The sequence below is a fragment of the Carcharodon carcharias genome, chromosome 9 (assembly GCF_017639515.1).
Source record: "Carcharodon carcharias isolate sCarCar2 chromosome 9, sCarCar2.pri, whole genome shotgun sequence".
NCBI classification, from domain to species: Eukaryota; Metazoa; Chordata; class Chondrichthyes; order Lamniformes; family Lamnidae; genus Carcharodon; species Carcharodon carcharias.
The window spans coordinates 64,656,279-64,728,367 of record NC_054475.1 but is presented as its reverse complement, the minus strand read 5'-3'; the positions used below and the strand labels follow the sequence as shown (position 1 = coordinate 64,728,367).

Sequence of the window (72,089 nt, the reverse complement as noted above, 5' to 3'; positions counted from 1 at the left end):
CGGCAACAAGAAGTTAGAAAGCAATCCCAGAAAGGCCCCTCATGTTCACCCTTTCCCCTCACTGCCATTCCACAGCTTTCCCTCCCTGTTCACCCTCCTCATGTTGGCCCTTCCCCCCCACTGCCATTCCACAGCCTTACTTCCCTATTACCCACCTTGTGTTCATCAACCCCACTCTCACCTCACAGCCCACCCCTAGCTGAAGTGCTACTTTCTGAAAGCGAGGCCGGCATGAGTACCACAGCACAGTGGTGTGTTCTCCGGGACAATATAGGCAAAGAGCAGGAGCAGACCAACCCTACAGTCCCAGCAGTGTGGCATCTATTACAACGAGACTGGTGCAGCCCCAAGGCAGGTAGGCCATGTATGTTGCACTCATCTCAAAGTAAACAGTAAACTGAGGTCTGACTTGTGTGCACACCACTCCTTTTCAAATGGGTTCATGACAAGCTTCTGGTGAGCAGCTGTTTTAATGAGCATTCATGAGATTTTAATGAATGCAAAAGGCGTTCACGCATCTATTCGGTGGGATAACTGACCCGCCATTAACCCACCATTGGGAGAATTGCAAGCTGTTTTTACGTCAGCAGATTTCCAACTTTGCCTGCCGTTGGATTCTCCACTCCCAACCCCCACGAAACCTGCAATGGGCGGGAAGGGAAAATTCCTCCCCATGTCTGATCTTCTGCTTCAACATCATTTTCCTGCACTATCCCTGCATCCCATGATGTTTTTAATATGTAGAAATCTATCGATCTCAGTCTTGAACATACTCAACGACTGAACCTCCACAGCCCTTTGGGGTGGAGAATTCCAAATATTCACCACTCCATGAGTGAATAAGTTCCCCCTCATCTCAGTCCTAAATGGCCCACCCCTTATTCTGAGACTGTCCCCTGCTTCTAACACCCCACCCAAGGGAAACATCCTTCCTGCATCGACCCTGTCAAGGCCTGTAAGAATTTTGTATATTTGAATGAGATCACCTCTCATTCTTCTAAATTCCAGAGAGTAAAGGCCCAGCCTTTTAACCGTTCCTCATAAGACAATCCCTCCATCCCGGCAATTAATTTAGCGAACCTTCATTGCACTCCCTCTATGGCAAGTATATCTTTCCTTAGGTAAGGAGACCAAAATTGCATATAATACTCCAAATGCGGTCTCACCAAGGCTCTATATAATTGGAGCAGGACATCTTTACTCTATACTCAAATCATTTTGTAATAAGGCCAACATACCATTTGCCTTCTTAATTGCTTGCTGTACCTGCATGTTAACTTTAAGTGGCTCATGAATAAGGACACCTAAGTCCCTTTGAAGTTCAACATTTCTCAACCTCTCACCATTTAAGAAGTACTCTGTATTTCTGTTTTTCCTTCCAAGTTAGATAACCTCACATTTCTCCACATTGTATTCCATCTGCCAAATCTTTCCCCACCTGCTTAGCCTCTCCAAATCTCCTTGAAGCATCTTTGCATCCTCCTCACAATTCACACTTCCACCTAGTTTTGTGTAATCTGCAAACTTGGAAATATTATATTTAATCCCCACATTCAAATCATTGATATAGATTGTGAAAATCTGGGGCCCTAGAACTGATCCCTGCACCATCCCACTAGGGGTACCTTGTAGTGTAGTTGACAATGATGATGAAGTCAGTGAAAGGGGTCGGATGTGATTTTGGACCAAGGATGGGTAGGAACTTCATGTGGAATCAATAGTTCTTTGTGCTAATTTGGCATATGCTCTTGACATGCTTCTCACTCCTTGACGACGACTTTAATGTCATTGTTCATACCCCGGCCAACAGACTGTCTCCCTTGTGAGTTTTGTTGTCCGATCTTTGTCCATGTGTGAATGATGAAGTTGTTAAAGAATGGAATGCCTTATAAACTAGGTGATGATGACGATGAAGTCAGTACCATGTGGACATGAAAGAAGTCAGATGCAATTTTGGACCGAGGATGGGTGGGAACCTCATGCGGAATCAGCGGTCCTTTGTGCTGACTTGGCATTTGCTCTCGACATGCTTTGTATGTCAGCTTGAAAATTACCCATTTCTTCCTACTCTCTGTTTTATGTCCATTAACTGGTTCTCAATCCATGCCAGTATATTACCCTCAATCCAGTGTGCTCTAATTTTGTTTACTAACTTGTTGGATGGGATCTTATTAAAGTCTTTCTGAAAATGGAAATATACCACACCTACCTGTTCCCCCTTATCCACTCTGGTAGTTACATCCTCAAAAAACTAAACATGACTTCGCTTTCATAAATCCATGTTGAATCTGCCCAATCCTACCATTATTTTCTAAGTGCTCTGCTATCACTTCCTTTATTAAAGATTCTAGCATTTTCCCTGCGACTGACATCAGGCTAACAGATCTATAGTTCCCCATTTTTCTCTCTTCCATCTTTCTAGGGGATTTATCTACTTAAAGTCCCACAAATTTCTCTAGTACATTTTATACTAATATTACTATCTTGCAGTTCCTCGTTTGCACCTGTCCCTTGATAGTTAGGTATGAAAGCACATGATTCCAAACATTAAAGTTAATGTTTCCTGATCGATGTTGGAGTAGTCGTCTCCACCTATCACTGGCCCTCTACCCAGGTCTACTTGTCCCCCCACCGCACCCCCCTCCCCCACAACCTTAAACCAGCTTATATTTCACCTCTCTTCTATTTTTACTTAGTTCTGTTGAAGGGTCACTCAGACTCGAAACGTAAACTGTGTCCCTTTCCGCAGATGCTGCCAGACCTGCTGAGTTTTTCCAGGTATTTTTGTTTTTGTTTTGGATTTCCAGCATCTGCAGTTCTTTGCTTTTATATTATATTGGAGTAGTTGGGATTGTGTTACAGATGGAGATTTTGAATCAAATGCATTTGGTTTGTCTTTTTGTAGTGTGCATGCTCCCAGACGTTTCTGTGAGGCATCTATTTTCAGGGTAGTTGCCTCCCTGGGATCGTAAAATTGCAATGCCAATGCTTCGATAATGACTGTTTCAGTGCTTCAAAGAGGTATTGTTGGTCTTCGTGCCATAGAAAAGGCACATCCTTTTCTCAACAATTCCCTTAGCAATGAAGATTTGAGTGAAATTGGGCATGTGTGGAGATAAGAAATTAAAGAGATCGAAACACCTTTGAATCGTCCTTATCTTGAGGATGGATTTAAAATTCACTGTTTTACTCGGATATGGACATATGCCAGCACTGGAATAAATGGAACTGAAGAAATTGAGCTGCTGCACGTTGAAGGCACACTTCAGACTGTTGAACATCAATTCTTCATTACGTGCTGCTTGCATCAATAAGTGCAGATTATGGTCATGCTCTTGCTTTGTTCTTCCCACAATGGCAATTTCATTGGTTATACAAATGCATCCTAGCACAGTGCATGTAATGTGGTCCATGTGAGCTTAAATGAGTTCCTGGCTAACAGAGAACCCAAAAGGAAGTAATTGAAAACAGTATCGTCTGAATGCGGTACGAAATGTAGTAAGCTCTAATTGGGAATTCTCCACAAGATGTACCAATCAGTAGCCATGCTTGGCATCAAGTTTTGAGAAGAATTTTGCACCTGCAAATCTCGGATTTAACAATTCTAATGTGGGTATTTTGTAAGGACAATGTTTAAAAGCAGTATTTAAATGTTGTGGCTCATGGCATACTTTCAATGATCTGTCTTTCTTTATGACACACATAATTGAACTGCATTAGCCTGTGTGCTCTTGTACTCTTCTAATGATTCTATCTTTCTCTATTTTATCTAGTTCGGCCTTCAATTTATCTTGTAAGTGGATGCTGCACTTACATGAAGGATCAATGAACAGACTTGCATTCTCCTGCAAATATAATGTTTCAGCTCCCTTGAAACTGCCAATTTTGTCGAAACAGTCTGGATATTTCGATGTTAGGTCATGAACTGAGGTAATAGTAGTTTCTGAGGTTGATCTACCATATGAGGTCTGACTAATTCCATGTATTGTTACTAGTGTGAGGTCATGGCATACCAGTAGATGTGCAATTGCTTAGCCTTTAGTCTCCACAATGTAGAACATCTGTGGCATCCAGGAGCACTGATTGTATTTGCACTCCAGGGCTGTGGATCCTGTGCATGGAATCAATGAGCTGTTGAATGCTGAGAGTTTCACAACAGTAGGTTACACCATGGCCTTCCATGTCTGTGGATACATGTATTTTAGAATTCGCGGGGTAGCATGTTGGCACTTGCCCCTGTGTCAATCTTGGCCAATAATTAGTAGTTACCAACTTTCTTAGGGCAGATAATTTGAATCTTGGCAAACACTTCGGACAGTGAGATGGTATCTATGTTTCCTAAGAGATTGAAACATGTGTTCACTGCTCTTCGCCTTGTCATGCACATCATTGTCATTTTCTGGTTGGTCAGTCACCTCATGTATATGTTTCTGATGGGATACATAGAAACATAGAAAATAGGAGCAGGAGTAGGCTCAGCTATTAAATCTTTTATAATGGACTCTAGAATTTTCCACACTACCGACATCAGGCTGACTGGTCTATGATTCCCTGTTTTCTCTCTACCTGCCTTTTTAAATAGTGGGGTTACATTAGCTACCCTCCAGTCTGTAGGAACTGTTCAGAGCCTGTAGGATCTCGGAAGATGACCACCAATGCATCCACTATTTATAGGGCCACTTCCTTAAGTACTCTGAGTTGTAGATTATCAGGCCCTGGGGATTTATTGGCCTTCAACCCCATCAATTTCTTCAAAACCATTTTCCTACTAATACTGATTTCTTTCAGTTCTTCCCTCTCACTAAACCCTGTGTTCACCAGCATTTCTGGTATGTTATTTGTATCCTCCTTTGTGAAGACAGAACCAAAGTATGTATTCAGTTGGTCAGCCATTTCTTTGTTCCCCATTACAAATTCCCTTCTTTCTGAATGTAAGGGGCCTACATTTGTCTTCACCAATCTTTTTCTCTTCACATACCTATAGAAACGTCTCCAGTCAGTTTTTATGTTCCCCGCAAGCTTACTCTCATACTCTACCATATGGCCATTCTTATTGCCTGAAGATACCTGTTGTTTACAGTCTGTTTGGATCAGTGTATAGCTCTTTGTAGCTGCATCGGCCTTTGCTCTAATTCACTGCCACTGTTAATGGCCCTTTCTGCCACATGCCTTGCAGAATTGAAAGAAAGCTGGGCATTTCCTTGGTGCATGCAGAAGGCCACAGCTCTCACATGTCCTGCTAGGTTTGGGTGTTCTATTGGGTGTGTTAACAATTGGGGCTGTACTTAGGACCTGCAAGCTTTGTTGACCTGCAAGGATCACTTTGGACTTACGTCCATCCTTGAGTAGCTTTTTGATGCTAAACATTCGGGCTTGGCTGACAGATCTTTCTGGAATTTTTCCATGGGAGTGGGTGCGGTCACCAACTCAACAATTCTGTCTGCTAGGTCTGCATTTGAAAAATCACAGTATATACCCTTTTCTCTGCATCTGCTAACGAAGTGGTCTCTGGATTCTGTAACTGTTGTCAATATGATGTGAACTCTAGTTGATGAATACAGAAGTTTAACTTAATTCTAAACTGGTCTTCTAATGTAGTCCATATCTTTTGGGGATCCTTTAGCTCTTCTGCTGTCAATCCTGGATTGTTTAGCCTGTGTAGACCATCATTCCCAATTGCTAGGTGTATTTTTATGGCTTGCTTGTCTGGTTCAGACATATCTGAATCAATAAACCATAACTCTGCATGCTGTTTAAACATTCTGAATTCGTATATTAGGTCAGATGCATCCCAATTCAAACTGGGGAATTTTGTGGACATTTCAACAATATCCCTTTGACCTTCTTTCTCCTATGGTACTGGGATGAGTGACATTGGAGCCACTTTCACATGCTTTTCCGAAGCTTCACCCTTCATAATCGCTACCTTGTCTGGCCCAGTTTTTATGACTTTTTTTTGTTTGGTTGACACTCCCTTGCTTGTTATCAATCCAGTCCACACTTTGGTCACCCACCTTTCCTGACTGAGCTAGCCCAGTGCTGGTTCTCTCCGCACACTGTCCCACTCACTGAACTGACAGGCTATGCACTGCAATCTCACTGCAAGGGACCCATCAGCTTATCAGTTCTTTATTTGAAAACTAGCTCAGCACTGTATCTTCAAAGCTTTTCTGTGCAGTCAGCACACTGTGGTTTCAATGCTCTCTGGTGCTGTGGCTTCATTACGGCCTGATCAAAATGTTGATGGTCGGTTGTTTACCATGTTGTACATGCAGTTAATCTTGCTACCAGATTGAGCACCATGTCACTTGGAAGGAACCACTGCTGCAGACTATGCCCTGTGTATTATAAAGATATAATGACACCAGCAAAGCTGTATGCTCTGTACTCTGCTTAAAGGCAAAAGCGAAACTAAAACTGGATTGCATGACACACTTCCTTCTAGTGATGTCATGCTACAATCCCTTAAAGGCATTTTACAATATAATTAACTGCATTGGTCCATGTGACCATTAATTCTGTCCTGAATTATTGTTTCTAGGAGTTTCCCCACCACCTAAGTTAAACTGACTGGCCTATAGTTGCTGGGCTTACCTTCCTTGAACAAGAGTGTAATATTTGCAATTCTCCAGTTCTCTGGGACCACTCCTGAGTTGAAAGAGGACTAAAAAATTATGGCCAGTGCCTCTGCAATTTCCACTCTCACTTCTCTCAGTATCCTTGGATGTATCTCATCTGGTCCCGGTGCCTTATCAATTTTAAGTACAGATAACCTATCCAATACCTCCTCCTTTTTAATTTTGAATCCATTGAGTGTCTGAATTACCTCATCTTTCACCATGGCCTAACTAGCATCTTCTTGCTTGGTAAAGACAGATGCAAAGTATTCATTTAATATCTCAACCATGCCCTCTGTCTCCATGTGTAAATCCCCTTTTTGGTTCTCAGTTGGCCCTACTCCTCCTTTTATGACCCTTTTACTACTTATATGCCTATAGGAGACTTCGGGATTTCCTTTTATGTTAGCTGCCTGTCTCTTTTCATACTCCATCTTTGCTTCTCTTATTTGCTTCTTCACCTCTTCTCTCAACCTTCACTACTCAGCTTTGTTTTTAAATATCCTGCCTGATATTTGTCATAAGCACACATTTTCTTCTTTATCTTAATTTCTATCTCCTTCATCATCCAGGGAGTTCTGGATTTGTTTGCCCTACCTTTACCTTTCTAGGGAATATACCTCAACTGTGCCCAAATTATCTCTTCTTTGAAAGTAGCCCATTGATCAGTGACAGTTTCTCCAGCCAACTTTTGACTCCAATTTATTCAGCCCAGATCCATTCTTACCCCATTGAAGTTGGCTTTTCCCCAGTTAATTTTTCTCACTCTGGACTATTCCTTATCCTTTTCCATAGTCAGCCTGAACCTGAAGATACAATGATCACCGAAATGTTCTACTGCTGACATTTCATCTACTTGGCCCATCTCATTTTCAAGAACCAGATCTAGCAGTGCCTCCTTCCTCGTTAGGCTGGAAAGATACTGCTGAAGAAAATGTTCCTGAGCACACTCTAGAAACTTTTGCTTTTCTCTGCCCTTTTACTACTACTATCCCCGTCTATATTTGGATAATTAAAGTCCCCCATTACAAGTACACTATAGTTTTTAAACCTCTCTGTAATTTCCTTGCAAATTTGTTCCCCTACATCCTTCCCACTAGTTGGTGGCCTACAAACTACACCAAGCAATGTAATTGTATTTGTTCTAGCCCTTAGTCCCAACCAAATAGATTCTGTCCTTGACCCCTCTGGGACATCCTCTTTCTCTGGCACTGCAATGCTCTCCTTAACACCACCCTCCTCTTTTTAAAAACCCAGGGCGGGATTTTCCGCACCCACCCACCACCTGGATCTTCCGGTCCCACTGCAAGTCAATGGACTTCTGGCTGGGGTTTTCTCTGATCCTTCCTATTAACTTACTCCATACTCTGGTGCTATTTATCTCTCCCAGTGTTCTGTGCACCTTTGTATTCCTCCCTGATATTATCTCCTGGTTCCCATAACCCTCTCCAACAACATTAGCAAAACACCCCACAAGATACTCCCAGCCCCGCTCAGGTGCAGCTCATTCGGCTTGTACAGGTCCCATCTCCCCCAAAGCCAGTTCCAAGGTCCCAAGAATCTAAAGTCCACCCTCCTGCACTAAACTCCAGTCACACATTCATCTATCTTATCCTCCTATTGCTGTACCCACATGTTATACTGGGAGTAATCTGGGGATTACATCTTTTGAGCTCCTGCTTGCTAATTTTCTATCTAGCTCTCTAAATTCGGACTGCAGGACCACATCCCTCTTTCTACCTATGTCATTGGTACCAATGTGGCCCACGACTGCTGGCTGTTCACCCTCCCCCCTCAGCGTGCTCTGCAGCCCCTCAGTGACATGCTTCACCCTGGCACCAGGGGGCAATGCACCATCCCAGATTCACATCTGTGACCACAGAAACACCTATCTATTCCCCTAACTATAGAATCCCCTATCACTATTGTTCTTCCAGACTTCCTTGTACCCTTTTGTATATCTGAGCCATGCGTAATGCCATGGACTTGGCTCCAGCTGCACTCCCCTGATGACCCATCACTCTCATCAGAACTGAATACTTATTCGACAGTGGGATGGACTCAGGGGCTCCTACTCTTCCTGTTCCATTTTGAGTGTCTGGTGGTCACCAATTCCCTCTCTCCCTGCATATTCTTAAGCTTCAGGGTGACTACAACTATAAATGTACTATCCATGTAGTTCTAAGCCTCACAGATGCACTGCAGTGATACCAGTTGCTGCTTGATGTCTGAAACCTGGGGGCTCAAGCTGCTATAACTGATGACATTCCCTACACAAATGCTTATCTAGGATACGGGAAGCTCCCTGGAGTTCCCACATCACACAGGATGTGCATTCTCGAGGTTTAATCAGCCCTACCATTTCTCTATTTATTAACTATTACTGTGAATAAAGCTTATTATTGGTAATAAACCTTATCAATACTAATAAAGCTTTACCAATACTAATAAAACTTACTATTATTAGTAAAGCTTACTAATATTGATAAACCCTACCAACACTTAGTACATCTTACTAGTACACCTTGCTTAACAATAAAAAATAAGACTCACTACTTGTTACTTATTTCTAATAGTTAATTTTTAAACATTTTTAATCCCCTAGTTGTTCAGATTTTTGTCCCGAAGCAGCAATACTTGCCAGCCAATCACATTACGACCTTCCTGTGATATCACTGTTCATTTTGTCAGGTCTTTCCTGGACCTCTCTGCCTCTCTCCCGAAGATAAGTGCTCTAGGCCTCACTCCTCAGGCTGTATTTATCCGGTCCTTGCTGTGTATCTCCCAGAGATCTGCCTGTCTCTGCCTCTGTCCCCGAATGGTAAGTCTTTCTTTGGAATTCTAGTTGTAGTCTCCACTTCTCTAGCTGCATCTATGCTAATGTTAGCATGTCCATTTCAGATTCCACACCTGCCTCCTACCCTTCTGGTTCAATTGCAAAATGGATGGCCATAAGTTTTAGGATTTTGGTTTTCCCAGCTTTTGGACAGAACATATTTCTAAATGTCTAGCTATATTTCTTAACCTAGACCTAGTAATGTGTAACAAGATAGGATGAATTAATCATAGTAAAGGATCATCTAGGTAGGAGTGATCATAACATGATAGAATTTCACATTCAGTTTGAGGGTGAGAAATATCGGTCTGAAACTAGTGTCTTAAACTTAAATAAATACAATTACAGGGTATGAAGACAGATTTGGCCAAAGTGGAATGGGAGATTAGGTTAAAAGGTTGAGAAACAGTAGCAGGCATATAGGAAAATATTTCATCACTCTCAAAAAGTATATTCTATTTAGAGTGGAGTCCCACAGGGGTCTGTATTGGGGCCTCAACTTTTTATGATTTGCATCAATGACTTAGATGATGGCAGTGAAGGCATGGTAGCTAAATTTGCATATGACACAAAGTTAGGTAGGAATGGATGTTGTGAAGAGGACATGACGAGGTTGCAGATGGATATAGATAGGTTGAGTGAGTGGGCAAAGATCTGGCAAATGGTGTTTAATCTGGCATAATGTGAAGTTGTTCACTTTGGCAGGAAAAACAAAAAAGCAGAGTATTACTTAAATGGAGAAAGGCCGCATAATTCTGAGGTGCAGAGGGAGCTAGGTGTTCTAGTACATGAGTCACAAAAAGTTAGTATGCAGGTACAGCAAGTAATTAAGAAGGCTAATGGAATGCTATCCTTTATTAGGAGAGGGATTAAACATAAAAATAAGGACGTCATGCTTCAGTTATAGAGGGCATTGGTGAGACTGCACCTTGAATACTGTGTGCAGTTTTGGTCTCCTTACTTGAAGAATGATGTAAATACATTGGAAGTGGTTCAAAGGAGGTTTACTAGACTGATACCTGGAATGAGTGGATTGTCTTATGAGGAAAGGTTGGACAGACTGGGCTTGTTTCCACTGGAGTTCAGAAGAGTGAGGGGTGATTTGATTGAAGTATATAAGATCCTGAATGGCTTTGACAAGGTGGATGTTGTGGGTGAGTCCAGAACTAAGGGGCACTGTTTTAAAATTAGGAATTGCCCTTTTAGGACAGAGATGAGGAGAAAATTTTTCTCTCAAAGGGTTGTATGACTTTGGAACTCTCTGCCTCAGAAGGTGGTGGAGGTGGGGTCTTTGAATATTTTTAAGGCAGGGGTAGATTCTTGTTAGGTGAGGGAATCAAAGGTTATCGGAGTTAGATGGGAATGTGGAAATTGAAACACAAGAAGATTAGCCATGATATTATTGAATGGCAAAGAAGGCTCGAGGGGCCGAATGGTCTACTCCTGTTCCTATTTCTTATGTTCTAAGTAAATAGTCTATTAGTAGGTTACACCATCCGTGGCTAACTGAGGAAGTTAAGGATGCTATCAAATTGAAAGAAAAGATGTACAATGCAGAAAAGATTAGTGGTAGCCCAGAAGATTAGAAAAAAATTAGAAGCCAAAAATAAAGAGGGCGAAATTGGAATATGAGAGAAAACTTGGAAGTGCAGTAAAGAATGAGGAAGATCGTAATAGACTTCAAGAGGATACAGACAGGCAGGTGGACTGGGATCACACATGGCAGATGAAATTCTTTCCGTAAAGTGTGAGATGATATATTTTGTTAGAAAAATGAGGAAAGACAATTCATGGAAAAATGGTGTAATTTTAAAGGGAGAGCAATAAGTAAGAAACCTGGGATTGTTTATGCACAAAACCTTGAAGGTGTTAAGATAGGTTAACAAGCAATTAATTAAACATATAAGATCCTGGATTTATAAGTAAAGGCATAAAGTACAAAAGTCAGGGAGTTATTCTAAACCTTTATGAAACACTAGTTTGGCCCAAGGTGCAGTATTGTGTCCAATTCTGGACACCACACTTTAGAAAAGATGTGAAGGCTTTGGGAGGATGTGGAAGAGATTTACTGGAATGGTTCCAGGGATAAAGGATTATGGTTCTGTGGATATACCGGAGAAGCTGTGGTTGTTCTCCTTAGAACAGCAAAAGCTAAAAGGAGCTTTGATATAGGTATTTAAAATCTTGAAGGATTTAGATAGAATAAATAAAAATAATCTGTTTCAAAGACTCAGTGATCAATGCCAGAAATCACATGGTTAAAATGATTGTTAAAAGAACAAGAGGTGACATGAGAAAAACATTTTTACTCAACGAGTGGTTCATATTTAGAATTCATTGTCTGAGAGAGTGTTGGATACAGATCCAATAGTAACCTTCAAAAGGAAATTGGATAAAACCTTGAAGAAGAAAGAAAATGATGAGATGGGAAGAGAATGGGGACTGAAATAACTGAATTGCTCTTTGAGAGAGTTGGTGCAGACTCAAGGGATGAATGGCCTCATACTGTACTATTCTATGATGCTATGATGCCACCAGTATACTCAGCCCCAGCACAACTCAAAGCCTGGGTAGCCCCATTTATAAACAACTACTTATCTCTTAAATTTATATTCCCTCAGTCTTAATCTTTGCATATTGCAGACAGAAATAATGGAATGTTAGTCTTTTTCTCTAGTGGCCTGGATGAGGAGGAAGGCATGCTTTAGTTGTACTGAGCCTTGGTCAGACCCATGTGCAGGTGGTGGTGGTGGTCAGTGGTGGGGGGGGGGGGGGGGGGTTGGCAGTGCAGCATAAGCTCACCAGAATGGTAACAGGGTTTAGATGGCTAAATTATGAGGACAAGTTGTATAAACCTGGCTTACATTCCCTTGAGTCTAATTGGTTGAGGTAGATCTGATCAAGGTGTTTGAAATTTTAGAAACATGAATAGATATGGACAAACTATTTCCTCTGGTGGGGGAAAATCATGAACCAAAGAAAGTAATCTAAAAATTAGAGTTAGGCAGTTGAGGAGTGAAATCAGGAAGTGCGTTTTCACACAGAGGGTAAAAATTTCAAACTTTCTCCTGCTGAACTCCAGGAAGCCAGGCAGTGAAGGATAGAATGGGAGCCTAAACTTTTACACACTCAGCAAACTTTTATTTACTGAGATACACATTTCAAACATGCACCTCCAAATCTAATAACCACAGTTTCAGTCTTTTCCTTTAAATATAGGAACACAAGTGAATCCCCAATTAATAAGCAATGTTTGAATATAATTAACATCTCCTCAAAAGGCTGTGGATGCTAGGCTGCAATTGGAACTTTCTAGCATGGGATAGCTAGACTTTTATTAAGTAAGTAACAGATTCCCTCCCTTTAAATAAAAATTAGACTTTATAGGTGGTGTTTATTGGAGGTGATGGGGGTCTCGTCTGCTGGCTGGAGAGCCAGTGGGAGCCATGTATTGCCTCTTTCAGGGAAGGTCTCCTGCATTAAGTGCCACTCAGGCAATTATCTGGACAGCGGCAGACCTTCTCCAGGATCAAGGACCCCAGGGACAGAAGACCTGCCCGCTGAGAGCTGCCTGTTAATCCGAGGAATTTAATTAATTCAATTAATTGATTCAATTGATTAATTTAAAAAAAGAATTAAAAGCTAGTCTCAGAAATGGTGTCATGAAACTATCATCGATTGTTGTGAAAGCCCACTGAGTTCATTAATTCCTTTAGGGAAGGAAATCTGCTGTTCTCACCCGGTTTGGCCTTCATGTAACTCCAGATCCACAGCAATGTGGTTGACTCTTAACTGCCTTCTGAAACAGTCTAGCAAGCCACTCAGTTGTAGCAAGTTGCTACAGAAAAGTAAAAAAGGAATAAAACCAGATGGGCCACGTGGCATCAATTTAGGCCCCAAAAGCAACAATGGCACACCAAGTTCTGTCAATCCTCCTTATTAACATCGCAGGCTCATGCTAAAATTGGGACAGCTGTCCCAGAAATTAGTCAAACAACTGCCTGACAGAATTATAGTTACTGAATTATTCCTTACAGCCAATGTCCCAGACACCCAGCAGAACAGACCCAGCACAGGGGTATCCACTTGGAGTGGCCCTGGAAGTCCTGGGAGTGGCCCTGGGAGTCCTTAACATTGACTTTGGACCCCATAAAGTCTTATGGCATCAGATTAAACATAAGCAAGGAAACCTCCTGCTGATTACTACGTACTGCCCTCCCTCAGCTGAAGAATCAGTGCTGCTCAACTGATCACAACTTGGAAGAAGCACTGACAATGGCAAGGGTGCAGAATATACTCTGGGTGGGGGACTTCAATGCACATTAAAGAGGGTGGTTTGGTAGCACCACAACTGACCGAGCTGGCCAAATCTGAAGGACATATCTGCCAGATTGGGCCTGCAGCAGGCGGTGAGGGAACCAACATGATGGAAAAACCTATTATACCATGTCCTCACCAATCTACCTATCACAGCTGCATCTGTCCATGACAGTATCGGTGGAAGTGACCACTGCACAGTCCTTCTGGAGAAGAAGTCCTGCCTTCACATTGAGGATATCCTCCATCATGTTGTATGGCACTACCACCATGCTAAATGGGATAGATTTCAAACAGATCTAGGAACTCAAAACTGGGAATGCATGAGGCACTGTGGGCCATCAGCAGCAGCAGGATTGTACTCAATCACAATCTGTAACTTCATGGCCCGACATATTCCCCACTCTACCATTACCATCAAGCCAGACGATCAACTCTGGTTCAATGAAGAGTACAGGAGAGCAGGCAGAGCACCAGGCATACCTAAAAAGGTGTCAACCTGGAGAAGCTACAACACAGGACTACTTGTATGCCAAATAGCAGAAACAGCATGCAATAGGCAGAGTTAAGTGATTCCTCAGCCAACAGATCAGATGAAAGCTCCACAGTCCTGCCCTATGCAGTCATGAATGGTGGTGAACAATTAAACAGCAAACAGGAGGAAGAGGCTCCATGAATATTCCCATCCTCAATGATGGGGGAGCCCAGCACATCAGTGCAAAATACAAGAATGAAGTATTTGCAACCATCTTCAGGCAGAAATGCCAAGTGGATGATTCACCTTGGCCTACAACTCCCCAGCATCGGAGATGCCAGTCTTCAGCCAATTCGATTCATTCCATGTGACATCAAGTAGTGACTGAAGGCATTGGATACTGCAAAGGCTATGAGCCCTGACAATATCCTGGCAATAGTACTGAAGACTTGTGCTCCAGAACTTGCCATGCCCCTAGCCAAGCTGTTCCAGTACAGATACAGCACTAGCATCTGCCCAATCATGTGGAAAATTGCCCAGGTATGTCCTGTGCACAGAAAGCAGGACAAATCCAATCCAATTAATTATACCGCTCCATCATTCTACTCTCGATTATCAGCAAAGTGAGGGAAAGGGTTGTTGACAGTGCTATCAAGTGACATTCACAATAGCCTGCTCACAGATGCTCAGTGTGGGTTCTGCCAGGGTCACTCAGCTCCTGACTTCATGGCCTTGGTTCAAACATGGACAGAAGAGCTGAACTCAAGAGATGAGGTGACGGTGATATCAAGGCAGAATTTGGCTAAATGTGACATCAAGGAGCCCTGGCAAAATTGAATCACACCTCCCTAGAGAACTGGTCCAGGCTGTACCTTTGTATTTTTAAAGGATCCAGAGGAATGTATCGTAATATACAGGGAGTAATCGAGAGAATATCAGTATCTACAGAAGTTACAGGAATTGATCGATATTTACTGGAGTTCTACTTGGCTGTATCAATGTTGATAGGGTGTAACAATATTGACAGGAGGGTGTCCAGGGAGTGAATCAATATTGACAGGAGGGTGTCCAGGGAATGTATCAATATTGACAGGAGGGTGTCCAGGGAATGTATCAATATTGACAGGAGGGTGTCGCGGGAGTGAATTAATATTTACAGTTGGTTCCAATGCAGAATGGTTGCAGTTGATGGGGATCAGTCAGTTGATTCTGGGTGAACTGTTGTGCAACCTTTCAATGCGAGCCTTTGCAGCTCTGAGAGGTGAACTGAGGCGTTCAGGTTAAGGAGCAGATGGTTTCGCTTCATAGAGGTTGCCCTCTCCCATCTAACATTGACATCTGTGCAGCCACGGTTAAACAATGTGCAGAACTTGTTTGTTGGTGGCGGGTTTTTTTTTGCTGTACTTGACGCCACGTCCGGTTGTAGTGTGGGGCGGAGCGCCACGTCGGCAGCGCTGAGCCAGGGTAGAGCTGGAACTGGAGTGAGTGAGAGAGAGAGAGAGAGAGCGAGCCGGACCGGGATAGCAGCATTATCCTGATCACAGGAACAGTCAGAGAGGGGAGGAAGGCACAGAATGGTGAAGGTAGGAGCAGGAGGGTCGCCCTCGGCTTTGTGTCTCTCAGATTTTTATTTTCTCTTATCACAAAGAGAAAAACACAACTCTTTGAAGTTCTCAGATTTGCAAGTTTAAAATGTTCCTTTTTTCAAAAAAAATCTGATCACAGTTAGTTGCAATATTTTTAAAAAGTTCCCGAATGTTCTTGTCACCTTGGTTCCAAAGAATGGGATAATTGGTAGACTGTTTGCCCAGGTTTAAGAAACTGAGGATCTTCACGAGGGACATATTGCCAAATGTTTACTTTTGTTTGGAGTGGGAGAGGAGGGTATTTGTCAGTTTTGCGGTGCTATAACTCGAGGTGAAAGCGACACGTCTGTGCATTTCAGTGCACTTTGCATTTCTGCGTGGTGTGTTTGCAAACAAGTGCAATTAGTTTACGCAAACACTTAGATTATATGTCCAGTTCAAACGCAGTTTGCCCCATTCCGTCATCTCAGCTCCACAGTGACAAGTCAGCAGTGCCATGTCACCAAGGGGAAGATCCGACCGGGCTATGGCGTTAAAAGAGATTTCTTTCCTCATAGAGAGCCCTTGTGCCGGAATTGCCTTTGTCTGTTTCGGTGTCTCATCTCTTTGTTTTGTGCCCCTTTTTTTTTTACAATGAGTTTACAGCATCTGCTGTTGGATTATTCTGGATTGCCTTTAATCGGTGGTTGAAAGCAATACACAGCTCAACACGGTATCTCAGCTATCAATTGACAGATGTCTACCTTAGTTGTTAATCCATATTGTTGGGGGATTGGGAGAAAGGGGTGTCCTAGTTGACGATTGTACTTCAAAACAGTTCTTTGGGGCCCAGTTATAATGGCCTTTCTTGCACAGATAAGGGGAACCAGTGGATGTAGTATACAGTATTTGGATTTTCAAAAGGCATCCCATAAGATGGCACACTAAAGTTTGGGGTAACTTATTAGCATGACAAAAGAATTGGTTGAAGGACAGAGAATAGAGTGGTAGGAACAAACAGATACTTTTCAGATTGATAAACGTATGAGTGAGGTACTGCAAAGATCAGTGCTGGGACTTCAGCTATTTACAATCTATATTAATGACTTAGGTGAAGGGACTGGGTTTAATGTATCCACATTTGCTAATGATACAAAGCTAGGTGGGAAAGTAAGCACTGAGAAAGACAGACTCTGCAAAGTGATATAGGCAGGTTTAGTGAGTGTGCAAAAAGGTTGCAGATTGAATATAACGTGGGGAAATGTGAGGTTATTCATTTTGGTAGGAAGACTAGAACAACCTAATTTTTTTTAAATGGTGAAAAACTGTTAAATGTTGGTGTCCAGAGGGGTTTGGGTATCCTTGTACAAAAATGCAGAAAGTTAACATGCAGGTACATGAATTAGTCAGGAAGGCTGGTACTATGTTGGCCTTTGTTGAAAAGGGGTTGGCAACAAGAATAAGGAAGATTTGCTACAATTGTACAGGGCTCTGTGAGACCAGACCTGGAGTAAGACCATAAGACATAGGAGCAGAAATTAAGCCATTCGGCCCATTAAGCCATTCTCAACCCCATTCTCCCGCCTTCTCTCCGTAACCTTTGATCCCCTTACCAATCAAGAACCTATCTATCTCTGTCTTAAATACACTTAATGACCTGGCCTCCACAGCCTTCTGTGGCAATGAATTCCATAGATTCACCACTCTCTGGCTAAAGAAGTTTCTCCTCATCTCTGTTCTAAAAGGTCTTCCCTTTACTCTGAGGCTGTGCTCTCGGGTCCTAGTCTCTCCTATTAATGGAAACATCTTCCCCATGTCCACTCTAACCAGACCTTTCAGTATTCTGTAAGTTTCAAACAGATCCCCCCTCATCCTTCTAAACTCCATCGAGTATAGACCCAGAGTCCACAAATGTTTCTCATATGTTAAGCCTTGCATTCCTGGGATCATTCTCGTGAATGTCCTCTGGACCCTCTCCAGGGCCAGCACATCCTTCCTGAGACACGAGGCCCAAAATTGCTCACAATATTCTAAATGTGGTCAGACCAGAGCCTTATAAGCTCATCAGCACATCCCTGCTTTTATATTCTAGTCCTCTTGAAATAAATGCCAACATTGCATTTGCCTTCCTAACTACCTGACTCAACCTGCAAGTTAACCTTAAGAGAATCCTGGACTAGGATTCCCAGGTCCCTTTGCACTCCAGATTTCTGAATTCTCTTCTCATTTAGAAAATAGTCCATGCCTCTATTCTTCCTACCAAAGTGCATGACCTCACACTTCCCCACGTTGTATTCCATCTGCCACTTCTTTGCCCATTCTCCTAACCTGTCCAAATCCTTCTGCAGCCTCCCCGCTTCCTCAATACTACCTGTCCCTCCACGTATCTTTGTATCATCTGCAAACTTAGCCAGGATGCCCTCAGTTCCTTCATCTAGATCATTAATGTATAAAGTGAGAAGTTGTGGTCCCAACACTGACCCCTGCGGAACTCCACTAGTCACTGGCCGCCATCCTGAGAAGGACCCCCTTATCCCCACTCTCTGCCTCTTGCCAGACAGCCAATCTTCTATCCATGCTAGAACCTTGCCTCTAACACCATGGGCTCTTATCTTACTGAGCAGCCTCCTGTGCGGCACCTTGTCAAAGGCCTTCTGGAAGTCCAGGTAGATAACATCTGTTGGCTCTCCTTTGTCTAACTTACTCGTTACCTCCTCAAAGAATTCTAACAGATTTGTCAGGCATGACCTCCCCTTGATGAAACCATGCTAACTTTGCCCGATTTTACCATGCACTTCCAAGTATTCTGAAATCTCATGTTTAATAATGGACTCTAAAATCTTACTAACGACCGAGGTCAGGCTGGTCGGCCTGTAATTTCCCGTCTTTTGCCTCGCTCCCTTCTTAAACAGGGGGGTTACATTAGCGATTTTCCAGTCCTCTGGAACCCTCCCTGTCTCCAGTGATCCCTGAAAGATCACCACTAATGCCTCCACTTTCTCTTCGGCTGTCTCCTTCAGAACTCTGGGGTGTAATCCATCTGGTCCAGGTGATTTATCCACCTTCAGACCTTTCAGTTTTCCTAGCACCTTCTTCTTGGTAATGGCCACTGTACTCACCTCTGCCCCCCAACTCTCTTGAACTTTGGTGATGTTACTCGTGTGTTCCACTGTGAAGACTGACGCAAAGTACCTGTTCAGTTCTTCCGCCATTTCTTTGTACCCTGCTACTACTTCTCCAGCGTCATTTTCCAGCGGCCCAATGTCCACTTTTGCTTCTTTCTTACCCTTTATATATCTAAAAAAACTCTTGCAATCTTCTTTTATATTACTGGCTAGTTTAACCTCATATTTAATCTTCTCCCTCCTTATTTCTTTTTTAGCTGTCCTCTGTTAGTCTTGTGTACCATTATGATCTCTGTACCTAAGGAAGGACATACTTGCCTTCAGAGGGAATGTAATAAAGATTCACTAGATTGATTCCTGGGATGAAAGGTTTGAGGAGAGATTGAGTAAATTGGGCCCATAATCTCTTGAATTCAGAAGAATGGGAGATGATTTCATTGAAACATACAAGATCCTGAGAGGGCTTGGCAGGATAGACACTGAGAAGTTGTTTCCCCTGGCTGGCAAGTCCAGAAGTAGGGGCCACCATTTCATGATGAAGGGGTTGATCATTTGGAACTGAGATGAGGGAAAGTTTTTTCACTCAGTGGGCTGTGACCCTTTGGAATTCTCTCTCCCGGAGAGCTATGGATGCTCAGTCATTGAATTATTTAAGGCTTAAGATCGATAGATTTTTGGACTCTAAGGGAAAGAAGGAATATGGGGAACGAGTGGGAAAGTGGAGTTGAAGCCGAAGATCAGCAATGATTTTATTAATGGCAAATTAATGCTGAAGATATTTCTTATCTTCCCCCTGCAGTGACAGTAAAGATCCTTTCCATGTTACATTTATTCAATTCATGTCGACAGTTCAGAGAATCCAGGCATTAAATAGGAGAACTTTCTTCAAATTACCTGCAAGATTCAAGGCCAAAGTGCAAAATGGATTGATGAGATTAAGGGAAGGTGGCAGTGATGGTTGGTCGCCGAGTTTTTTTTGTCAAGACCGCTCCTTACACTTCTACCTGGACTGTGCAGTTGGTGAAGATTATGTCTATTGTACAGCACTGTGGACATCTGTGTTGAACACCTAGAACATCAACAACTACAACAACTAGCATTAAGATAGCAATTTTAATGTATTAACATGTCTTAAGATGCTTCACAGGAGCATTATTAGATAAAATTTGATTCTGAGTTACATGAGGCGATCTTAAGACACATGACCAAAACCTTGGTCAGATAGGGTTGTGAAGGAGGAAGGAGGGATAGAGGTGAGAAGAGCTGTAGGGATGTAATCCCAGAGCTTGAGGCCAAGACAGATGAAGGCACGACTGACACAAGAGATGCACAAGAGGCCATAATGGGAGGAGCACAGAGTCCGTTGAAGATTGTGTGGCTGGAAGAGGTTACAGAGATAGGGATGGATGCAGCCATTGAGGTATTGGAACATGAGAATAAGAGTCTTAAATTTGAAGTCTTACAGTGTGGCTGACAAGTTGCATGTTCCTCTACAGAGGCCTTCTATCCTCCTGAGAGCAGATCCTCTTGAGACTTATTTGTGTTTCAGACAACTAGTGCACTTCCCAGTATGACTAAGTGCATTGTTTCGTACGCCGTGCACAAACATGGGGCTTTGTGAGCTTCCTTGCTGGGAGGGAGTGTGTCATCCATTATTACTTAATGTGGAACGCTCAACACTTTGGTTTGTTGACTCTTAATCCTGGCAGTATTGGGTTTCTGCACATAACCATGATGAAAGGAAATAAATTTCTGTTAGCCTTCCATAACTCTTAACCTATGAGGTGTTGAATAGATGTTAGCTGTTTCAGTGCTTGGGTTTGTGGAACGAGCAAATTGGCGATATTTTTTTTTGCCAGTTGCTTTTGTCATGGTCTAGTTGAATAGTGGAACAGATGCAAGAGGCAGAATTATGTTTTCTAGTCATGTGTCCCATTCAGTCTTGTGCTGGTGCAATTGAATATCAGCATATGGCAATTAAACAAAGGTGCGGTCTGCTGAGTTCCCAATGCTCCTGTGTTTGCACTGTGACATGGGGTGAGGGGCATTTGACCCTTGCTAGGTTCACAGCAACACACCTGCCTACACATTTTGAGTTTGTTGTGTACAGATCAGTACATGATACAGGTGTGTCACATGGCTAGACAGTGATAGATCAGACCTTTGGGACAAGTAATCCCTTCTGTCCCAGCCCCAGCAGAACATTGCACAGTAATGATTTCACAAATGTTTAAGTATGAGCTCTTTGCAAGAAGAGAAGCATTGGCCTTTGCTGCTTTGTTTCACCATGTTAGTATATTGGAGGGGAGGGGGCACTTTTGGGTGCTAATAATAAACTCTGTCATACTTGACATCATGAATGCATCTGTGTCTTTTCTTTTCAGTGTGTCCCCCCACTTTCTCTTCTCCTTCAAAGGCACTGATTTTCACTGGGGCTATGTTTCATTATTGGTTCCCAGTTCAGGCAGTTCTCTCAGCCCCATTCCTCATCCAAGTGGCCGTTCCTCACATGTGAGTGGGGCAAGTTTTGATTATGGGTGCAAGGAGAAAGAAGAAACTAACAAAATAGTTAAGCTCAGTGCATCTAAATCTGCATATCTCTCTCTCATACACTTACATAACACACACAAATGCACACTACATGCATAAACACATACATATAAAATATTTGCATAAATATAACACACAGACATGCACACAGTCAGATGTGCACATATTTACACATACTCCAACAGGAATGGTGATCATCAGCAGGATCTTTGTGCAATTGGATGTTTTCCTACCCTCCCTTTCTCAGTTTTAATTTGGCCATTACTGGTGCCTGCAGTCCTGCCCTCAGGACAGATCAGGGATCCAATCTGGAATCTTCCTGCTCTTTGTATAGTCATTGCTGCTATCACCAACTGAGCCATTGGGCCAGTTAGTCTTGCTGTTCTGGTTTTACTAAGATCTACCCACTAGTTAGCAGTATTTAACCAGGATACAAATAAGCTAACTAGTGAAGGTCATCACATTTTTTGCATTTGAATTCAGTTTTGAAAGATCATAGGTATTACCGCTGCACATCACATCCCACCATCTCAGAGTTAAACTGTCACAGTGACGGACCGCAGAGGTTAGTGCTGTGGGAGTCAGTTCCCATACACTACTGTGAATACATGAATACCTTCATGATGTCACCATGCGCTATGAGTTTAAATAGCATTTTTTAATTATAAAATTACTAATGGACTCTCTGACTCTTGTTTATCTGATAAACGATAAATTTTGTGTGTGCTGTAGGGAACTGTTGTTTTAAAATGTAACCAAGGGACTAATCTGTGAAGCTGAGAGTTTGGAGATTTCGGCTGGGGCACTTGTTCATGGGTGCTCCAGGTGTACAGGAGTACTGAGCTTTAATAGTTATGTGGGTAATCCCATGTGGGTTTGGAAATAAGCAGGCAAACCCAGTGGCACTCAACTCTACAGTACATTTACTTCCCATTGTTGGAGGATACTGATATTGATACTGCTGCCATCTTAATTTTCCTCCAGCTCTTAACTTTTTAGAAAGCATTACCAGTAGCACCATTGCCTCTGAGTCAGAAGTTTGTGGGTCTATTCTCACTCCAGTGACTTCAGTTTATCATCCAGGCTCTCACTCCAGTGCAGTATTGAGGGAGTGCTGCACTGTCAAAGGTGCTATTTTTTGAATGAGACATTAAATTGGCTTCTATCCTTTTGAGTTTGTGATTGAGTAGAGGTCTAACCAAGATATTTAAAATGATAGAAGGATTCAATCGGGCAGATATCAAGAAACTATTTCCTCTGCATGAAGGAATCCAGAACAAGAGGACACAATCTTAAAATTAGAGCCAGGCTATGCAGGAAGGAAATCAGGAAGCACATTCGGGTTCACAAAGAGTAGTGGAAATCTGGAACTCTCTCCCAAAAAGACTGAAGGCTGAGGGGCAAGTTAAATATCCACGGCTGAGGTCAGTAGATTTTTTGTAAGTAGTGATATCAAGGGAAATGGCGCAAAGGTTCTAAAAACTGTGCTCCTCAGCCAAGCACTGAAACAACTAACATCTATTCAACATCTTATAGGTGCGTGATGGTTTGCACTGGATGCTTTTTTGGATGTGCAGTTGAACAAAGAAAGGGATTTGGAGGGTAATTTTTACCTTCACCGCCTGGACACTAACCTGGAGGAGCAAATTAACTATTATGATACAAGCCACCTGATTTTTCATCCCGTTGTCTCCAATGAGATCCACATTGAACAGGTTACATATGTTACATAAGAAATAGGAACAATGGTAGGCCATTCGGCCTCTTGAGCCTGTTCCACATTTCATTATGATCATAGCTAATCTTCTACCAGGTCTGTCAACAGGTGAGAGATCCACTCAAAAACAACAGCAGCAACAATTTACATTAACATGGCATCTTTAATATAATAACATTTCCCAAAGTGCTTCACAGGAACATTATAAAACAAAATATGACACCGACACTCAAAAGGAAATATTGGGTCAGATGACCAAAAGCTTGGTCAAAGAGGTAGGTTTCAAGAAATGCCTTAAAGGAGGAAAGTAAGGTAGAGAGGCAGAGAGGTGTAGCGGGGGAATTCTAGAGCTTGGGGACTAGGCAACTGAAGGTACGGCTGTCAATGGTGCAGCGATTAAAATCAGGGATGCTCCAGATGCCAGAATTAGAGGAGTGCAAATATCTTGGGAGAGTTGTGGGAATGGAGGAGGCTACAGAGAAAGGGAGGTTAGAGGATATGGAAGGAATTGAAAACAGGCATGAGAATTTCAAAATCAAACATTGCTGGATTTAGGTCAGCGAGCACAGGGATATGATAGGTTAACGAGACTTGGTGCGACTTAAGACAAGGGCAGCAGATATTTAGATGACCTCAAGTTTACAGAGGGTAAATGGTGGGTCAAAGATATATTGGGAGAGATGTGGAAAGGCTGAGGTTACTGGGGGAGACTGAAGCTGTTAATGTTAGTTTAAACATTATGACTCAGTTTCTATTTCTGCCTCTGGGTCACCTTGCTGTTGCAGTTGTCTGGTCTGAATGACTGTGTAACCTCTGACTCTGTCCAGAACAGTCCAATGCTTCACATAACAAACATACTTGGAATAGTGTGCACTCGAATCCTGCAGCAAGATCTGAGTTTTATTGTTTTCCATTTTAGAGTCGCCTCATTAAACCCAATATCAACCAACACATCGGAATTCTCATCAACATCCCCTGAACACCATCCCCACCCCCAAGCCCCCACACTCAGAAACCCCCACACTGAACCAGCTTTCTTCAGGGATGTTGCTTGTACGGCTTGTATCTAGTTCTTTCCACTTTGGTGAATGGGCCGATCATGCTCAGGTACTGGTCTTTGTTGCTTGCTGGATTCATAATTCCCCCAATCCACACTGTAAACAGAGGACGCCTATAGGGCAGTGCAGCCATGTTAGCCCTGATTTATTTTCTTCAGAATGTCTACACACATTGCCTTCAATCATCTTTTTTCTAAATATATTTCATTGTGACTCTTTCATAGCCCAGTGTTGCATGTGGAGTGTGCAAACATTTTTAACGTCTGTTGTTTCTGTTTCAGGGCTGCCCCAGAAGCGCCATGTTTCTGGGATGCTTTTAAAGAAGGGTGTCAAGTTTTTTTCTGGATTAGATTGGAGTCTAACATTATTATGAATAACACTGTCTTGATTTTTAATTCAATGTTTAGCTAAGTGCTGCAATTTACTTTAAGGAGGAGAACATACCAATGTTCTGCTGTGTTGTCCTGTGAGGTTTGCGTTAGTGTTACCATATACCATTGGCCTATGAGGTTTGGATTAATTTTTTATTATTTGTTCATAAGCATGACTGGCAAGACCAGCATCTGTTGCCCTTCCTTAGTTGCCCGCAAGAAAGTGGTGGTGAGCTGCCTGCTTGAACCACTGCAGTCCATGTGGTATAGTTACAACCACAGTGTTGTTAGGAAAGGAGTTCCAGGATTTTGACCCCGTGACAGTGAAGGAATGGCGATACAGTTCCAAGTCAGGGTGGTGTGTGGTTTGGAGGGGAACTTCCAGGTGGTCGTGTTCCTTGCATCTGCTGCCTTTGTCCTTTCAGGTGTAAGGCTGCAGGTTTGGAAGGTTGTGTTGAAGGAGTCTTGGTAACTTGCTGCAGTGCATCTCGTAGATGGTACACACTGCTGCTACAGGGTGTCAGTGGTGGAGGAAGTGGATGTTTCAGTTGGTGGATGGGATGCCCATTAAACAGGCTGCTTTGTCTTAGATTATGATGGAGCTACATTCACCCAGGCAAGTGGGGAATATTCCATCACACTTCTGATTTGTTCCTTGTAGATGGTGGACAGGCTTTGGGGAGTCAGGAAATGAGATAGTTGCCGTGGAATTCTCAACCTCTGACCTGCTTTTGTAGGCACAGTATTTATATGGCTGGTTCAGTTAATTTTCTGGTCAGTGGTAACCCCCAGGATGTTGATGGTGGGGGATTCAGTGATGGGAATGCCATTGAACAGCAAGGGATTATGGTTAGATTCTCTCTTGTTGGAGATGATCATTCTCTGCCACTTGTATGGCACAACTGTTACTTGCCATTTATCAACCCAAGCCTGAATGTTGTCCAGGTCTCGCTGTATATGGGGGCAGACTGCTTCATTATCTGATGAGCTTTGAATGGTACAGAACACTGTGCAACCATCAGTGAACATCCCCAATTCTGACCTTTATATTGGAGGGAAGGTAATTGATGAAGCAGCTGAAGATGTTTCGGCCTAGGACACTGCCCTGAGGAACTCCTGCAGTGATGTGCTGGGATTGAGGTAATTGACCTCCAACAACCACAACCATCCTCCTTTGTTCACTGTACCATGTTGCTTGAGATATGGGTTAGAGTTTAGATTTATACAGCTGAATCGGATTGCTCTTGCCTACACGCTGCCCCACGGCACGTCACCAAAAATACATCAGATTGCACAGATATACTGATGTTACACGACTCCACCTCACCATAACCTCTTGTGTGCCAAACTGCTTGATTAACCTCCGGCACTGGATAAGTTGCAGCTTCTTCCAATTAAACATTGATAAGACTGAAGCCATTGTCTGTTGCCCCCTTTCCACAAGTTCTGTTCTCTTGACATTGATTCCATTCCATTTGCAATCTTGCTGTAGTCCATAGTACGAGGACTCAGGCACACAGATTTAATTTATTTGGAAGAGATACAGGTGGAATGTGAGGAAGAACCTCTTTATGCAGTGAGTGGTAATGGTCTGGAACAGGCTGCCTATGAGGGTGGCGGAAGCAGTAATGATTGGTGACAGCAAAATGAAATTGGATGGGCAGTGGACACTTGAGGGAAATAAACTCTCAGGACTATGGGGACAGAGCATGGGAATGGGATTGATTAGATTGCTTTACAGATGGGCTGAATGGCCTCCTTCTGTGCTGTAATGACTCTGTGACTCTATGATAATTTGATCTGAGCTGGGTTCCTGACCACACACCATCTCCATCACCAAGACCATCCGCTTGGTAACATCAACTGTCTCTGGCCCTTCCTCAACTCTTCTCCTGATGAAACCCTCATTTGTGCATTGTTACCTCCAGACTCAACTATTCCAATGATCTCAGTCCTGGCTGAACTCTCATCCTCATTAACTTGAGCTCATCCAAAACTCTGCTCCCTATCCTAACTTGCACCAAGTCTCATTCACCTATCACCCTGTGCTCACTGATCTGCATTGGCTTTTGGTCAAGAGGTTCTAAAATTCTTGAACACATTCTTGAGTTTAAATCCCTCCATGGATAGGGTCATAGGCCAACTGCGATTAAACGTATTCCTGGAGGTTTCGTCACATGACTTGCCCCCCCCCCCCCCACCCCGTTCCAGCTGTTTTAAAATTATTCATTTACAGGATGTGGCTGGCTAGGCCAGCATTTATTGCCCATCCCTAATTGCCCTTGAGATGGTAGCAGTTCAAGAAGGCAGCTCACCACCACCTTCTCAAGGGCAATTAGGGATGGGCAATAAATGCTGATCTAGCCAGCGATGCCGACATCCCGTAAATTATTTTTAAAAATCCATCCTTGTGATGTACTGCCTTCCTACACCGGTTGGAAAGCAAAAAGATTTATTAACCAATTGTCAGCCAAACAGCCTTTTACCGTTTTCTATATTTTGATATCTGGTAAAAAGAAATGTTCAAAGAAAAAAAAAAATCATGTCCTGATGATTTTTCTCCAGGATTGCACATAGCAGTATCCTGGAGATTGATCTTCAATTTCTGGAGTCTCCAGACTAATCCTGGAGTGTTGACAACCCTATCATGGCCTCTATCACTTATAACACAGCACCTGTCTGAGATCACTGTGTTCCTCCAGCTCTGATCTCTTGTGGATCCTCTGTAACCTTCATTCCACCATTGGCCATGCCAAATACCAAGGCCCAAAGTGCTGGAAATCCTCCTTCTACCTCCACTTCAATCTTCCATCTTAAGATCCTTCTTAAAACTTGCCAAGATTTTAGTCACCTGTCCTAGTGTCTGTTTTTGGACTCCACGTTAGTCTTTGTCTGATTATACTCCCAGTTAGCACTTTGGGCATTTTACTATATCAATTGTTGTAATGTTGTAATGTTATTATACAGTGGTTAGGACTGAGAATTGGGTTAGCATGTAAATCACTTCCAGTGTTCGACTATAACCTCCAGTTCTGCACCCTAGTTATGCAGCTGAAAATCCTTCAACACCAGTGTCAAAGGATAGGGTGTTCATTCTACTGCTTAGAACTTTTCATGATTAACCCAAAAGTCTGAAAACTTGACAGGATACTGAAATTCCAGTGATATCTTTGGTGGTTGATGACGTGGTGCACTGAAAATGTGGCTCAGTTTTCCCAGTTGAAGGTCAGAGGGAATATATGTAAAATGTGACAACACACATTCTCATGGTTTTCCAATTTCTTTAGATCACTTTTCTGCTTAACTATTTAAGTGCAGTCACTTTGAGGTATTTCAGAGTTCCAAGACAGATTGCAACACCGTCTACCATATTTTGTTATCACTGGGTGCCAGGCAAGGTTCATGAGTTCCCTGCTCCACAGGTTTGTTGGCCGTAGATAAAAGATGGCCTTTGAGTTCAGTTAATTGTGGGACTGCTGATTAGAAAGTAATCAAGACAGCTTCTTGCTTCTGTAGCCGAGGTCTTGTTAAAGCACAGGTTGTATTTCACGTCTGAACAACTGGAATAACACAACAGCTCTATTACTCTCTGACAAGACAGTTCAATGTTTCATCCTTCATCAGAAAAGGTATTTGGTACACATGAGAGAATGACCAAAGCAGAGGGGGATAGGAACATAGGAGCAGGAATAAACCATTTGGCCCTTTGTGCCTGTTCGGCCATTTGGTAAGATCATGGCTGATCTGATTATGGTCTCAACTCCACATTCCTGTTTGCACCCCCTGCCCGCCCCATAACCCTTGACTCCCTTGTCAATCAAAAATCTATCCAACTCAGCCTTGAATAAATTCAATGGCTCAGTCCCACTGTTATCTGAGGAAGATAATTCCAGACTAATGGCCCTCTGAGCAAAAACAAATTTTCCTCATCACTGTCTTAAAAGGGAGACCTCTTATTCTTAAACTGTGTCCCCTCATTCTAGTCTCACCCACAAGATCAAAATAAAAATACAACAGGTCCCAAACAACATTTGTGTAGTACCATCTAAACAGAAAAATACTCGAGATGCCTCCCAGAAGCATAGACAGGCAAAAACTAATGTTGAGCAAAGGGAGATATTTGGAGGGGTAACCAAACGTTTGGTCAAAGAAGAGATTTTTTTGAAAGGAGGAGAGCACAGAGTTCCTAGATCAATGCTCTAGAAATGTGTTTTTTAAAATTCCTTCATGGGCTGTGAGCGTCGCTGACCATCCCTAATTGACCATGAAAAGGTGACAGTGAGCCAACTTGAATGGCTGCAGTCCATGTGATGTAGATACACCCACAGTGCTGTTAGGGAAGGCGTTGCAGGACTTTGACCCAGCGACAGTGAATGAATGGCGATATATTTCCAAGTCAGGATGGTTTGTGGCTTGGAAGGGAACGTGCGGGTTCCCATGACACATGGTGTTCCCATGTGTCTGTTGCTCTTGTCTTTCTAGGTGGTAGAGGTCATGAGTTTGGAAGGTGCTGATGAAGGAACCTTGGTAGACACTGCTGCCACTGTGTGCCAATAGTCGAGGGAGTGAATATTTAAGGTTGTGCATGGGGTGCCAAACACGTGGGCTGCTTTGTCCTGGATGGTGTTGAGCTTCTTGAGTGTTGATGGAACTGCAGTCATCCGGCAAGTGGAAAATATTCCATCACACTCCTGACTTGTGCCTTTTTAGATGGTGGACATGCTTTGGGGAATCAGAAGGTGAATTACTCACTGTAGAATTCTCAGTCTTTGACCTGCTCTTGGAGCCACAGTTTTTATGTGGCTGGCTCAATTAAGTTTCTGGTCAATGAAATACCCCAGGCTGTTGACTGTTGTGAATTTCAGCAAAGGTAACACCATTAAACATTGTGGGAAGACAGTTAAATCCTCTCTTGGTGGAGATGGTCATTACCAGGTGCTGCAAATGTTACTTACCACTTCTTAGCCGAAGTCTGAATGCTGTCCAGATTTTCCTGCATGTGGATACAAATTGCTTCATTATCTGAAGAGTTGCGAATGGTACAGAACACTGTGCAATCATCAGCAATCATCCCCCATTCTGAAGTTAAGATAGAGGGAAGGTCATTGATGAAGCAGCTCGAACCCTGCCCTAAGGAACTCCTGCAGTGATGTCCTGGGACTGAGATGATTGACCTCCCAACAACCACATCCAACCAGTAGAGAGATTTTCCGCTGATTCACATTGACTTCAATTTACTGGGGCTCCTTAACCATGCTCAGTCATATGCTGTCTTGGTGTTAAGTGCAGTCACTCTCTCCTCACCTCTGGAATTCAGCTCTTTAGTACATGTTTGGATCTAGGCTGAAGTGCAGCCAGGAGCCAAGTGGCCCTGGGGCAACACAAACTGAACAACAGTGAGCAAGTTATTGCTGAGTGGGTGCCACTTGATAGCACTGTCAGTGACACCTTCTATCACTCTGAAGATCGAGAGTAGACTGATGGGGCGGTAACTGGCCAAGTTAGATTTGTCCTGCTTCTTGTGGACAGGATGTACCTGGGCAATTTTCCACATTGCCAGGTAGATGCCAGTGTTGTAGCTGTACTGGAACAGCTTGGCTAGGGACATGGCTAGTTCTGGAGCACAAGTATTTGGTGTTATAGCTGGGATGTTGTTGTGATACAGTTTTTGCTGTATCCAGTGCACTTGACTGTTTCTTGATATTTTGCAGAGTGAATTGAATTGGTTGAGGTACAGTTTCTGTGATTGCTGGGACCTCAGTTGGAGGCTGAGATAGATCATCAACTCAACACTTCTGACTGAAGATGATTGCAAATGCTTTAGCCTTGTCTTTTCCATTGACATGCTGGACTTTGCCATAATTGAGGCTGGGGATATTTGTGGAGTCTCATCCTCCTGTTAGTTGTTTAATTATCCACGACCATCCACGACTGTATGTGGCAGGTCTGCAAAAGTTCGATCTGAGCTGAGATCTATGGTTCAAGGATCGCTTAATTCTGCATATTGCATGCTGCTTCTTTAGTTTAGCATACCAGTAGCCCTGCATTGTAGTCTCACCAGGCTGACACCTCATTTTTAGGTATGCCTGGTGCTGCTCCTGGCATACCCTGCAGCACTGTTCAATGAAGCACGGTTGATTCCCCAGCTTGATGATAATGGTAAAGTGAGGGAGATGCCAGGCCATGCGATTACAGATTGTGGTTGAAAACAGCTGTTAGATCTGTTCTGAGTCTATCTCATTTAGCACAGTGGTAGTGCCACACACATGATGAGGGATTTTGACTCTACAAGGATTGTGCGGTGATCACTCCTACCAGTACAGTCATGGGCAGATGCAACTATAACAGATAGATTGGACGCGATTGAGTAGGTTTTTCTCTCATGCTGGTGTTCTCACCACCAACCGCAGACTCAGTCTGGCAATTAAGTCCTTCAGGACTCAGCCAGCTTGGTGAGTATGGGTGATACTGAGCCATTCTGGGTGGGGTTCTTCAGTGTCCATCACCAAGAGTACATTCTTTCCCTTGCAACCCTTAGTGCTTTTTCCAAGTTGAGTTCAATATAGAGCACTGATTTATCAGCTGGGGAAAGCTGGTAATCAGCAGGAAGTTTCCTTGCCCATGTTTGAGCTGATTCTTTGAGACTAGGAGTCTGGAGTCAATGTTAAGGAATCTCAGGGCCACTCCCTCCTGACTGTATACCACTGTGCCGCCACCTCTAGTGGATCTGTCCTGCCAGTGGGACAGAGCATAACCAGGGATGGTGATAGTGGTGTCTGGGATATTGACTGAGTTATGGTTTGGTGAGTCTGACTATGTCCAGCTGTTGCTTTTCTTGTCTGTTGACAGCTCTCCCAATTTTGGCACAAGCCTCCAGATGTTTTGCAGGGACTTTGCAGGGTCGACTGGGCAGAGTGTGGCTTTGTCATTTTATTCTTATTTATCTTCTTTGTAGCAGTATTGATACAACTGAGTGGCTTGCTAGGCCATTTCAGGGGCAGTTAAGAATCAACCACATTGCTGTGGGTCTGGAGTCACATGTAGGCCAGACCAAGCAAGGATGGCAGATTTCTTTCCCTAAAGGACATTGGTAAACTAGATGTGTTTTTACAACAATCTGGTAGTTTCATGGTCACCATTACTGAGACTAACTGTTTAGTTCAGATTTGTTTAATTAATTGAATTTAAATGCCTCCATCTGCCCTGGCCCCTGCAACATGTACAGTATATTGAAAACATATTTGCCACAGTAGTGCCCACAGGGGAATCTCACACTTCCTGCACCTTTTCCCAGCCTGATGAGTGACCAGCAGCACGTCAGACTGTTTGACCTTTGGGTGACTAACCCTTGAGATGTGTATTCCAGATATTTCTCCACTCAATGCTCATGACTCATGGTTCCTCAACCTCAGTAAAACTCTGAGTTTGGGTTTTGCTGTGTTAAAGGCATGATATAAATGCAGATGCATGGGATCACCTCCATATGCCTGCAATTTCCCCTCCAAAACACACATTATCCTGACTTGGAACTATATTGCCATTCTTTCACTTATTGAGTCAAAATCCTGGAACTCCCTCCCTAACAGCATTGTGTTGTACCTACAGCTCATGGACTGCAGCGGTTCTAGAGTGCTCATCACCACCTTCTCGAGGGCAATAGGGATGGGTAGCAAATGCTGGCCTTGCCATTGATGCCCACATCCCATGAAAGAACAAAAAGGGAAATAAAACATGCATTTACATAGCCCCTGTAACATATCACAGCACTTCCCAAGTGTTATCAGACAAAGCTGACACCTAGCCATGTGGATATTAGGATAGATGACCTAAAACTTAGTCAAAGAGGTAGGTTTTAAGGAACATCTTTAAGGAGGAATGAGGGTCAGAAGGTTTAGGAAGGGAATTCCAGAGCATAGGGCAAAGTTAGCTGAAGGCACAGCTGCCAGTGATGGGGCAATGAAAATCAGGATGCACAAGAGGCCAGAATTGAAGGAATAAAGAGCTCTCAGCGTTGTAGGAGTTTATAGAGATAGGAAGATGTCAAAGCTGACGTTGGTTTGTGATGTGCATTGCACTAAGATTAACACATGTTCAACTGCAGGCAGCCATTATTGAACCAACTTTATTTACATAAAAACAAAAAAACTGCAGATGCTGGAAATCCAAAACAAAAACAGAATTACCTGGAAAAACTCAGCAGGTCTGGCAGCATCGGCGGAGAAGAAAAGAGTTGACGTTTCGAGTCCTCGTGACCCTTCGACAGAACTTGAGTTCGAGTCCAAGAAAGAGTTGAAATATAAGCTGGTTTAAGGTGTGTGTGTGGGGGGCGGAGAGAGAGAGAGAGAGAGAGAAGTGGAGGGGGGGGTGTGGTTGTAGGGACAAACAAGCAGTGATAGAAGCAGATCATCAAAAGATGTCAACAACAATAGAACAAAAGAATACATAGGTGTTAAAGTTGGTGATATTATCTAAACGAATGTGCTAATTAAGAATGGATGGTAGGGCACTCAAGGTATAGCTCTAGTGGGGTTGGGGAGAGCATAAAAGATTTTAAAATATTTAAAAATAATGGAAATAGGTGGGAAAAGAAAAATCTATATAATTTATTGGAAAAAAAAGGGGGAAACAGAAAGGGGGTGGGGATGGGGGAGGGAGCTCACGACCTAAAGTTGTTGAATATTCAACGACTCCCACAGCTACCTCGACTACAGCTCCTCACACCCCGCTTCCTGTAAGGACTCCATCCCATTCTCTCAGTTCCTTCGCCTCCATCGCATCTTTTCCGATGATGCTACCTTCAAAAACAGTTCCTCTGACATGTCCTCCTTCTTCCTTAACCGAGGTTTTCCACCCACGGTCGTTGACAGGGCCCTCAACCGTGTCCGGCCCATCTCCCGCGCATCCGCCTTCACGCCTTCTCCTCCCTCCCAGAAACATGATAGGGTCCCCCTTGTCCTCACTTATCACCCCACCAGCCTCCGCATTCAAAGGATCATCCTCCGCCATTTCCGCCAACTCCAGCATGATGCCACCACCAAACACATCTTCCCTTCACCCCCCCTTTCGGCATTCCGAAGGGATCGCTCCCTCCGGGACACCCTGGTCCACTCCTCCATCACCCCCTACTCCTCAACCCCCTCCTATGGCACCACCCCATGCCCACGCAGAAGATGCAACACGTGCCCCTTCACTTCCTCTCTCCTCACCGTCCAAGGGCCCAAACACTCCTTTTAAGTGAAGCAGCATTTCACTTGCATTTCCCCCAACTTAGTCTACTGCATTCGTTGCTCCCAATGTGGTCTCCTCTACATTGGAGAGACCAAACGTAAACTGGGCGACCGCTTTGCAGAACACCTGCGGTCTGTCCGCAAGAATGACCCAAACCTCCCTGTCGCTTGCCATTTTAACACTCCACCCTGCTCTCTTGCCCACATGTCTGTCCTTGGCTTGCTGCATTGTTCCAGTGAAGCCCAACGCAAACTGGAGGAACAACACCTCATCTTCCGACTAGGCACTTTACAGCCTTCCGGACTGAATATTGAATTCAACAACTTTAGGTCATGAGCTCCCTCCCCCCATCCCCACCCCCTTTCTGTTTCCCCCTTCCTTTTTTTTCCAATAAATTATATAGATTTTTCTTTTCCCACCTATTTCCATTATTTTTAAATATTTTAAAATCTTTTATGCTCTCCCCACCCCCACTAGAGCTATACCTTGAGTGCCCTACCATCCATTCTTAATTAGTGCATTCGTTTAGATAATATCACCAACTTTAACACCTATGTGTTCTTTTGTTCTATTGTTGTTGACATCTTTTGATGATCTGCTTCTATCACTGCTTGTTTGTCCCTACAACCACACCCCCCCTCCACTTCTCTCTCTCTCTCTCTCTCTCTCTCTCCGCCCCCCCCACACACACACACCTTAAACCAGCTTATATTTCAACTCTTTCTTGGACTCGAACTCAAGTTCTGTCGAAGGGTCATGAGGACGCGAAACGTCAACTCTTCTCCGCCGATGCTGCCAGACCTGCTGAGTTTTTCCAACTTTATTTACACTTCCCCAACAGAGAGGGCAGCAGAGAGGGCAATATAACAAAATGCTCTCCCTCCCTACTTAAAAAACAACGTATACATTTAAAATGTAAAATGGCGCATGTACATAATTTCCCAGAATACAATATGACAAAACCAACAACCACTGCCTACCAGTAAAGACTTTTTTCTGATTTAGCAAATGGGAAAGTGTTCAATAAGATAGCCTTGTCAAATACATACTTACAATTTAGAATTAACTGACAAGAGCAAGTAACTTCTGACCATTCATACATACAAAGGGTTGTATCAGAATTAAAGGATACCATTTAGGGTGTCTACTGCTCCCGCAGAGTTCCAGAGATACATGGATCAGGTGCTAAGTGGGCTGATAGAGAGTATGCTGTTTAAGATGATATTCTGATTAGCAGCAAAACAGACGAAGGGCACATTGTAGGATTGAACAAAGCCTTAGATCGTTTTCCAGGGTACAGCATTAACGCAAAAAAGCACAAGTGTTGTTTCATTCTGTCAAGTGCAACATACCTGATCACCAAATAGTAGAGAAGGTATCCATCCAAAGGAGAAGTTTTAGGAGATTTTGAAAGCTGAGGCCAGAGAACAAAGAAGAATTTAGGATAATACACAACAATGTCTATGAATGTTCTAAGTTCACCCCTTGCTTAGCTAACATGTTTACTCTATAGTATTAACTGCTTAAAGGTGGAACAGTTTGGGAGTGGTCTGTGGAGTGTCAGAAAGCATTTGAAGAAGTGGAGTGATGCTATTTTGATCCATTATGATCTAAGGACACTTGGGTTTAGCATGTGATGCCTCACCACAGGGGTTAAGCATGGTGTTATCTCACACAATGGAAGATGGTGTGGAGGAGCCTGTAGCATATGCTTTATGTACTTTAACAAAGTCAGAGCAAACCGAAAGGCTTATGTTTTTGGAGTTCAGAATAATGAGAGATGATCTCATTGAAGCCTACAAAATTCTGAAGGTGGCTGATAGGGTGAGCACTGATAGATTGTTTCTACCGGTTGGGGAATCTAAAGCATGGGGACACAGTCTCAGAATAAGGGGCAGAATATTTAGGACTGAGATGAAGAGAAATTTCTTCATTAAAAAGGTTGTGAATCTTTGGAATTCTCTACTCCAGAGGGTTGTGGGTGCTCCATTGTTGAATACATTTAAGGCTGGGATAGACAGGTTTTTGGTCTTACAGGGAATTAAGAGATATGGGGAGCGGGTGGGAAAATGGATTTGAAATCCAAGATCAGCCATGATCGTACTGATGGGCAGAGCAGGATTGATGGGCCAAATGGTCTACTTCTGCTCCTATTTTTTTATGTCCTTGTGTTCTTGGCAACAGAGGGGGTATTATAACAAATGTCCAGATATTGCAGTTGATTGCAGTTTGGAGCATATAGATTTTGTATGAGATGGGAGAGCAACTTTGTGTAACCTTGGGACAATGGGTAGAACTGCTGAACGGGTAATTTGTATCCAGACTATCAAAATAATGGCCTGATTGCTCAAGCAGCCTTGTCTTGATCTATGTATCTTACTATTCCAAGGGAGCTCCTAGTAGAATTCACCCTTTCCTGTTCTTGTCATTTCAGGTTGTGAATGGTACAGAAATGAACCGATCACCATCCCAAAGCAAGCAGGAGCAGGAAGCTCTCGATAGTGAACCAACTGAAGGTAAGGAGGTTAATCTGCTAATTGAAGACAAGTGAAAAATGTGAATCAAATATTTAATTTTGTTATCTCATTAACATTGCCTTGTGCTGTGCAACATGCTTCAGTTATAGAAACCAGATATCCAGTAACAGGCCCCAGTCCATGTAAAGTACCTTCCCCATCACTTGGCCCAGCCACTGGAACTACCTGAGATAAAGAGTCATTTCACAGTAAGCACATATTCATGAACAGGGTCAGCAATCGGCCATTTAGTCCTCGGTTCGATCATGGCTGGTTTGTATAGTAATTCCTCACTTAACATTGTAGTTGTAATCTTGAAAAGTATAACTCTAAATGAAACAACATTAAGCGAATCAAATTTTCCCATTACAACAAATGTAAAGATTGTATTTAGGTTCTGAGGAAGTTTCTTGTCAGAAAAAAAATTAAAACATTATACCATGTTCTTTGAGGATATGACAAGTAGAGTTGATAAAGGGGAACCGGTGTATTTGGATTTCCAGAAGGCATTCGATAAGGTACCACATAAATGGTTATTGCACAAGATAGGAGTCCACGGTATTGGGGGTAATGTATTAGCATGGATTGAGGATTGGTTAATACACAGAAGACAGTTGGGATTAATGGGTCTTCTTCAGGTTGGAAAGACATAACTAGTGAAGTGCTACAAAGGTCAGTCCTAGGGTCTCAATTATTTACTATCTATGTTATTGACTTGGAGGGGGCAGAGTGTAATGTGTCCAAATTAGGTGACGAGACAAAAATAGATGGAGGAGCATGTTGTGATGAGGACATAAGGAATCTGCAAGGGGATAAAGATAGGTTGAGTGAGTGGGCAAAAACTTGGCAGATGGAGTTTAATGTAGGAAAGTGTGAGGTCAAGCACTTTGGTAGGAAGAATCAAAAGGCAGAGTATTATTTAAATGGAGAGAGACTCCAAAAAGTGCACCACAGAGGGATCTGGGTGTTATTGTGCATGAAACACAAAAGTTAGCATGCAGGTTCAGCAAGTAATTAAGAAGGCAAATGGAATTTTGGCCTGTATTGCTAGGGGGTTGGAGTTTAAAAATAGGGAAGTCTTGTTACAACTGTACAGGGTGTTGGTGAGGCCACATCTGGAATACTGAAAAGTTTCGGTCCCCGTTTTTATAAAAGGATACGTTGGCATTGGAGGCAGTTCAAAAGAGATTCACTAGGCTGATTCCTGGGATGAAGAGGTTGACTTATCAAGTACGGCTAAACAGGTTAGGCCTTTATTCATTAGAGTTTAGAAGAATGAGGGATGATCTTATTGAAACATACAAGATTCTGAGAGGGCTTGACAGGGTAGATGCTGAGAAGGTGTTTCCATCTTCGAATCTCGAACTAGGGGACATAGTTACAGAATAAGGGGACACTCATTTAAAACTGAGATGTGAAGGAATTTCTTCTCTGAGGGTAGTGAATGTCTGGAATTCTCTACCCCAGAGAGTTGTGGAGGCTAGATCACTGAAAGTATTTTAAGAGGAGATAGATAGATTTTTGAAATATCAGGGAGTTGAGGGCTATGAGGATCTGGCACGAAAGAGGAGTTGAGGCCTGGGACAGATCAGCCATGATCTTATTGAATGGCGGGACAGGCTTGAGGGGCCGATTGGCCTACTCCTGCTCCTATTTCTTATCTTCTTGTTAATTTGGTCAGAAAAACAGAAATGCAGAGTATTTCTAAAATGGTGAGAGGCTGGGAAGTATTGAATTTCAAAGGGACTTGGGTGTCTTTGTTCATGAGTCACTGAAAGCTAACATGCATGTGCAGCAAGACATTAAGAAGCTAAGTGGTATGTTGATCTGCAATTATATAGAGCCTTGGTGAGACCACACCCAGAGTACTGTGTGCAGTTTTGGTCTCCTTACCTAAGGAAAGGTATTCTTGCCATAGAGGGAGTGCAATGAATGTTCACTAAGTTAATTCCTGGGATGGAGGGATTGTCCTATGAGGAAAGATTAAATAGATTCGGCCTTTATTCTCTGGGGTTTAGAGGAATGAGAGGTGGTCTCATTCAAACATACAAAATTCTGACAAGGCTCGACAGGGTAGATGCAGGAAGGATGTTTCCCCTGGCTAGGGGTTTCTAGAAGCAGTGGAAACAGTCTCAGAATAAGGGGCAGGCCATTTAGGACTGAGATGAGGATGAATTTCTTCACTCAGAGGTTGGTGAATCTTTGGAATTCTCCATGCCAGAGGGCTGTGGAGGCTCAGTCGTTGAGTATGTTCAAGACTGATATCGATAGATTTCTACATGTTAAAAACGTCAAGGGAGACGGGGATAGTGCAAGAAAACGATATTGAAGTAGAAGATCAGCCATGATCTCATTGAATAGCAGAGCGGGCTCGAAGGGCTGAACGGCCCACTCCTCCTACTTCTTATGTTCTTATGTAAGTTGAACTAGTGTAATTGTTAAATTACTATAGTAATAAATGGAATAACTTTAAAATAAAATAAATTTAAACATATAAAGGGAATACATTAACCATTTCTACTTATCTCCCACATGCTGTCTCTCCTGGTCACCAATCCTCCCATACACCACAGCTCCCGCTCCCTGGTCACTGATCACTGCGGATTGTGCTCCCAGACTCTCCCACTCTCTGACCCTTTCCCTCCCCAGCTCTCCTGCTCACTGCTTCCCTGTCCCTAACCCTCATTGTGAGCGAGGGCTGGGGAGGTGAGTAACAAGAGGTGGGAAGCTTTAGCCAAGAGCAGCTTCGTGTTGCAGAGCCGCGGAGGTAAGCCCTCAGCAGGAGAGTTGGGGAGTAGGAGGGTTGGCTAACGACCAGAAGGGTCAGCAAGTGTCAGCTCAGTCAGAAACTGGGAGGGTTAAGACTGCAAGGTTCAGGTACTGGGGGAATTGGGTAATGGGAAGATTGGCCAGCGACCAGTAGGGAAGCAAGGAGGAGATTGGCCAGCAACTGGGAGTGTTAGCCAGAGACCAGAAGGGTCAGCAAGAAGGAGGATCGGTCAGCAACTGGGAGGATCAGTGGCTGGGAGTGTCAATGAGAGGGAGAAGCTGCTCCAAAATGGTGCTGATCGGGTCACATGACCCTACAGAATACCCGGCACGAAACAAAACTCACGAAGCTAAAGATGCATACCTGCCCCATTAACTGACCCTTAAAGGTTAAATTGAAACAGCTTAAAATGGGGCAAATTAGAGAGGGCTTGCTCCATTCACCCTAGTGTCCTAAGCCCAACCATCTTCAGCTACTTCATCAATGACCTTCCTCCCATCATAAGGTCTGAAATGGGGATGTTCACTGATGATTGCACAATGTTCAGCACCATTCGTGACTCCTCAGATACTGATGCAGTCCATGTCCAAATGCAGCAAGACCTGGACAATACCCCGGCTTGGGCTGACAAGTGGCAAGTAACATTCGTGCCACTCAAGTGCCAAGCAGTAACCATCTCCAACAAGAGAGAATCTAACCATCGCCCCTTGAAATTCAATGTCATTACCATTACTGAATCCCCCACCATCAACATCCTGGGGGGTTACCATTGACCAGAAACTGAACTGGACTAGCCATATAAATACTGTGGCTTAAAAAGCAGGTCAGAGGCTAGGAATCCTGTGGCGAGTACCTCACCTCCTGACTCCCCAAAGCCTGTCCATCATCTACAAGACACAGGTCAGGAGACTGATGGAATACTCTCCATTTGCCTGGATGAGTGCAGCTCCCACAACAATCAAGAAGCTTGGCACAATCCAAGAAAAAGCAACCTTCCACAAACATTCACTTTCTCTACCACTGACTCTCAGTAGCAGCAGTGTGTACTAACCCTCCTAAGACAGTACCATCCAAACCCAAGACATCTAGAAGGACAAGGGCAGCAGATACATGGGAACACCACCACCTGGAAGTTCCCCTCCAAGTCACTCACCATCCTGATTTGGAAATATATCACTGTTCCTTCACTGTTGCTGGGTCAAAATCCTGGAACACCCTCCCTGGCAGCACTGTGGGTTCAAGATGGCAGCTCACCATCACCTTCTCACGGGCAATTAAGGATGGGCAATAAATGCTGGCCCAGCCAGCAATGCCTACATCCCTTGAATGAATTTTTAAAAACCCAATGTACCCAGCCATATTAACAATTTAACAATCTCTGTTTTGAAATTTTCGATTAAGCAGCAGAAACAACAGCTTTGTTCAAAAGAGAGTTCCAGACTTCCTCTACTTTTTGTGTGAAGATGTGCTTCCTGACATCAACCATGAATGGTCTGACTCTAATTGTTATGTTATGTCCTCCTGTTCTGGATCCCCCCACTAGAGGAAATAGTTTCTCTCTATCTACCCTATCAAATTCTTTAATCATCTAAAACACGTCAATTCGATCATCCCTCAATCTTCTAAACTCAATAGAATGCAAGTCTGGCCGATGTAACCTGTTCAAATATTTTAATAAAAATTCTATCCAGCTGGGTGTTTAAAACCTCGTTACTGGAAAAACTCAGCAAGTCTGGCAGCATCAGTGAAGAGAGAAACTGAGTTAACGTTTGGTGTCCAAGAGTCATTTTGGACTTGAAACATTAACCATGTTTCTCTACAAATAATCCCAGACCTGCTGACTCCCCAAAGTCTTCCAGCACTTTCTGTTTTTATTTCAGAGCCCTAGCATCTGCACTATTTTAACTCTTGTTAACCTGCATATAATCCGTGGCACTGTCTGAGTCCAGGTCACAACAGAATGCTGGAACTGAGTTTCATGTCAGGTTTTCTTGTGACTGTGACATCCATGGACATGGCCTGATGGTGGTGAGTGTGAGGCCAGCTGGATTCTTTGAAATGAAACATTCAGCTTTATGGTAAAACAGAAAGTAAATAAATCCCAGGTTCCTGAAGTTAGCTGATGATGATGATGATCCAGGCAGCTTTTGGTGAGGTCTGGCCAAATGTCAGTTGTGGCTCAGTGCTGAACACACTCGTCTCTGAGTCAGGAGCTGGATTTAGGGCCCACACCAGAGACTCGAGCACATAATTCAGGCTGACCCTGCAGTAGTGAGGAAGCGATTCACTGTCATGTTAAACCAAGGACCTGCTTGCCTCTTAGATGGACAAACAATATTCCATGGCGCCATTCAAAAAAGAGTAGAGCATTTCTCCCTGGTGGTCCTGGCCCAATATTTACCTGTCAGCTAACACCTAAAAACAGATTATCTGATCATTCTCTCATTCCTGTTCATGGGATCTTACTGTGCAGAAATTGTAATGTTTCCTGCACTTTGTAAGTATTTAATTAGCTGTAAAGTATTTGGAGATGACCTGGGGTTGTGAAAGGCAGTGTAAATATAAGTTATTTCCTTTCAGTTGGCCTTGGATGAGGGAGAAATTAAAAGAATTGGTGGGGTTGTTGCTGCTGGTCACTCTCCAGTGGCCCTGGGCAGAAAAGCTTTGTTTTGACCTGGCCAATGACTTTCTTCTTTTCCAGTTCCCGACTCCTCAAAGGATCATCCCAAAACAGAAGGCGGAATGATCTGGAAAGTGACTGGTGGCCTCTACAACATCACCAAAGGAGCTGTTGGTGCCACAGTGGGTGGTGCGGTTTGGCTTGGCGGCAAAGGGCTGGCGGTAACCAAGACAGCCGTCACTTCAGTGCCAGCGGTTGGTGTGGGACTAGTGAAGGGTGGCGTGTCAGCTGTGGCAGGAGGTGTCTCGACGGTGGGGTCCACTGTGGCTGGTAAAGTGCCTTTCACTTCCAAGAAGAAGGACAAATCTGACTAAAGAGCCAATGGAAGAGGACTTGATATGGACACACATCACTTGGACTGTGCTAGACCTGTTGGGTAGGGGAGGGGTGCGGGCGGGGAGGGATTGCTGCGTTCATCCTTTTGGCTGGGAGCTTGTAGTCGGATCTTTTAAAGTATCAGCCTCTCACACTGGCTCTCGTTTGCAGTGTACAAGTTTATCTGAGTGGATGTACACAGAGGAGCATCAATCTGGGTCACCTGGGGAGCTGATCCCTCCATGGAACCAAAGTCAATTGCATAAGAGAAGCTTAAATCTTTTCAAAACACCCAAGGGGGATAGGGGCAGAGGGTGTTCCGAGCACTGCCGTTGCCTTGGGAGATGTGCCCTGCCTCCCTCCCAACCAACACACTCCTCCCCCACCAAGCCCCAAGACGAAGTATACTGGTGTTGACTGGATTTGCATGTTTGAATGCAAGCTAGATGCTGTAACAATTAAAGTGCTCAGGCTTAATCACACTCTGTTCTGGATGAGAGTATAGTGTGGGTTTCCTAATGTTAAAGAGGTGCAGTGTGTGAGGCTGAATACACCACATGAAACTATGGTAAAGTTTAAAGAACTACATCCCCAGTGAGTTTTGACAGGGAATTAATTTTGTTCAAAATGAATTGTCATTCTTTCAGTTTCTAGCTTCTTGTTTTGCCTTTCCTTACTTCCAGTTAACCAGAACTGCCCTCAGCTGTCAATCATTGGGACTGAGCTGTCAATATTTCAGTCTTATCTCCATAGTCAAAGCTGTAGGAAAATGTTTTACTCTTGCTTTTGTTTTTGATGAATTTTCTAGGTGACCGCTGTTGGTGTTGGGGAAGGGGACACTCCATTTCACACACTGAGTGTCACTCTCAACTACAGCATGATTGAAGGCAAAGCTCCCTCTGCTCCGTGCAAACAGTGGGCTGAACAGGATTAACCCCCTCATCCACCCAGCTGGCAATGTTCTTGGCCCTTATTCAAAGATGTCTTATTCAAAGAATCGGACAAAAGGTGAGGCTGTCTCCCAGGGGTCAGCTGGTTTGTGCAACGTTCAGTCTGGTACTCAGCTGTTCTGAAAAGCAGCAGCCTGTCAAGTTAAAGTTGTTTGTATGAAAACATATTCCAAGGTTGGGTTTTACACAGAGCTTATTGAAGCTCGAGCAGGAATTGCAATAGACTGGAACATTGGATTGAGTTCTGACATTACCAACTTCAGAAGCAGGAAAGGAAATTTTATATTAATAGCACAGGAACAAAAGTAGTTCATTCAGCCCCTCAAGCCATATCAAAAATAAGTAGGAATTGCTGTTTGTTTAAATGACCAGTCTGTCACTTTGAAGGCCAAAGTAAATGGTAATCCAAAAAAAACACCCCTCTGTCTGCAATTGCCTCCATATTGCATGTTTATATGTAATAATGTTGTGAGGGAAGGTAGGTTACCTATAGGTGGCTGTGTATGGTTCCTGACCTCCAATGTGCTTGTGTTGTTGTCAACTGTGCTTGGGTTGTATTCTGGAAAGCTTTATCACATGACCTCCTTCTTTCATTGCCCAGCCCCCACCCTCCAGTTATTGATCACCCTGTGAGGCAATTGGTCAATAATGGTTACTGCAATACCCACAATCCTCTGTGCTCCAGAAACTGTTCTATCTATCATGGTTTTACATAGAGCACTCATATACCAGGGCCCTGTTCTGAGCCTGTTGTTTATTGTGAGTCCAACCAATACTAAAGTGAAGAGAAAACCCCAATGATTTTTCTCTCAGATGGCCTGGGAGATTAATCATTAATTACAGGAGACTCCAGGACAATCCGAGAGTGTTGGTAACCCTGATGTATGTTAAAGCGAGTGATCTGCATTTGACAATCTCACTATTGGCCTGATGCTCTGATTTTCTTCCTCCCATCTCTGAAGGTCATGAATGATCTGTGTGTTAACCGTGAGTCTGTGACGTGTGTGCCTAGCTGGTGTTACTGTCCCTTAAGATTGTGGAATATATTTCTAACGGTGAACTAGTTTGTAATCTAAGATGAGCTACAACTGAAAAAAATTAAATTCTGTTTTTATGGCGCGAGATCTGGGGTTTTTGACACTGTTTAGCATTTGCAAAAGGCAGTTCAGTTATCTCTCTTTATGCAAAAATCTCAGTGGTTTTAAAGATTAACCACCATGCTCCTGGGACTGCAGCAATTGATAGCCTACCAGGTATCATCATTCAATCACCACAAACCTTTTACGGGAGCATACCTGATGTGTCGCAGCTTTGTAGGGGCCTGACTTCAATGGAACTCCTTTACTCTACAGGCCTGACCATATTGGGCTTACCACCTAATGCTGAGCCTTAAACATAACCCAATTAAGCTGAAAAGAACATTTGGTTTACATTTTAAAGATTTCTGGATACCCTGCCCCACAGCCAGCCTTGCCCCAACAACAGTTGGATTTTGGTCAAGTTTCCAGTCATGGACACATTGGCTTGATGGTGGTGAAGTATGTATTTCCCATTCTCGCAATACTTACAAGGCAGTACGAGCTGCCTGCTCTTTATTGTGTTTGTGCTGATGTGCGTTGGGATATGTGTAACCAAAATGAAACTAGAATTGGCAGAGGAATGTCTGATCTCTGTCTGCAGTTTACTGTCCTTGCTCTTCAGCTGATGGACTGAGGCTCTATTTTGATAATGGACAGGGTTGTATGTCTACACAAAACTCTTTTTAATCAGTATTGTATTTTACACATTTCATTGAATAAACCATTTTACAGAGCTCTATGCCTGGTGTCCTTCTTACAATTGGTTGTGCAAATCCAGAACCTTCAGACAGAGCTACACAACAGGAGCTTTGCTCAGTCCCACTGGAGTGAGTGTGTTCATACTGGGGACTGTGTGTGTTTGGGGAGTGAGAATGCACATGTTAGGGAGCGTGCATGTGCACTTTGAAAGGATGGGAGTGAGTGAGTGAACAGATTAGAGAACGTCAGTCAATGTCTGTCTGTTTGTTAGTGACTGTGTGTTGGAGTATGCTAGCGAGTGTTGTAGATTGAGTGTGTGTTAATGAGAGTGCGTTAATGAGAGTGCAGTACAGAGAGTGTCTGTGCTCGAGAGGGAGCATGGAAGGAGGCCATTCAGCCCCTCTTATCTAAGCTGCCTCTTTGAAAGAACAATCCAGTTAGTCCCATTCCATTTCTCTTTTCCCCCATATCCCTGCAATTATTTTCCCTTCATGTATTTATCCAATTCCCTTTTGAGAGTTACTATTGCTTCCATTGTCCTTTCAGACAGTGCCTTCCAGATCACAACAACATGCAGCTTAGAAAAAAGTCTCCTCGTAACTCCTCTGGTTCTTTTGCCAGTTAGCTTAAATTTATGTCCCTCTGGTCGCTGACCATCCTACCAGGAGAAACAGTTTCTCTTATTTATTCTATTGAAACTCCTCAGACTTTGGAATGCTGTATTAAACTTTAGCTTTACATTCTGTGCTTTAAGGTGAACAACCCCAATGTCACTAACCATTTCATAAATCTGAAGCATCTCATCCCCAGTACCTGATCACAGCATCCGTCATATCAACAATTTCCAGTTCCCTGGCCCCAACCACCTCCTCTTCTCCATGGACGTCCAATCCCTCTACACCTCCATCCCCCACCAGGATGGTCTGAGGGCTCTCCGCTTCTTCCTTGAACTGAGGCCCAAACAATCGCCATCCACCACCACTCTCTTCCGTCTGGCTGAACTTGTTCTCTCACTGAACAATTTCTCCTTTAACTTGTCTCACTTCCTTGAAATAAAAGGTGTGGCTATGGGTACCCGCATGAGCACCAGTTATCTCTGTCTTTTCATGGGATATGTGGAACATTCCTTGTTCCAGTCCTACTGAGACCCCCTCCCACAACTCTTTCTCCGGCACATCGATGACTGTTTTGGTGCCACTTCATGCTCTCATCTGGACCTGGAAAAATTTATCAATTTTTCTTCCAATTTCCACATCTCCATACCTTCACATGGTCCATCTCTGACATTTCCCTTCCCTTCCTTGACCTCTCTGTCTCAATTTCTGGTGATTGGCTGTCCACCAATATTCACTACAAGCCCACTGACTCCCACAGCTACTCGACTACAGCTCCTCGCACCCCGCTTCCTGTAAGGACTCCATCCCATTCTCTCAGTTCCTTTGCCTCCATTGCATCTGTTCTGATGATGCCACTTTCCAAAATGGCACTTCTGACATGTCTTCCTTCTTCCTTAACTGAGGTTTCCCACCCACTGTGGTTGACAGGGCCCTCAACCATGTCCGACCCATCTCCCGTGCCTCTGCCTCTCCGTCCCAGAACCATGATAGGGTCCCCCTTGTCCTCTCTTTTCAACCCACCAGCCTCCACATTCACAGGATTATCCTCCACCATTTCCGCCACCTCCAGCATGATGCCACTACCAAACACATCTTCCCCTCACCCCGCTGTTGGCATTCCATAGGGACCATTCCTTCCGGGACACCGTGGTCCATTCCTTCATCACCCCAAAACCTCAACCCCCTCCCAAGGCACCTTCCCATGCAATAGAAGAAGATGCAACACCTGCCCCTTTACCCCCTCCCTCCTCACCGTCCAAAGGCCCAAATACTCCTTTCAGATGAAGCAGCATTTCACTTGCACCTCCTTCAATTTGGTCTACTGCATTCACAGCTCCCAATGTGGTCTCTACATTGGAGAGAGCAAACGCAGACTGGGTGACCACTTTGCGGAACACCTTCGATCTGTCCGCAAGCATGACCCAGACCTCCATGTCGCTTGCCATTTCAACACCCCACCCTGCTCTCATGCCCACATGTCTGTCCTTGGCCTGCTGCAATGTTCCAGTGAAGCCCAACATAAACTGGAGGAACCACACCTCATCTTCCAATTAGGCACTTTACAGCCTTCTGGACTTAACATTGAGTTCAACAACTTCAGACCATAAACTCTCCTCCATCGTCAACCCCTTTTTTATCCCCTTTATTCAATATTCATTTTCATTTTTAAATTATTTTTTCATTTTTATTTCTTATCCACTTGTTTTTAATTTTTATTTATTTTAATTTTTATTCATTGTATTATCCGCACCTTTTATCTTATTTTCAATCTTTTTTCCCCCCACCCCATCCCCACAAGGGCCATCTGTCACTTGTTCATGTTGTTCTTTCCAGGGTGCTTACCCTTATCCTGCTATTATCACCTTCTGCTTTTTGACCTTAATGCCACTATCAGCACCTCCTTTAGCCAGTACCACTACCATTAACACCCCTTTGTCCTTTTGTCCATGACATCTCTGGCAAACTCTCTTTGCCTCCACCTATCGCTGGGATGTATGATCAGTAAGTTCGCAGATGACATGAAAATTGGTGGTGTCGTAAATAGTGAGGAGGAAAGCCAAAGATTACAGGATGATATAGATGTATTGGTAAGATGGGCAGGTGCAGTGGCAAATTGAATTTAATCCTAAGAAGTGTGAGGTGATGCATTTTGGGAGGACTAACAAGGCAAGGGAATACACAATGAATGGTAGGACCCTAGGAAGTAGAGGATCAGAAGGACCTCGGTGTACATGTCCATAGATCCCTGAAGGCAGCAGCACAGGTAGATAAGGTGGTTAATAAGGCATATGGGATTACTTGCATTTATTAGCCAAGGCATAGAATATAAGAGCAGGGAGGTTATGTTGGAGCTGTATAAACTGTTTGTTAGGCCACAGCTGGAGTACTGTGTACAGTTCTAGTCTTCACACTATAGGAATGATGTGATTGCACTGGAGAAGGTGCAGAAGAGATTCACCAGGATGTTGCCTGGCTGGTGCATCTCAGCTGTGAAGAGAGACTGGATAGGCTAGCGTTGTTTTCCTTAGAGCAGAGAAGGCTGAAGGGGGATCCGATAGAGGTATACAACATTGAGGGGCATAGAAAGGGTAAATAGGAAGAAACCTTTCCCCTTGGCGGAGGTGTCAATCACCAGGGGGCATAGATTTAAGGCAAGGGGAAGGAGGTTTAGAGGGGATTTGAGGAAAAGATTTTTTCACACAGAGTAGTTGGAATCTGGAACACACTGCCTGAGGGGATGATAGAGGCAGGAACCCTCACAACATTTAAGGAGTATTTAGATGAGCACTTGAAATGCCAGAGCATACAGGGCTATGGGCCAAGTGCTGGAAAATGGGATTAGAATAGATAGGTGCTTGATGACTAGCACAGACATGATGGGCCGAAGGGCCTGTTTATGTGCTGTTTTACTCTTTGACTCTATGGCCTTCTATACAGCTTCACCTGCTCCACCTCCTTTAAATAGTATAAATTTCATTACATTTTTACTTCTCTTTAGCTCTGAAGAAGAGCCATAAGGACTTGAAATGTTAACTCTTTTTCTCTCCACAGATGCTATTAGAGCTGCTGAGTTTTTCCAGCTTTTTCTGTTTTTGTTACAGCAGGGACAGTGTTTGGTATGTTACAACCAAGTGTCAGGTTGACTTGGTGGTAACGTTCTCACCTCTCCGAGTCGGTGGGGTGGGGGGGAATTCCCTCAGCCAGGAGTGTGCTCTTTCGCGCATGTGTGTGAAAGAGCGCACTGATCTCCCTGAGGCTAAGTGCTATCTCAGGGAGATCGGCCCCAAATTTAAAAATGGTAAGCAAATGATAACAAAATTTCCCTGACATGCCCCTCATGTGACACTGTCACATGAGTTGGGACATGCCCATCGCTTTTACTGAAACCTTTATTAAATATTTTAAAAACCCTCATGTAACCTCATCCTGCCTGTGGATGAGGTTTCATGCTTTTTCTGAAGCCCGCTAGGGCTCCCGGCTTGCCTGCCAACCTTAAGGTTGGACGGGTAGGTCCATTAATGATGTTAATTACTTCTTAAATGGCTTCAAAAGGTCGTTGACAGCTGACTTGGCTGCATCCCCACCGAACTGAAAATGGAAATGACGTTGGCTGAGGTCGGGAATTCCACCCAACATCATCCCGCGTCATTTCACACATTGGCAAGTGTTCCCTGCCCCCTGCTGGCCAACCGGAAGATTCTCCCCCATGTTTCTGCCATGTGTTTGTGTTGGCTTCATTATTTTATGGAGATTGGGTTCTATTATTGAATAAGTTAAACATCACTCTGTCCAGCTAATACATAGTATTGTGATTTGGGAGATTGCTTCAAGTCCTAATGTTTATTGTTCACACTTGACAGACTAGCTCCCAATCACACTGATTGGAGTCCCACATCACCCCAGAGTCTTGCCTCCTACTCCACCCTATCTCCTAGCTTAGTGTGCCAGCATTTCTGCAACCTTCTTTCATAATAACTTGCATTTATATAATACCTGGAACACATGCAATGAGGCTGAAGTCGTTACTAAATACAAAAAACAAAAGAACTGAGCTTGTTAGGGCTTTTCGCAACTTCAGGACATTCACATAATTTATTTAAGTGATGTTAACTGAGGGATAAGTATTGGGCAGTAGACTGGGGAGAACTCCCTGGCCAGAGTTTTTGGCTTGGCAAGCAGGGGCTGGGCCTGCTCACCGAGGGGTAAAATAATGCGGGGTGACATTGGGTGTGCATCCCGATGTCACCGCACGTCATTTAGATTTTCAGTTCAGCAGGCGCACAGCCGATTCAGCTGCACATCCACCGAGCTGTCAAAGGCCGATTTAGGCCGTTTAAAAACTAATTCAATTAATAAACTGAGCTGCCCATCCAACCTTAAGGTTGGTGGGCAGGCAAAGAGCCCAGGTGGCTTTCACATTTTTCATGGAACATCATCCATGGGCGGGATGAAGTTTCATGAAGTGTTTATAAATTGAATAAAATTTTTTATAAAAATTCATTGACATGTCCCAGCTCATGTGACACTGTCACATGAGGGGACATATCTTAAAAGTTTTTATTTTATTTATATATTTAAAAGTTAAACTAATCTCCCTGAGGCACCTCTGTGCCTCAGGGTCACAAAAGAGTGCAGGCCCTGACTCAGGGAATCCCACCAACCCCCCCCCCCCACCCCACCCAACCACTTGCCCGCTCAGGGAGAGCTCAGGCACATGTCACGCTGGGAGGGCCTTAATTGGCCCGCCCACATAAAATGGTGGCACGGACCCGATCGGCTCCACACCCACCCCCACACAACTCCCCCCTCCCCCCGCATTGGGGGGAAAGTTCTCCTCCCTGAGTATTACACTGGGAGTGTCAGCCTAGACTTTGTGCTTAACACTCGAGTGGCGCTCAAACCCATAAACTTCAGACCTGAAGGCAAGACTGCTACTACTGAACCACAACTCCGTGATAGCGGAGTAACGTATTTTGATATTTTCATGTGCACTGTTATTGGGGAAGTGGAACATCTGTTTCTGGCCTGTGGTTGGAGCTTCAACTGGTGCCTGCAAAGAGTTAATGATAGTGCCATCTCAGCTCCCCGCTGCTTCAACCGTCATTCAGGCAACAAACAAACATTTCTGAGTGACTCACATTAGTGGGGTTAAGCTGCCTTTCAAACCAGCATCTGTAAGTTCAGAGCCAGCCAGAAACATTGTTGCAGGAGTCCCCTGCAGCCTCTTGAACCTGCTCCATTAAAACATGGCCAATCTGTGGCTCAACCCTACTTTACTAGCCTTTGATGTATCTCCCTTGATATCTTACTCAACAAACATTGGCCCAAATCTTCTGGTCTCCGGATTGTTGGATGCAAATATACTTTGGGACTGCGCAGAAGTTTCGACATGCTGTGCTCCATGGGAATTGTCCAGGAAGTTTGAACTTCCGATAGGCAATACCCATGCTCCCTGGGAGGGACCCAAAAGTCCGCAAAAGTCTCCAACTCTGAGTTAGAGCCGGAGACTTCAGACAGTTTTGAGGGACTTATCTGCATAGTTGCACAGGAAATGCTAGATAGAAGAATCCTGGTCTAACTCTTGAGTAATTACAGAACTGAAGTCCCCGCTACCCCCCTCCAAACAATCACACTGAGCCCCCAACTTCTCTCTCAACGCCCCCCCCCAGCCAACATCCTACCAACCCGACTACCACCCCCTACCACGCCTACATCTGACTACCCCCTCTTGACCCAACCTGACTAGCCCAAGCACCTGACTACCCCCCTCACCTAGCCCACCTACCCACATGCCACCTTACTTAGCTCACCCACTTACCCTGCATCAACCCATTCAATTATTCATCCGCTCACCCATTGACCCAGCAAGAGCAAGACAATATCCAGGCTTGGACTGACAGGTGTCAAATAACATTCGGAACCACACAAGTGCCAGGCAATGACCATCTCCAACAAGAGATAATCCAACCATCGAATATCACCACCATCAACACCCCTTTGTCCTTTTGTCTATGACATCTTTGGCAATCTCTTCTTTGCCTCCACCTATCACTGGCCCTCTATCCAGCTCTACCTGTCCCACCCCCCTCAACCAGCTTATATTACACCTTATTTCTATATTTCTTAGTCCTGATGAAGAGTCATACGGACTCGAAACGTTAACTGTATTCCTCTCCGCAGATGCTGTCAGACCTGCTGTGATTGTCGAGGTATTTTTGTTTTTGTACCATCCAGGACAAAGCAGCCGCTTGATTATCACCCCATCCACAAACATTCACTCCCTCCACCCTCCTACGCACAGTAGCAGCAGTGTGTACCGTCTACAAGATGCAGTGCAGAAATTCACCAAGGCTCCTTAGACAGCACCTTCCAAACCCACAACCACTACCACCTAGAAGGACAAGGGCAGTAGATAGATGGGAACACCAACACCTGCAAGTTCCCCTCCAAGCCACTCACCATCCTGACTTGGAAATATACCACAGTTCCTTCACTGTCGCTGGGTCAAAAACCTGGAACTCCCTCCCTAACAGCACTGTGGATGTACCTATACCACATAGACTGTAGCAGCTTACCACCATCTTCTCAAGGATAATTTGGGATGGACAATAAATGCCTAGCCAGTGATGAATAAAAATAAAATTCACCCATTCACTAACATTCACACTGGACATTTGAACTTGCTTTATGGCAGCTAGTACCATATAAAGGGCATATGTCCAGTCTTCCCCCTACGCTACTGCACTGCAACGAAGGTCTCTGATGAATGCTGTACTCCTCATTTCTGGAGAAGCTGGGCTCCAAAGACCCAGCCAGAAATGCAGAGCTGCATCAGAACACAGGAAAACATGGTCAGAGTTCCCACTCCGTTTAAGGTCCAGGCCAAAATATGAAGTTCAGGGTTGAAAGCTCCAAATAACCTCAACATTCACAGCATTTTGGGGGAACACTTTCCTGTTTTGCACTAGCCTTTATGTGAAAAATACTTGCTGATTTCACTCTAATTTTGAGGTTCAGCTCCGTTGTGCAGAATTCTTCCACCAAAGGAAATAGTTTCTCTTCACCCCTTTATCATTTTAGATACCTTGATTAAATTACTCTTTAACCTTATAAATTTGCATAATACAAGATAAGTTAATGCAGAGCAAAGCAGGAGTGAAGCTTAGAGTTTGAATTGTGTGATTTGTTAATGATAAGAACGCCTGGGGTAGAATTTCCCAATCAGCGTACGGGGGCAGGCCCGAAAGACTGAGTGGTAAAATGGCTTGGCCTAAATAGCCAAGTGGTTATGGTACTGGGTTTGTAACCCCAAAATCAAGAGTTCAAATCTCACAATGGCAAACTATGAAACAATGTAACTTCATCTGAAACAGATGGAAATGGGTTTGTACTCAAAAGAGCTGACGGGTAAAATGACGCACAATGAGATCGGGCGTGCGTCCCGATGTCATCGCGATATTTCGTTCAGCGGGTGCATCGAAGCCAACTGTGTGCCCACCGAAATGTCAGCAGGGTATTAAGAAATTAAAGTACTTAAGAACGCCGCCCGTCCAACCTTAAGGTTGGTAGGCAGGTGAAAAGCCCTAGTGGCCTTCACGTTTTTCACAGGCAGAATGAGCTTACCTGAAGCTTTTATAAATTAAATAAATAAATTTCCCCACCTTTACAAACATGTCCGAACTCATGTGACACAGTCACTTGAGGGGATATGTTTAAATACATTTTTACGTCATTTATTTAATTGTTTCAATATGCATTCAATCTCCTTGACGCAGCTCCGTACCTGCGCATGTGTGAAAGAGCGCTGGCCCTGACTCTCCCTCTTCCCCCTGCCCACACAGGTAGCGCTGAGTGCTACTAGTTGCGTATTACGCTTGGGGGGGGGGGGGGGGGCCTTAATTGGATCGCTTGCGTGAAATGCAGCGCGGAGCCGATTGCAGGCAGCGATCGGCCCCACTCCCGCTCCCGCCCAGCCCACCTGTCATAGGAAAATTCCTGGTCATTATAAAACTCAATGAGATCACCGCTCTATTGAACACAGCAGGGAAGTAGAAGCCTGGACTTGTATCTTTTAAAAATAGATATTTCTGATATCCAGCTTACATTTTGAGAAATTTCTAGAATCTAAAGTGTAATGCCCAGTCCCAACCGTAATCATAGTAGCCTAACCAGAGTCCTCACCAGTAATAGTGGGTAAAGTTGGTGCCAGTGCGATATGCCTGCTATATGCAGTGATCATTTTGAAATTGTTCATTACAGACCTGGGCAAAAAAATACACAAAGAAACCACAGAGAGATACTGACACTGTATGAGGGTCAATCCTCCAAACTATGGTGCTTGTGACACATCCAGTCATCCTAGCAATCTACTTACTGGCAGGCAATGCAAGGTGAGAAGTCACTCATTACACCCCTCAGCAGCTGCGAGAAGGACTCGCAACAGCCATAGGAGTTCTCAGGGTCTCGGGGGATAAGGGGCTGCCTGATCCAAGTCATGACATCCAAGAATGACAGACACATCACCAGGGCCTGGTTTTTTCAGGTGGCAGGCGGGCTGAGAGGCAGTGGGCAGGGGCGGGTACGAAGCTGACCACCACCCGCGATTGGCTCCGCGCCGCCATTTTACATGGGCGGGACAATTAAGGCCCGCCGAGGGTAAGACGCGAGCTGTAGCGCTCAGCGCTACCTGTGCGGGCAGGGGGGAGGAGAGAGATCCGGGGCCAGCAGTCTTTCACGCATGCGTGTGAAAGAGCGCTTCAATCTCCCTGAGACATGCAATAAAAAATTATTTAATCATTTCTCCTTATGTGTCTGTCACAGGAGATGGGACATGATTTTATATATAGGAAATATTTTTTTCTTATATTAAGGCTTTAGGAAACCTTATCCCGCTCGTGGATGAGGTTTCCTTAAAAAGGTAAAGGCCTCTTCGCCTTTTCGTTTAAAGTTGGACAGGCAGCGTTAACAATGACCTTAATCACTCTTTTAGTGGCCTTCACAGAATCACAGAATCGCACGGTGCAGAAGAGGTTCTTCGGCCCATCGAGTCTGCACCGACACGTGAGAAACACCTGACCTACCTACCTAGTCCCATTTACCAGCACTTGGCCCATAGCCTTGAATGTTATGACATGCCAAGTGCTCATCCAGGTATTTTTTAAAGGATGTGAGGCAACCCGCCTCCACCACCCTCCCAGGCAGCGCATTCCAGACCATCACCATTCTGTGGGTAAAAAAGTTTTCCTCACATCCCCCCTAAACCTCCTGCCCCTCACCTTGAACTTATGCCCCCTTGTGACTGACCCTTCAACTAAGGGGAACAGCTGCTCCCTATCCACCCTGTCCATGCTCCTCATAATCTTGTACACCTCTATCAGGTCGCCCCTCAGACTTCTCTGATCCAACAAAAACAACCCATGTCTATCCAACCTCTCTTCATAACTTAAATGTTTCATCCCAGGCAACATCCTGGTGAATCTCCTCTGCACCCCCTCCAGTGCGATCACATCCTTCCTATAACGTGGTGACCAGAGCTGCACACAGCACTCCAGCTGTGGCCTCACTAAGGTTCTATACAACTCCAACATGACCTCCCTAATTTTTTAATCTATGCCTCAATTGGTAAAGTGTCCCATATGCCTTTTTCACCACCCCACTAACATGCTCCTCTGCTTTCAGAGATCTATGGATACACACACCAAGGTCCCTTTGTTCCTCAGAACTTCCTAGTGTCATGCCGTTCATTGAATCCTTCCTTGTCAAATTACTCCTTCCAAAGTGTATCACCTCACACTTTTCAGGGTTAAATTCCACCTGCCACTTATCTGCCCATTTGACCATCCTGTCTGTATCTTCCTGTAGCCGAAGACACTCAACCTCAATGTTAACCACCTGGCCGATCTTTGTCATCTGCAAATTTACTAATCTTACCTTCCACATAGTCATCAATGTCATTTATATAAATGACAAATATTAGGGGACCGAGCACAGATCCCTATGGTACTCCACTGGACACTGGCTTCCAGTCACTAAAGCATTCTTCTGTCATCACCCTCTATTTCCTATAACTAAGCCAATTTTGAGTCCACCTTATCAAATTACCCTGTATCCCATGTGCATTTGCCTTCTTTATAAGTCTCTCATGAGGGACCTTGTCAAAGGCTTTGCTGAAATCCAACGACGTCAACTACACTACCCTCATCTACACACCTGGTCACCTCCTCAAAAAATTCAATCAAATTTGTTAGGCATGTCCTCCCTCTGACAAATCCATTCTGACTATTCCTGATCAAACCTTGCCTCTCCAAATGGAGATAGATACTCTCCTTCAGAACTTTCTCCAATACTTTCCCTACCACTGACGTGAGACTCACTGGCCTGTGGTTCCCTGGCTTATCTCTACAACCCTTTTTAAATAGCGGAACCATATTAGCTGTTCTCCAGTCCTCTGGCACCTCCCCCGTGGCCAGAGAGGAATTAAAAACTTGAGTCAGAGCCCCTGCGATCTCCTCCCTTGCCTCCCTCAGAAGCCTGGGACACAAATCATCTGGATCTGGAGATTTGTCCACTTTTAAGCCTGCCAACACCTCCAATACCTTGTCACTCCCTATATCAATTTGCTCAAGAACCTCACAGTCTCTCTCCCCAAGTTACATACCTTCATCCTCGTTCTCTTGGGTGAAGACAGATATGAAGTATTCATTCAACACTCTCACGATGTCCTCTGGCTCCACCCATAGATTGCCCCCTTGGTCCCGAATGGGCCCTACTCTTTTCCTGGTTATCCTCTTCCCATTGATATACTTGGGATTTTCCCTACTTTTACCAGCCAGAGCTTTCTCATATCCCCTCTTTGCTCCCCTAATTGCTTTCTTAAGCTCCACCCTGCACTTTCTGTATTCCACTAATGCCTCTGCTGATTTGCTTCCCTTGTACATGCTAAAAGCCTCTCTTTTCCTTCTCATCATAACCTGAATATCTCTGGTCATCCATGGTTCTCTGGGCTTGGTACTCCTTCCTATCGCCCTCGAGGGAACATGTTGTAGATGTCCCTAGTCTACATTGGCCAGACCCTGCCTTATTTTACTAAAATCCACTCTCCCCCAATCCAAAACATTTTTTTGCAACTTGTTGATTTCTTTGTCCACAACAATCTTAAATTGTACCATGTTGTGGTCGCTATCACTAAAATGCTCCCCCACCACCACCTCAGCCACCTGTCTGGCTTCATTCCCCAGAATTAGGTCCAGCACTGCGCCGTCCCTTGTTGGACCCCCTACATATTGACCTAAAAAGTTCTCCTGTACACATTTCAAGAAATCCACTCCATCCAAGCCCTTAACACTATGTCTATCCCAATTAATCCCTTAATAGGCCATTTAAATTTCAGTGGGTGTGCAGTTGACTCCAGTGAATGCCTGCCGAATGAAACATCGCAAGGCAGTGTGATGATGTCGGGACGCACGCCTTATGTCATCGCCTGTCATTTTACACGTCAGCGTGTCGGGCCCCGCCCCCACTCACCGACTGAAAAATCCTGCCCTGTGATTACAGGCCCCTGCCCGCTCACGCTGAGCCCACTCGCTGACTGAAAAATTCAGGCCACAGTTTAACAAGGTACTAAGCAGCTGCCTGAGCTGCCCAAAGTAGCCGTTGTACTTAATACTGTTTAGTCTATGACTGTGGAATTTAAACCTCTGTTTGTGCCAAATGATCAGCACCATTTACCTGATTTAGTTAGCTATCTGTGACAGGGAGAGATGGTGTAGGTGGTAGGGGTTGCCCTTCAGAAAATACTTTATATAGCTTGAGTAAAGCAGGTTAGATGAGAAAGAATAACGGAACAAGTAATCAATGAGTGGAGTGCCCAGAGGGATGGCTTTCAACGATATGAGGAAAACAAGAACAGACCAGCTATTCCACATCAAGAACATTGCTCTGTCACCAATGTGTATCCAACACACATGAGCTGGAATATGGAAGGTAGAAAGTGGGAGATCATCAGGGAACGTGATGCAGTCCAGAGGTAACTAAGGTATGGATGATGATTTTAGCAGCTGATAGGCTAAGGCCGGTGCAGAGACAGAAGATGTTAAGTGAATATAAGATATAGGCCAGTTGGCCCCTTGAGTTTCCTCCGCTATTCAGTAAGATTGCGGCTGATCTTGTACCTCAGTTACACCTTCCTGCACTGTCAACATCTTCCTTAGTTTCCAAAATATCTAAAAATCGCATGTGTGCGAAAGAGCGTAGCTGCCTCAGGGAGATTAAGTGGATGATAAAAATCTTTGAAAAATAAAGTGAAAAATTATTTAAGCATGTCCCCTGATGTGTTAGTGTCACATGATCTGGGACATGTTTGTGAAGTGTACAAAATTTATTAATTTTATAAAATCTTCAGGAAATCTCATCCCGCCGGTGGATGAGGTTTCCTGGAAAACGTGAAGACCACTTGGGCTCTTCGCCTGCCCCCCGCCAACCTTAAGGTTGGACGGGCAGCGTTGTTAATAAGGTCAGTAGCTTTATAATGGCCTTAAAAGGCTGTTGATAGTTCGGCGGGCGCACAGCCAACTCCAGAATGCAATATTGAAATGAAGCACAATGATGTCGGGACACTTGCCCCAATGTCAAATCGTGTCATTTTGCGTGTCGGCATGTCGGACCCACCCCTGCACGCCAACGGCAATATTCTGCCCATTATTATCTTTTTCCATTAATCTAATACTATATTTAACTTCTCTTGTTAGTCATGGCTGAGCCACTTTTCCCATGGGATTTTATTCCTTAAGGAAATATATAATTGTTGTGAATTGTGAATTAATACTTTAAGTGTTTGCTTTTGCCTCTCCATTGTCATACCTTTTAATTTAGTTTCTCAATCTACCTTAGCCAACATGCCCCTTTATACCAACATAGTTTGCTGAGTTCAGATTTAAGTTTCAGACTTAACTACACCACTCTTAGACTCAATATAAAATCCTATCATATTATGACAACTATTCCCCGGAGGCTCCTTTACGAAAAGGCTATTATTTAATCTTTCCTCAAGGCTTAATACTAGATCCAAAATTGCCTGTACCCTAACCGGTTCCTCGACAACACTGATCTAGAAAAGTATCTTGTTTACATTCCAAATAGTCCTCCCACTATTATTCCAAATTTGGTTTGCCCAGTCCGTATGAAGATTAAAGTGCCCCATGATTAGTGTATTACTCTTATTACATGTACCTCTAATTTTCTGATTTATAATATGCTACAATTACGATCAGGCAACCAATAAACAATTCCCACCAGTGTGTCGTTTATTCTTTCATGGGATGTGCACAAATAGGGTTTGGCCCAAGGAAGCACTGACTAGTCTTTGGCAAGGATGCGAATCCGGAATCTGGAATTTTTAAAAGAGTCCGTTAACATTGGGAGTTCGAGCGAATTGTCTTTTTTTTAGAATGTTGTGGGTTGTTTTAGTTAGAATTTGTTGATTGTTCTAGAATGTTGTGGATTGTCTCAGCTGCTGTGGAGAAAATTGTCACAGCTGTCAAAATGTGAGCAGAGTTTTTAGAGCAGGTTGCTGGATGCAGATTGGCCTCAAGCCTCCTCAGTGAGATTGAAGTCTTAATAAAAAGATCTATTTTTTCAGTTTTATAATTACAGAGCATCAACCAGGCAGGCAAAAGCCTCAAAGAAGATAATAATGTTAATCTGGAAGTATGCACTCTCCTGACTGCCCTCATCATCTTTTCTTTTTTCCCTGATGTCACCCCAGTTAATAATGCCTCATTATCTTTCTTAAACTCCGTCCCTTCCTGACCCACTCTGCATATTCTTATACAAATTGCTTTTCTGCTCTACGGCCTCAACGTTTCCCTTACTATCTCTGAATTCACTCTTTTCTGAATCTTCCCACAACGCTCCCACCACCCCCAGCCCTATTAGTTAAAAACCCTAATCCCCGCATATTATAAGATTTGCCAGGAAACTAGTCCCATCTGGTTTAGGTGGAGCCCCCCGCAATGGAGTAGCTCCCTCTTTCCCTAATACTGATGCCAGTGACCCATGAATCAAGCCCCTGCCTCCTACACCACTCTTTCAGCCAGGCATTTACCCTTATAATCTGTTTGACTCTATGCCAATTGGCGCATCACTCAGATAACAATCCAGAGATGATTACCTTTGTGGGTACAACAACTGCATTCTTGCCCTCCCACTCCAAGTTGTTCTCTAGTGAGGAGGAGTTCTCTTTAACTCTGGTACTAGGCAGATGTGAGCAGGTTAGGCCCATTTCCGTTGGAGTTTAGAAGAATGAGAAGTGATCCTATTGAATCATATAAGACCCTGAGGGGGCTTAACAGGTTAGATGCAGAGAGGATGCTTCCTCTTGTCAGGGATTATATAACAAGGGGGCATAATTTAAAATAAGGGGTCTCCTATTTAAGACAGAGATGAGGAGGAATTTCCTCACTGAAGGTTGTTGGTGTTTGGAATTCTCCACCACAGAGAGGTGAAGGCTGGGTCATTGAATATTTTCAAGACTGAGTGAGACAGATTTTTGATTGGCAAGGGAGTCAAGGGTTATAGATGGTAGGCAGGAAAGTAGAGTTAAGGCCACAATCAGTTCAACCATGATCTTCTTGAAATGCTGAGCAGGCTTGATGGGCTGAATGGCCTATTCCCACTCCTATTTCTTATGATCTTATTATAATCTTTGGAACTCCCGGTCACAGCTGCAAAGAATAGTGTCTATCCTCCTGACTATATTGCTCACTATCGCTACCACATTCCTTTTGCACTACCCCAAATTTGAATGACCTCCTGTATACCAGTGTTGTGGTAAGTTTGCTCATTCACTCTGCAGGCTTTTCCCTCACCCACACAGGCAGCAAGAGCCTCATACCTGTCAGATAAAAGCAAATGCTGAAGCTCCACCATCACTATACCTGGGACCCCCTTGCCTGTCTTTCTTGCAGGTGCACCCATGTATCCCTGCACACTAACCAGACCTGCACCACGACCTGATCTGAGGGATGTGAGTGTCTCTTGGCCCGAAGTGTCCAGGTAACTCTCCCTTTGGTTCCTTGTAATGTCTGCACCTCAGGTGCTAGCTCAACAACTCTGAACTGAGTTTCTCAAGATGCAGTCACCTATTGCTGATGTGGTTGGGTTCCCAGGATCACAATGCTCTCACTTACTGCAATTGTAACACAGCAGTGCCATCTCTATCTAACCTTGTAGTATTTATTTAATTAATTTAAGGTTATGTATTTCATTATCTTAGCTTTTTATTAGTTTATTAGTTTTTACTAATTAGATGATCTTGTTTAAGTTTAAATGTAAACTTATCTCCGTTGCTCCTCCTTGAGTTGTGAAATCGCTTTGTGATATTTTATCACCTCTCTCTGCTGCTGCTCCAATTCGCCTCTGTTTAAATCCTGATGCTCCTTGCTATCCCAACTCTCTATAGAGGTGAAATAGTGGGGCCTGAGACATTGGCTAGGAAGAGGATGGAACAGGTAATAAGGTTTAAAGTTTGTGGCTTCTGTCTTTCCAATGTTCAACTAGGAGACTCTACAATTTTTCAAAAACTTGATATTGGACAAGCAGTGTCAATGACACATGTCGTGGAGAGATTGAGATCAGTTGTGTGCGTTGGAGCAGGTTGTGGTACAGTGGGACTTCTTCCCAGTTATAATAAAAACAGTCAGGGGCTTTTAGTGAATACTTGTTGGCAGCCTATCCCTAGAAATGGAGCCAGGGGAGTCGAGGAAGGGAAGGGTGGAGTTGGAAATGGATCATGTGAAGGTGAGAGGAGGGTGGAAATTGGAAGCAAAGTTAATGACATTTGCCAGTTCAGGGTGAGAACAGAAGTGACACTGATAAAGTGATCCATGTACCGGAAAAAGAGGTGAGGGAGAGGCTTGAGTTGGACGGGATCAAGGAATGTTCCACATATCCTACAAGAAGAAAGATCTATTGAGTACTCATTTGGAGGAAGTAAGTAGGGTCAATGGAACCTAAGGAGAAGTCTGGAAATATGCTATAAGTACTTACAACTATTACAGGACATGGACAAGGAAAATCAGACAAGAGTGAGAAACAGTGTGGAGGAGAGTGAAAGTTTTGAAGGTAAAGATGGATTGAACCAAGGATCAGCTCGAGCCCTTTGTCTTCCTGATTGTCATGGATTTTCTAACTGAGCAAGTGAGACAGGAAGTTTCATGGTCAATGATGTTTGCAGATGACATTGAGCTGTGTGGTAGGGATGATGAGAACATGACAGAGTATTTGAAGAACTGGAGTGAAGCACTAGAAGACAAGAGTCTGAAGATCCATCACCCAAAGACCCAATTCACGGACTGTCAGTTTGAGCCTAGGGAAGAGGACCAGAGTGAAAGTGTAAAGATTATGGGTGAAGACTTGGGGAAAGTGAGTAGTTTCAAGTACCTGGGACCAATGATGGGTGAGGATGGAAGTACAAAAATGGGAATTAATGAATTAGCTCTGGTTGGAGTAATTGGAATAAGTACAGTGGAATATCATATGATAAAAAAAGTGTTGCTGAAACTGAAAGGAAGAATCTACAATACAGTTTTGAGATCAGCCTTGTTATGTAGTGCAGAAACTTGGGCAACATCAAGGAGAAGAACAACGACTGGATCTTAATGAGATGCAGATGTTTAGATAGATGTGTGGAATAACGAGAAAGGACAAAATCAGGAACCAGCACACATCAGGGGGTCAGTGAAGATTGTGGGAACATCAAAGAAAGTATCTGAAAAGAGAATTAAATGGTCTAGTCATCTGTTGGAGAGAGAAGGAGAAAATGTTTTGAGGCGAGTTGATGATGATGGGACTGCCAGGAAGAAGCAGAGTGGAAGGTCTAAGATCAGATGGAAAGATGCAGTGGTGAGAGTCGTAAACATAATGGATTGGAAGAGGAATGTGTGACTGACAGGAGGAGATGGAGGAGGGCGATAAACCAGCATTGTGATGTCCTGAAGTAAAATGGGGGAAGCTGAATGACGAGTAGAGTCAATGGAGAAATTGTTCAATATACGAACAAGTTCCACCATGTAGGGGAGGGTGGTAGAGGATGGACACGGGTTGGGCCTTTGTTTGAGGAAGAAGTGCATAGCCCTAATGTCTTCCTGGTGGGGCTGGAGGGATCAGCTGTTCATGGTGAAAAGGAGATGGTTAGGGTCAGGAAACCGGAAACTATTAATGTGTTTGAGGGCATCAGAAGAGTTATGGGTGCAGATGGGGAGAGACTGGAGTTGTCTCAGATTCAGGGTTGCTCAGTCGCACAGAGGGCTGCTGAGTTCCACTTCAGCTTCATTCTAGTGAAAAATGACCCTATGGCCTGAGCTGCCTGTGTACAGGTTCATGACTAGTCCCAGTGAATTCACACCTGCTGACACATCACTTGCCCATCACCACAGGACTTGTGGCAGAAAAGTGAAGAATGAAAGATAAAAGAAGGATGATGAACATGACTTGTGTGTGAATTAGGCTATAGTGAGGAAGAGTTGTGCACCATCAGCCTCACTCTCCCATCCTGGTCTTGGTCTAGTGATGAGATGAGTCTAGACGGCTGACTGGGAGTTTTCACCCTGTCGGGCAGGTTGGGTGGGAGCAGGTGCACATCTGATTGCTGCGCACTGCCATTTTATGTGGGTGGGCCAATTAAGGCCTGCCCAGCATGACATGCACCCGGGAGTGCTCAGGGATACGTGTGTGGGCGGGAGTGGGGGGAGAGTCGGGGCCGCATGGAGCTGCCTCAGGGAGATTGATTTCATTCTCAAAAATTGAAAGAAAGAAAAAAAAATGACTCAGACATATCCCCTCATGTCACATTGTCACATGAGCTGGGACGTGTTTATGTATTTTAATAAAAAATTTTATTTAATTTATAAACCCTTCATGAAATCTCATCCCACCAGTGGATGAGGTTTCATGAAAAATGCGAAGGCTGCCTGGGCTCTTCACCTGCCCACCAACCTTAAGGTTGGGTAGGCAGCCCGGACAATCAGTTTAATTAAAAACATAGACAAAAATACCTGGAAAAACTCAGCAGGTCTGACAGCATCTGCGGAGAGGAACACAGTTAACGTTTACAGTCGGTATGACTCTTCAACAGAACTAAGGAAAAATAGAAGAGAGGTGAAATATAAGCTGGTTTAAAGTGGGGGGGGGGGAGGTGGGACAAGTAGAGCTGGCCCTCTATCCAGCTGTCCTTGTCCCACCCCCCCTTAAACCAGTTTATATTTCACCTCTCTTCTATTTTTCCTTAGTTCTGTTGAAGAGTCATACAGACTCGAAACGGTAACTGTGCTCCTCTCCGCAGATGCTGTCAGACCTGCTGAGTTTTTCCAGGTATTTTTGTTTTTGTTTTGGATTTCCAGCATCCCCAGTTTTTTGCTTTAATCAGTTTAATTAGATGATTAATAGCCTTAACAGACCTTTGGCAGTTCGGTAGGCATGCAGCCAACTCTGGTGCGCACCCGCCGAACTGAAGATCGGAATGAGACTTGGTGACATCTGTCGGGACATATGCCCGACGTCACCCTGCGTCATTTTACGTGTTAGCTTGCGGGACCCGCCCCTGACCCCGAACGGAAGATTCTGGCCCGGGAGATTGATCCAGGTGCAGTGGGTGACCAGGATGACTCCTGTTGACCTCTATGCGTTCCACAACACAGTGCTGACTTGCCTTCAAGACCATTGGACCTTAGATTGGTCTCATCCTCCTAGTCCGCTGGAATCAGTCTTCACATGCCAGGGTCACTGACTGTGGGAGACACAATGGCTACCTTTACCTGGCTTGATCCCACCATCACAACGGTTTACCAGGGTATGGCTGCTGTCGCAGGCTAACAACTACGTGGAGTCTTAGGTGAGATTTGGGTGAAGGTGAGGACCAATACAGGATGAGCCACTCCAAAGAGCGTGGCGAGTCTGCCTGTGAGAGGTGCTACCCATCCCTTAAACCCCACCGAGCCCTGCCACCATGCTAAATGGGATACTTTCAGAACAGAGATAAAAACAAACAAACTGCGGATGCTGGAAATCCAAAACAAAAACAGAATTACCTGGAAAAGCTCAGCAGGTCTAGCAGCATTGGTGGAGAAGAAAAGAGTTGACGTTTTGAGTCCTCATGACCCTTCAACAGAACTAAGTGAATCCATTCACCTAGTTCTGTTGAAGTGTCATGAGGACTCGAAACGTCAACTCTTTTCTTCTCCGCCGATGCTGCCAGACCTGCTGAGTTTTTCCAGGTATTTCTTTTTTGTTTTACTTTCAGAACAGATCCAGCAACTCAAAACTGGGCTTCCATGAGGTATCACGGACCCTCAGCAACTGCAGCAGAATTGTATTCTGTCAAACCAGTAACCTCAAACTTCTGCTCGACTATAAACATCCAATCAGGAGACCAACCATGGTTCAATGAAGAGTGCAGGAGGGCATGCCAGGAGCAGCACCAGCATACCTAAAAGTGAGGTACCAACCTGGCGAAGCTACAACATAGGACAAAATGCATGCCAAATAGCAGAAAGCAGTATGCGGTAGACGGAGCCAAGTGAAGCCATTTATCAAAGCTTTGCAGTCCTGCCTTATCCGGTTGTGAATGGTAGTTGACAATTAAACAACTAATGGGAGGAGGAGGTTCCATGAACACCCCCATCCTCCTTCATGGTGGAGGCCAGCATATGAGTGCCAAACAACAATTTGTATTTATATAGCACCTTTACCATAATAAAATGTCTCAAGACACTTCACAGAAGTGTTATAAAGCAAAGTTTGACATGAACCACAGGCAAAAGAAAGGTTTTAAGGAGTGCCTTAAAGGAGGTAAGTGAGATGGACAGTTTTAGGGAGGGAATTCTGGATTCCGGACCTTGGGGTCTTGGCTGCTGAAGGCACAGCCACCAGTGGTGGAGCGATTAAAATTGGGGATGGTCAAGAGGCCAGAATTAGAGGAGCGCAGATCCTGGTTGGAGGAGATTGCAGAAAGGGAGAAGAGGCCTACAATGAACTTTAGACCCAGAGAAACTATAACTGGTCTCAGCACCCCCTGTGGGGTGAGGTGTGGGAACAGTGGCAGAAGTCAAAGTTTTTGCTACTGATTGCTAATCAGTGACTTGATGGTAAGTCTGCACGGATCAGTGTGCTCTGCAATACCCTCATAGATTGAATAGCTGGAAAAAGCTCAGTTCCTGGGTTCACGCTCTGGAGCTGTATATTTTGACAGATATTGCCACCTTCAGGAAAGACCTGCCCTCTGAGGTGCCACGGATTTATATCAAACTGCTAACAACAGTTCAATAATTATGTCCACCTTCAGCTTCTCAGGGTAACTACAGATGGGCAGTAAATGCTGCTCTTAGCAGCAATGTCAACATGCTGAGACTAAATATATAAATACATTTATTTGAGCTGTGCTTGAACCCCAGTTCTGTTTGTGAACATAACTATTATCAAGGGCTTTCATGAGGTCACAAGGGTTTTGACAGTGAAATGTAGAAAAGACTGTAAGATAGTAGAAGACAAAGAACCGGTTCATGCAATTAGCAAGCTTCATAAACAAAGACATTCAAGGGAGCGTGAAACACCTGAGCCCCCCAGGCAAGTGCGTAGGCAAAGGGTGAGGCTAATGTTTATGCATCAGGAAATACGTTCTTTCTTTAAAAAAGAACAGCTCAAAGTCTTCCTTTCAATATCTTCATGGAAGTTGTATGAATGTTGCATCGAGACATACCACCAATAAGTGGCTCTTAAAGTAGTTGTTAATAAACTAGTGGGTCAACCACCTGAACATATTGAATAAGCAATCTAAAGTTTTTACTTGGTAGACAAGCTTCATTAGATTTACCTCAATGGAATTGCCACAAAGCTTGAGTAATAATTAGCATTTATATAGTACCTTAATGTTGTTATAACTTCTCAAGGCTCTCCACAGAAGCAATTATTAAATACAATTTAACAGCAAGCCACAAAAAAAAGTACAGATGACCAGAACCTTGGTAAAAAGGTAGATTTTAAGGAGCATCTTAAAGAGAGCTAGAGAGGGAATTCCAGAATTACAGCCTTGGCACCTAAAAAGAACAGGGGGAGTGATGGAAATCGAGGATGCACAAGAAGCCAGAATTGGAGAAGTGCAGAAATCTTGGAGGAGGAGGTTACAGAGATAAGTGAGGCCATGAAGGAATTAAAGGAGGACAAGAATTTTAACATTGAAGCATTGCTGAACTGAGAGTCCATGTAAGTCAGCAAGTGCAGGAACAATATATGAACATTTTTTGGTGCGAGTCAGGATGCAGGCAGCAGAATTCTGGATGATCTCAAGCTTGTGGAAGATTGGGGTCAAGTAGGATGCTGATGTTGGAAGCAACCTCATTCAGCCTCAGACACTGGCCAGGGATGGGGATGAAATCACTGGATTTTACAAACCAGGGGAGCCAGACAGAGAGAAACAAACTTAGGAAGGGAGAGTGAAACACAAAATCTGGGCAGGGGGAGGGAGAGAGAGAGCAAGACACAAACTGGGGCAAAGTTCATGTTGGCCTATGGTGTGCACTGTTGTGTAATATGTCTTATTAGGGGACTCAGGAAGATTGCATCTCCCTGTGAACCGAGCCTCACCTTGCTAAGTTGGTTTAGGTTTAGGTCTGGGTCATTCTTGCGGACAGACCGAAGGTGTTCTGCAAAGCAGTCGCCCAGTCTGCGTTTGGTCTCTCCAATGTAGAGGAGACTGACTTACTTGATCGACTTACTTGCCCTTCCCTTTGGAGACATTGATTCCATATCCTTCACTTACTTGTGTGGGAGGCAGGATCGTAAATATCAGCAGTTTGCATGACTGCATAAGGGGGAGAGATGCATCACAGATGAGATGGATAGAAATTTGGGGTGGAATCTTGTGGACACGATCTTGGCTGCCGGCTGCAGAACTGGTGAGACCCCTGCGGCCCCTTGTTTCGGGAAGGCCTATCGCACCACAGGCTCTTGACAGGCCAGCAGTGGGCCTTCTCCAGGATCAGTGACCCTAGTGGTGTAGGTCCCACCTGCAAAGAGCTGCTGGTCTCTATTGAACGGCTGTGCTACTGGAGAGGTGGTGGCTACTGCCAGTATGACACCCACCTGAGGCCTCAGATCATTGCTGGATTGCAGGCCAGATGTGAGTGATGGCAAGTGTGTGGTCACAGGGGAGGAGGATCTGCAGCAAAGGCAAGGGGTGGCTTTCAGTCGGTCCCTCACTTCCCAACCTTGGGACCCTCGAGCAAGCACTGAGTGCCTTTGAATGAGGGACCACTTCCCCAGGAGTCAGCACCCGAACATGCCATGTTCCCCGCAATTGGCCTGCCTGCCACAGACTTAAGTGAGTGAAGGCTGGTAGGCGTCAGGGTTTCCACCCACCTGGTTAAATTCTGCCACCCCCCGCCCCGGTCTCGACATGGGAGAGGGCAGGAAGTGCCACCCAAAGGCAGAATCTTGTGCTGCTCATGGCAGCGAGAAGCTAGGTGGCTGGTGGAACTTAGTTGAGCTTCTTGATGGCAGGATGAACTTTTGCAATTAAGTTCAGGGAAGTTTGAATGCAGGGCAAGCGCAGGAAGCACATTTGCATGAGATGCTTGCTCATTAAAAGACCAGCTCACCAAAATTAAGTTCCCCTTCCTAATTAAGTTATTGGTGCATGTGTAATAGGTGCCTTCAGATTTATGTCTGCATATAAATGGTATGTAGCAGGGAAGGTAGTGAACTTGCTGCAGTTGGAGTGAGTAGCCACTGCTTCTTTCGTCTTTGGGGACTGTTGTTTAACAACACGATGATGGGGTGGTGGTAGTCTAAGGGACAGGGGGCAGGAGGGTTGGCCAAGGAACGGAGGGAGTCCAGAGCAGGGAGGGAGCCAGTGAGGGAAGGTGAGGGGACGTGGGAAGGATGGAAGGGCCTTGCATTTTGGGGGTGGTGGTCCTGTGTAGGCATGATGGTGAGAAAGAGAAAGTCCTAAAAGGCAATATCGATGCTTTCTACAGAGGGGTCCTGGGAGTTGAACTGAGGGGGCTGGGCTGCGGAGGGAACAGTCACAGTGTGAGGGTGTAGTGGATGCAGTAGGCTGGCAAGTCCACTCTCCTGTTTGGGTAAAGGATGCTCTTAAGGGGGGATGGCGTCATTTTTAAAATTAATTTACGGGATGTGGGCGTCACTGGCTAGGCCAGCATTTATTGCCATCCCTAATTGCCTTTGAGAAGGTGGTGGTGAGCTGCTTTCTTGAACCGCTGCATTTCATGTGGTACGAGCTACTAGCAGTGCTGTTAGGAAGGGAATTCCAGGATTTTGACCCTGCAACAGCTGACATTTGGCCAGACCTCACCAAAAGCTGCCTGGATCATCATCATCAGCTAATTTCAGGAACCAGGGATTGATTTACTTTCTGTTTTACCATAAAGCTGAATGTTTCATTTCAAAGAATCCAGCTGGCCTCATACTCACCACCATCAGACCATGTCCATTGTGTCACAGTCACAAGAAAACCTGACAACATGAAACTCAGTTCCAGCATTCTGTTGTGACCTGGACTCAGACAGTGCCACGGATTATATGCAGGTTAACAAAAGTAAAATAGTGCAGATGCTGGGGCTCTGAAATAAAAATAGAAAGTGCTGGAAGAGCTCAGCAGGTCTGGGATTATCTGTAGAGAAACATGGTTAATGTTTCGAGTCCAATGTGACTCTTGGACACCAAACGTTAACTCAGTTTCTCTCTCCACAGATGCTGCCAGACATGCTGAGTTTTTCCAGCACTTTCTCTTTTTATTATACGCAGGTTGCTTGATTGAGGTCCCAACTACTTTCATTCAACAGGGTTTGGCGGTGACTGAAGGCAGCTACCAATATCTCACCCTGGATTGTAATGAGGTTTTAAACACCCAGCTGGATAGAGTTTTTATTAAAATATTTGAACAGGTTACATAGGCCATAGTTGCATTCTATCGAGTTTAGAAGATTGCGGGATGATCGAATTGACGTGTTTTAGATGATTAAAGAATTTGATAGGGTAGATAGAGAGAAACTATTTCCTCTAGTGGGGGGATACAGAACAGGAGGACATAACATAACAATTAGAGTCAGACCATTCATGGTTGACGTCAGGAAGCACATCTTCACACAAAAAGTAGAGGAAGTGATATGCTTCTCCTGCAGGATGTGGGAAATGAGGGACGCTTCCAGAGTCCCTGGTGACCATGTGTGCGAAAGGTGTGTCCAAATGCAGCTTCTATCTAACCGGATTTCGGAGCCAGAGCTGCGGGTGGACTCATTGTGGAGCATCCGAGATGCTGAGCAAGTTGTGGATAGCATGTTTAACGAGGTGGTCACACCGCAGGTGAAGATTACACAGGCAGAAAGGGAATGGATGACCATCAGGAACAGTAAAAGACTCAGGAAGGTAGTGTAGGAGTGCCCTGTGGTCATCCGCCTCTCTAACAGATATACCGCTTTGGATACTGTTGGGGGAGATGGCCTCTCAGGGGAAAGCAGCAATAGCCAAGTTCATGGCACTGTGGGTGGCTCTGCTGCTCAGAGGGCCGGGAGGAAAACAAGTGGTGGGGCTATAGTGATAGGGATTCAATAGTTAGGGGCACAGACAGACGCTTCTGTGGCCGCAAACGTGAATCAAGAATAGTATGTTGCCTCCCTGGTGCCAGGGTCCAGGATGTCACGGAGCAGGTGCAGGACATTCTGGGGAGGGAAGGTAAACAGCCAGTGATCGTGGTACACATTGGTACCAATGACATAGGTACACTAAGGGATGAGGACCTGCAAGCTCAGTACAGGAAGTTAAGAGATAAATTAAAATGCAGGGCCTCAAATGTAGTAATCTCAGGATTTCTCCCAGTTCCACGTGCTAGCGAGAGCAGGAATAAGAGGATAGACCAAATGAACACGTGGCTGGAGAGATGGTGTAGCCGGGAGGGATTCAGATTCTTGAGGCACTGGGACTGGTTCTGGGGAAGGTGGGACCTTTACAAACCAGATGGGCTACACCCAGGCAGAGCTGCGACCAGTGTCCTTGCGGGGGCTTTTGCTAGTTCTGTTGAGGAGTATTTAAACTAGTGTGGCAGGGGGATGGGATCCCAGGAGTAGGATCAGATAGGTCAGATTCAGATCAGAAAAATGGAAGTAGAACATTAGCTAGGGACGTTGTGATAGACATGGAGTTACAGGAGAAGCAAAGTTTAAAAAGTGTCCATCAAGGGAAATTGACAGGGTTAAACTGTTTATACTTCAATGCAAGAAGTATTACAAACAAGGTAGATGAGTTAGGGGCACAGGTAGATACATGGCAGTAGGATGTCATTGCTATAATGGAGACCTGGCTAAAGGAGGGACAAAACTGGCAGCTTAATATCCCTGGTTATAGAGTCTTCAGACACAGTAGAGTAAGAGATAAAAAAGGAGGGGGGTAGCACTAATGGTTAAAGAATCAATTCCAGTTGTGAGAAGGGATGATATACTAAATGGGTCAACAAACGAGGCTTTATGGATTGAGCTTAGAAATAAAAAAGAGGCAGTCACACTACTGGGAGTATACTACAGACCCCCAGATAGTGAAAGGGAGAAAGAAGAACAAATATGGAGGCAAATTTCTGCTTGTAAGAACAAGAGGGCAATAATAGTAGGAGACTTCAACTATCCTAATATCAACTGGGATTCAAACAATATAAGGGGCACTGAGGGAGAAAAGTTCATGCAGTGTGTCCAGGAAACTTTTTTCAACCAGTTAGTGATAAACCCAACGAAAGGAGATGTAATTCTAGACCTAGTCTTAGGGAACGAAGAAGGGCAAGTGGGTGAAGTGACAGTTGGCGACCATATCGGGGAGAGTGATCACAATTCAGTTAGATTTAGCATTACCATAGAAAAGAACAGAGATAAGGCAGGAGTAAAAGTCTTGAACTGGGGGAAGGCAAATTTTGCAGAAATGAGAAAGGACTTGGCTGAGGTGGACTGGACAGCACTGCTGGAGGATAAAACGGTGGAAAACCAGTGGGAAGCACCGAAAAGCAAGATCCGAATTGTACAAAGTAGACATGTCCCCTTCAAAAATAAGATTTGTACTGCCAAATCTAGACACCCCTGGTTGTCTAGAGGAATACAGGGGAAGATCAAACAGAAAAAGAAAGCGTATGATAGTCACAAAGAACTAAGCACTGCAGATAGCCTAGACGAATATAGGAGGAAGTGCAGGGATGAAATAAAAAGGGAAATAAGGAAATCAAAGAGAGGGCATGAAAAAAGATTAGCAAGTAAAGTTAAAGATAACCCAAAGATGTTTTACCAATACATTAATGCTAAAAGGTTAGTTAAGGAAAAGTGGGACCTATCAGAGATGAAGATGGAAACTTGTGTGTAGATGCAGAGGCTGTGGGAATGATTTTGAATGAATATTTTGTCTCTGTGTTTACAAAGGAAAGGGAGGATGTAGATATAGTAGTCCAGGAGAAATACTAAGAGATATTGGATGGGATAGTCATAAAGAGAGAGGAAGTACTCAAAGGGTTGAAATTCTTGAAAGTTGATAAGTCACCAGGGCCAGATAGATTGTTTCTGAGGC

The 72,089-nt window shown here is 44.2% G+C and overlaps 1 protein-coding gene across 1 annotated transcript; it reads left to right on the top strand.

Annotated features, from left to right (window-relative positions):
• The first annotated feature begins 15,695 nt into the window (after positions 1-15,695).
• Positions 15,696-44,902, top strand: zgc:153675 (uncharacterized protein LOC768179 homolog). Its single transcript, XM_041196225.1, has 3 exons — positions 15,696-15,828; positions 36,294-36,375; positions 41,847-44,902. Exons 1-3 carry the CDS (start codon positions 15,820-15,822, stop codon positions 42,137-42,139), a joined length of 384 nt encoding a protein of 127 aa, XP_041052159.1. The 5' UTR covers positions 15,696-15,819; the 3' UTR covers positions 42,140-44,902.
• Positions 44,903-72,089: the final 27,187 nt, after the last annotated feature.

Bases quoted from the DNA above. Each gene is read 5' to 3' on its own strand.
- zgc:153675 (XM_041196225.1), top strand. The intron at 36,376-41,846 runs GTAAGGAGGTTA...CTTCTTTTCCAG, and splicing joins CGATAGTGAACCAACTGAAG to TTCCCGACTCCTCAAAGGAT.